The 72,089-nt window shown below is 39.7% G+C and overlaps 1 protein-coding gene across 1 annotated transcript; it reads left to right on the top strand.

Annotated features, from left to right (window-relative positions):
• The first annotated feature begins 37,416 nt into the window (after window positions 1–37,416).
• LOC132229649 (protein FAM170A-like) lies at window positions 37,417–56,077 on the top strand. Its single transcript, XM_059686193.1, has 5 exons — window positions 37,417–37,486; window positions 42,985–43,128; window positions 44,067–44,168; window positions 53,822–53,971; window positions 55,470–56,077. The coding sequence occupies exons 1-5, from the start codon at window positions 37,417–37,419 to the stop codon at window positions 56,075–56,077; spliced, it is 1,074 nt and encodes a 357-aa protein (XP_059542176.1).
• The last annotated feature ends 16,012 nt before the right edge of the window (window positions 56,078–72,089 follow it).

Here is a 72,089-nt window from a genome sequence, read left to right as displayed (position 1 = left end):
TACAACTTTTCCAATTAAAGTCTTCAATAGCTTTTCATTGTTTCCAGGAAAAATGATGACCTTCTTCTATGACATAAACAGGTATTTACCACCTAGGCTTTGGCTGTTTCTTAACCTTCTTTTTGTACCTTTCCCTATGTGGGCCAAACTTCAGCTATACTATATATACATCTGTATCCCATCTAATAAAAGAGAAACATGGTAATTAGCATACGTCTGCTACCCTTCCCATTGGCTAATCAGCGAGATATGCAAATTAACTGCCAGCCAAGATGGCGGCCAGGAGCCAGGCAGCTGGAAGCTAACATGAGGCTTGCTTGCTTCAGTGATGGAGGAAACCAACGTTCCCCGCCTGCCTTGCCAGCCTCTGAGCTTGCAGTTTGAAACATTGTTACAAATATAGAAGCTAAACAAAACCCCAGAAACCTGCTTTCAGCCCACCGGGATCTCAGAGCTGGAGGTGAAACAGTGTTTCTATTATAGAACCCAAACAAAACAGATACCTGCTTTCAGTAGCAGAGGCCTCAGAGCTGGAGCCAGAGCTAAAGCTGGCCCAGAATAAAAAAAGAAAAAAGAAAAAAAGGAGCAGTTGGGAGCTTCCGTCACCCGCCAGCCTGAAAACAGCCCTCAGCCCCTCACCCAGGCTGGCCAGCCACCCCAGTGGGAACCCCCAACCCTGATCCAGGACACCCTTCAGGGCAAACCAGTCGGCCCCCACCTGTGCACCAGGCCTCTATCCTATATAGTAAAAGGGTAATATGCCTCCCAGCACCGGGATTGGCGGAGCCGTGAGGCCTCCCAGCACCAGGATCAGTGTGACAGGGGGCAGTGCCCAAACCTCCCGATCGCCCTGCGGCTCTGTGTGAGACAGGTGGCGGGGCCACAACCTCCCTATCGGCCCTGCTCTGTTCGTGACAGGGGAAGGCGCCCCAACCCCCTGATCAGCCCTGCTCTATGCCTGATAGGTGGGAGCTCCCCAATTCCCTCATCGCCCTGCGGCTCTGTGTGACAGGGTGCGGCGCCCCAACCCCCCTCGCCCCCATGGGCCCTGCTCTGTGTGTGACGGGGTAGAGTCATAACCTCCCCATCGGCCATGCCCTGAGTGTGACAGTGGTGGTGCCCCAACCCCCTGATATGCCTTGCTCTGTGCGTGACAGGGGGGAGCTCCCCAAACCCCTGATGGGCCCTGCTCTGTGCATGACAGGGGGTGGCGCCGCAACCTCCCCATTGACCCTGCCTTGAGTGTGACAGGGGGCAGTGCCCCAACCCCCAATCGGCCCTACCCTGAGCGTGACTGAGGGTGGCATCGCAACCTCCCAATCCGCCCTGCTCTGTGCATGACAGGGGGTGGCGCCCCAACTTCCCAATCGGCCCTGCTCTGAGACCGACCAGGGGCTGCACCTAGGGATTGGGCCTGCCCTCTGCCACCCGAGAGCAGGCCTAAGCCAGCAAGTCGTTATCTCCCGAGGGGTCCCAGACTGTGAGAGGGCACAGGCCGGGCTGAGGGATCCCCTCCTCCCCCCCCGAGTGCACAAATTTTTGTGCACCAGGCCTCTAGTGTATATATATGTGTGTGTATTATATATATATATATATATATATACACACACACATATATACATATACACACATATATATACAGAAACATATAATATATGTTATATATTTATTATTTATTATATATAATATGTATTTTTAAATTTTTACATTTCTTAGTCACTGCACTGACATTTAAAAAATATATATACTTTTATTGATTTCAGAGAGGAAGGGAGAGGAGAGAGAGATAGAAACATCAATGGTGAGAGAGAATCATTGATTGGCTGCCTTCTGTATGCCCCCTACTGGGGATTAAGTAAGCAACACTGACTAGGAATCAAACTGCTACTTCCTGGTTCACAGGCAATGCTCAACCACTGAGCCACACCAGCTGGGCTGTACTGACATTTTCATATGTTTCAGAACTTATGTTAAGCATTTTTAAAGCTTTATCTACTTTGTTTCCCTTCCAGGATGAGTTAGGATTTCTCTTTTATTCTATTATATGTAACCAGAGGTCTGGTGCATGACATTTGTGCAGTCAGGGGTGGGGGGAGTTCCCTCAGCCTGGCCTGTGCCCTCTTACAGACTGGGAGCCTTTGGGGTATGTCCAACTGCCAGCTTAGGCCTGCTCCCTTGGGCAGTCGGACATCCTTAGCGCTGCTGTGGTGGTGGAGGTGGGAGAGGCTCCTGCCACTGCCGTTGCACTCTGCAGCCATGATTCCAGCTTCTGGTTGAGCAGCGCTCCCCCTGTGGGAGTGCACTGACCACCAGGGGGCAGCTCCTGTGTGGAGCATCTGCCCCCTGGTGGTCAGTGCATGTCATAGCAACCGGTTGTTCCACTGTTCGGCCAATTTGCATATTATCCTTTTATTATATAGGATGTCAATATTGTGCCTATCCTCCTAGTACTGTATGTGATGGTTTCTTATTGGTTTCTTCTGTCACAATTCATCAAATGTATTTTACTGAACATATACAATATCTCAGTCCAATTGCTTTGGGTCCAAAAATGAATCCCTGTTCTCTAATAACTCCAAGAGAAATACTATTATATTGTAACATAAATAATATAAGATATATATAAAAAAGAACCATAAGAACATATATAGCTAATTATTTTGGAAGAAAAGACAGTTTAGAAGGGTGATAGAGGAAAATGGCATTCAAGGTAGGCATTAAATAATGACTTAGTAGTACATTTCTAGTCTGAGTTCAGGGTGCAGGTGAAGGAAGTATTCCATGCAAAGGAAAACAGAATAATCAAAGGAAAGTAAGTATAAAATTTCATGAGTACCTCCACTACACATAACTTGGTATATTGTTATTTGAAGGTAAACTTAAATTTTTTTTAATATATATATTGTAGACTCTAGTAAAATCATTGGGAAAAATTATTGATTCTGAGATAAGAGCAGGTAATATATAAGATGTGCCTTCAGCCCTAACTAGTGTGGCTCAGTGGATAGAGCGTCTGCCTGTGGACTGAAGGGTCCCTGGTTCAATTCCGGTCAAGGGCATGTACCTTGGTTGCGGGCACACCCCCAGTAGGGAGTGTGCAGGAGGCAGCTGAATTGATGTTTCTCTCTCATTGATGTTTCTAACTCTCTATCCCTCTCTCTCTCTCTTCCTTCTTCTTTGTAAAAAATCAATAAAATATTTTTTTAAAAAAAGATGTGCCTCCAGCATCTTGCAATGCCACAAAAGCTACTGGAAAATAGAAACACAGACACATACCAATACTAGTATGTAAATGGGACTCAAAAGCCAACAGAAAGAGCTCCCAGTGGCCAAAGTTGAAACAATTTGAGCAACAATATAAATGAAAAAGTGTTAGATTAAAATAGAAAGTATAAAATGAATAAGTATAAAATAAATATCCATGAGTCCATTTGATAGCAAGAAATGTTTGAATATATAAAAAAGGGAAGAATAGACAAATTTCTTAAACCAAATTTTATGTAGATATCTATCTCCTGTTTAAGAAGGTAGAGAAAACTCAGATCCCCCCCCCCCCCGCCTCTTAATTCATGTTGCTAGAGGGTTGTTAAATTTATTAATTTTCTGATTTAGATTTGTGGAACAGCTTTCTTTAAAAATATTTTTGGGGTCATTAAATATGGCTTTTATCTGTATTATTTATTCCTCTCTAGTATTAATTTTGTTTCCTTAAAAATTATCTTTTTAGTGTTTTAGGCGTGGTTCACTACTTTTCAGTCTTGACTTTTAACATATTTTCCCCTCAGCCCCATTTTATCTTCATCTTGTATCTAGGCTGTGTTGATGTACTAGATTTTCATCTATTTTACAATATTTAGTAATATTTGTTATGATTTTTTTAACCCCTAAATATTTGAGTGCTTTTTATTTTCCAAACTTTTAGAGTTTTTTCTTTTCACTGCCTGTAAGCATTCTTCTCTAATCTAATGGCATTTTCACCATAGTATGTTTTGTGTATAAAAACAAGGCTTTGTTATTATATTACTGGGGACCCAGTGCATAAATTCATGCATCTTGAAAGGAACTGAGGGCGAAAAGGCTGTTGTGGGTACAGGGGCTTGTCTCGGCCCATCCTCGGCACCCCACCTGACCCGTTCCTCCATGGCCCCCGGTCCCCTGTCTGCCAGCAGCCCCACTCGCGCTGCCGCCACTCCCACCTGCTGACAGTGCAGAGTGATTGGGACTGGTGCCAGCAGTGGTGTGAGCAGGGCCAGCACTGTCAGCAGATGTGAGCGAAGGCAGCTGCCGGCCTGATCACCCCTCAGGAGCAGGGGGAGGTGGAGAAGCTCTGAGGGGTGATTGGGGCCAGCAGCTGCAGCTTGCACCTACTGACTGTGCCGAGAGATCAGGGCCTGCACTGGGCACCAGCCATGGGTGCGAGCAGCGGCTCCAGCAGGAGCAAAGAATTTTCAGTAACCACCAGAGGCTCACCCCAATGACAACGACCAGCAATGCCCGTCATGTTCCGCGATCTGCTGCCTGCTGCCTGCTGCTGACACCCTCCATGTTCTGTGTTCACCCCCTGGTGGACAGCGCACGTCATAGCAACCAGTTGTCCAGTTGTTCTGCTGTTTGGTGTATTTGCATATTAACCTTTTATTATATAGGAGGATATTATACTAGGGGGCCCAGTGCACAAATTCGTGCACCTTGAAAGATGTGGGCACAAGGGCAGGTCTCTGCCCATCCTCACACCCCCACCCATCCCCTCCTGCTGAGGCCCCCGGTCCCATGTCTGCCCCCCTGTTTGCCGGCAGCCCCGCTACTGCTGCCACCACTCCACGCACTGATTGCACCAGCCCTACTCACACCTGCTGACAGTGCAGAGTCATCAGGGCTGGGGTTAGGCACCAGCAGCAGGTGTGAGTGGTGGCTCTGGTGCTGGTCGCAGGTGCGAGCAGGGTCGGCGCCAGCAGTGGGTGCAAGCGGTGGCTCCAGCGCCAGCAGCGGGTGTGAGTGGGGCTGGTACTGACATCAGGTGCAAGAGGTGGCTGCAGGCCCCAATTGACCCTCAGGAGCAGGGGGCATGGAGAAGCTCTGAGGGGCGATCAGGGCCGGCAGCCGCTGCTTGCACCCACTGATAGCGCTGAGAGATCTTGGCTGGTGCTGAGTGCTGGCAGCGGGTGTGAATGGCAGATCTGGCACCGGCAGTGGGTGCAAGTGGGGCCGGCCCCAGCAGTAGTTGCAAGTGCCCTGCAGGACCACAGTGCATGGGAGCAAAGAATTTATAGTAACCACCAGAGACTTGCCCTGAAGACAACGACCCATGTCCCGCCTTGGTCTGGCACCCCCTGCTCACCTGCTCCACCATCCCACTGCGGCTGATGCCTGCCATGTTCCACGCATGCCCCCTGGTAGTCAACACACATCATAGTAACCAGTTGTTCAGTCGTTAAGTTTTTTGGTTGTTCTGCTGTTTGGTCTATTTGTGTATTAGGGTTTTATATATATACTAGAGGCTGGTGCACAAAAATTTGTGCACTTGGTGGGGGGGGGGAGGGGGTCCCTCAGCCCGGCCTGTGCCCTCTCACAGTCTGGGACCCCTCGGGAGATAATGACCTGCTGGCTTAGGCCTCCTCCCAGGTGGCAGAGGGCAGGCCCATTCCCTAGGTGCAGCCCCTGGTCGGGCTCAGAGCAGGGCCGAATGGGGAGTTGGGGCGCTGCCCCCTGTCATGCACAGAGCAGGGCAGATTGGGAGGTTGCGATGCCACCCTCAGTCACACTCAGGGTAGGGCCGATTGGGGGGTTGGGGCACCGCCCCGTCACACTCAAGGCAGGGTCGATGGGGAGGTTGTGGTGCCACCCCCTGTCATGCACAGAGCAGGGCCAATCAGGGGGTTGGGGCACTGCCCCCTGTCACGCACAGAGCAGGCCCCATCGGGGGGGGGGGTTGGGGAGCTCCCCCATGTCACGCACAGAGCAGGGACCATCAGGCATCAGGGGTTTGAGGAGCTCCCCCCTGTCACACAGAGAGCAGGGTGGATCAGGGGGTTGGAGCACCACCCTCCATCACCCACAGAACAGGGCCTATCAGGGGGTTGGGACGCCACCACTCTCACACTCAGGGCAGGGCTGATGGGGAGGTTATGGCTCTACCTGTCACACACAGAGCAGGGCCTGTGGGGGAGGGTTGGGGCACCGCACCTTGTCACACACAGAGCCGCAGGGCGATCAGGGGGTTGGGGAGCTCCCCTTTATCAGTCACAGAGCAGGGCTGATAAGGAGGTTGGGGCGCCTTCCCCTGTCATGAACAGAGCAGGGCGGATAGGGAGGTTGTGGCCCCGCCCCCTGTCACACACAGAGCCGCAGGGTGATGAGGGGGTTTGGGCGCTGCTCCCTGTCACGCTGATCCCAGTCCGGGAGGCATATTACCCTTTTACTATATAGGATAGAGGCCTAGTGCATTGGTGGGGCTGGCTGGTTTGCCCTGAAGGGTGTCCTAGATCAGGGTGGGAGTCCCCACTGGGGTTCCTGGCCAGCCTGGGTGAGGGGATGATGGCTTTTTGCAGCTGGTCACACACCCTTCAGGTTGGGGGTCCCCACTGTGATGCCTGGCCAGCCTGGATGAGGGGATGATGGCTGTTTGCAGCTGGTCACACCCCCTTCAGAGTGGGGGTCCCCACTGGGGTGCCTGGCCAGTCTGGGTGAGGGGCTGAGGGCTTTTTTCAGGCTGGCGGGTGACTGAAGCTCCCAACTGCTCCTTTTTTTCTTTTTTTTTATTCTGGGCCAGCTTTAGCTCTGGCTCCAGCTCTGAGGCCTCTGCTGCTGAAAGCAGGTATCTGGTTTGTTTGGGTTCTATAATCGAAACAATGTATAACTCCAGCTCTGAGATCCCGGCGGGCTGAAAGCAGGTTTCTGGGGTTTTGTTTAGCTTCTATATTTGTTACTATGTTTCAAACTGCAAGTTCAGAGGCCGGCAAGACAGGCAGTGAACGTTGGAGTCCTCCGTCACTGAAGCAAGCAAGCCTCATGTTAGCTTCCAGCTGCCTGGCTGCCGGCCGCTACCTTGGCTGGCAGTTAATTTGCATATCCTCCTGATTAGCCAATCAGAAGGGTAGCGGTCGTATGCTAATTACCATGTTTCTCTTTTATTAGATCGGATATATATATATATATATATATATATATATATATATATATATATAATATTATATGTGTTAATGTAATTCAGTGATTAAACAAATTAAAAATAGAATTCAAATATTAAATAAACGAAATAGAGAGCTCTGAATCACCACTTTTAAATGAGCTTCAAGAATAATTTCAAAAGAAGCTTGATCTTTTTAGAAGAATTCTATTATATATGAAAAATGAATCACAGAGTTCTCTTCCTCTCTTACATTCTCTGCCTTTCTAGGCTGCATTATTTTATTCATTTCATAAGGCTGCAGAAACAAAGTACCAGAAACGCCTGGGCAGCTTAAAAGCGAAGAAATGTATTTATTGTTCATAGTTCTAGAGTCTAGATTTCCAAAAAGTAAGGCCAGGCTCCCTCTGAAACCCTTGGCGAGAATCTTTCCTTGCTTCTTTCAACCTACTTGCTATGGCCATCCAACCTTGGCATTTCTTGGTTTATAGCTGACTCATTCCAATCTCTATCTCTGTCTTCACATTGCATTCTCTCTTTGTGTCCCTTTCTTCTCTTTTCCTATAAGGACATTGATTATATTGTGGTAAGGCCTCACCCTACACCAGTATGAACTCATCTTACCTCAACTAATTGTATCTACAGTGATCCCATTTTTTAAAAATGTCATAATCTGAGATACTGGAGTTTAGGATTCAGCATATCATTTTTGGAGACATAATTTAACTTATAACAATCATACAGTACAGATTAAATATACACAGAAACTCAAGAACAAATTCAGCCTAAAATGACATTTCAAGTGCAACAAGCATGGTTCATTCAATTGATTGATGCAAAGAGATAGTAATGGCATATTTCCATGACTATTTTATTTTATTTTATTAGTTTCCAAAACCATTTATCCCGTCAATGCCGTCCTCAAATTCTGAGTGCCTCCACTGTGTTTTCTGGCCCTCACAGTCCACAAGCAAAACCTCTCACATCCTCAACCTCTATGAATGTTTCCTCCACCCATTTATTTTGACAATAAATATTTATTTTTGTCAATATTTTCAGATAAATGTACTTCTTCAATATGTAGGTTCAAGGATTTTTCTAATTGTTTTATTTCAGTAAAGTTTCCCTTGATTAATTTTTATATATGTTTGGCTATCTTGTTTTTTATTTTCTTTATAAAAAATTGCTATGATATAAAATCAGCTATGGATCATTTTTTAAATATGCTTGCCTTAAAAAAATTTTTTTAAATAGCTTCATTTATAAATAATTATATTACCACACATTTCACCCATTGGTTTTTAATATATTTTCAGATATTTAAAACCATCACTTCAGAATCAATTTTAGATTTTAATCTTCTCATAAAAACACCCCATGTTCTTCGGCTATTACTCCCCTTGGTGGAGTTGAGGATAGCTTTTGTATTTTCATTGAGCTCTCTCTTCTCTTGGTTTCAAAAAGTGTCCAAAAATAAGGTAGCTTAGCCCTAACCGGTTTGGCTCAGTGGATAGAGCGTCGGCCTCCTGACTGAAGGGTCCCAGGTTCGATTCCGGTCAAGGGCATGTACCTTGGTTGGGGGCACATCCCCAGTAGGGGCTGTGCAGGAGGCAGCTGATCGATGTTTCTAACTCTCTATCCCTCTCTGCAAAAAGTCAATAATATATATACAAAAATAAGGTAGCTTACTCTTTGAGTTTTCTGCTCCATTTCCATTCCTCAGCTTTATCTGAACTTTCTCTTCTTTGTGTATACTGCTCCCTTCTTGATCAATTTGATTCCATTCCCCAAAATTTCCTCTTGGTTTGGGGCCCTGTCTGGGGAGGGTTCCTAGGTGGGTGAATTTCAAGTGTTTAGAAGGGCTGCTGTGTGGCCCCAGCTCCTTCAGACCTAACCATAGGCCAGTTTGTAATCATCTGATACTAGATTTTAGGTTGAGCAAAGGCTGCTGATTTTTGTTTTGTTTTATTTTGTTTTGTTTTGTTTTAGCTGCCTTTCTTGACTTGGTGTGAGGTGCTTTCCAGTGAATACATGTGGCTACTGGCGAGTTCTGTTTGAGTCTGTTAGAAGCTCCTTTGCTGTACCCTGCTTCCTCCTACACAGATAGTGAATGTGTACATGACTTCCGTGGTGTTTATTCCCACCTGCTTATATTTTGAGTTTCATGGGTGTAATTTATGGTCAACGTTCGTTGCAGATGTTGCCCATAGGTTTTGGTTGGCTTTCTAGTTTCTTTCTTTTGTTGTTGTTGTTTTCATTTGTTTAGTGTGGATTTTGAGACATTAAAAAACTGCTATCACTTCCATATTTCCAAAATCCAGTTATTTTTTGATGAGAGGGCAAAATAATACTTAAGGTAAAGTAATTGGATGCATTATAGATATAATTGTAGGTAGTTATAGCCATAAAGTTAATAAATTTTCAACACAAAAAATGTACAATAAAATTTTAAAAGATTTTAATTAATTTTTGGCTTGTAACACCTTTCTGGTTTTTTTATGCTTATAATTAAATTAATAACTCATCAGTTTCTACCATATTACCAATTTGTTTATTTTTGTTTATTACCAATATGGCTTATCTTAACAAAACTAAATTAAATCAACTCTGTAAAGAATTAATCTTGTTTTGTTTTTATTTTGCTTTCAATTTAGAGTTTAACATAAATAACTTTAGGCCATTTTTATTCCTTTTCATTATATAAACCAAGATTTTTTTATACCTTGTCAATGTTTATTTTTCAATACTTCAAAAAAGGAAAACATTTAAACTAGATTACTTACTCCCTTGATATAGTTTATCTGTTAAAGCTAATATTCTATAGTCCTCGACATTTCTTTCTCAATATCACATATGAAGAATAAACTACCCATGACATACACAGTCCTTCTCTAGTTAGTGTCTGAGATGTAAGTAAAAGTGATGTTATTTATGGGGATAACCTTGACCATACTGTAATTCATAAAAAGTAAATTATTCCCAAACTGTAGTACCTTAAATATTATTTGTAACAAATTACCTGCAACACATCTCTGTGACTGATTACAACACACCAATTTGTCATTGCGCTGTAGCTGCAAACCACTGCATTACAGCAAGTTGACCTTTTCAATGGCTTTTCTAAAAGGTTTGTGCAAATCTTACATTTTAAAGGAAGCTCCTTCTGTGTGTTATAAAATGTCATCATAATTTGTCTTCACTGCTGTAGGTATTTCTATTTACTCAGGAAGATGATTTTTGTCCCTGGCATTCTTTAACTTCACCAGAGAATAGTTTTTATAGAACGCTCTTCTAGTAACCATTCTGAACTTCATAAAAATAAACTTATTAACACCCAGTTCTCCGTTGGCCCCAGAGCAGTCTTATATAACTGGTGAAGTTTAGCTGCTCTTTTGTTCAGAAGTCATGATATTTTAAATACCTGGTTATCTCTGACCTCTCTTGAGCTCTTAAAAGTGCATTGAGATATGCTCAGGACTTCACTCTATTCACTATTTATTAATTAGAAAAATATTATTCTAAAGTCAAAATAATTTTTGTTTTAGAAGAAATTTATTTATCTTATCGTTAAAACTCTAAGGTATCTTATCTTCAATCTTATTATTATTATTATTTTTTTAGTGATTCAACATTTTGGATATTAAATGCATTACTGCATAGAAGAGCCCTCATGAAACTACTTGGTCAACTACTGATTTCATAGCAAGTTTTCAGGAAAATGTTTTGCAATAAAGAAAAGTTGTATAAGGAGAGTTTTGATACTTTAAATTCTCAGAATCTCAACCTCTTACCTTTTCCCCTCTTAAAATTATTTTGTATACCTTATAATAAAATGAACACATACATATATGGAATCTCTTTTAAACAAATGTGACCCTGAATCTCATATTGAACAAAAATAATGAAAATGAATTTTAAAAAAACCTGGCATTGTGCACAATAAACAAGGTAAAGGAAAACATCAATTTATCTCTTTGGTGATAAAAATCACCTGTGACTGGTAGAAGAGCGAATCCAACTAAAATGAAAAAAGTAATGACTGTAAAATCTCAAGGAAGTTTAGGTTGGGATGCAATCACCTCTTGTCAATCAATTCTTTCCATCACCTCTTGTCTCCTCTATGCTCTCTATGGATGGATGAAGCTTATTTCTTGGCTGGCACAACGTTTGGTTGGCCCTCGAGTTAGAATGGGAGAATACAGTAGACTGTGTTGCTTAAACTATTGCATGGGCTTACTCCCAAAATGGAATTTTGTTTTGTTGCAAAATGCTTTCATGTGGATGAATATCTGTTTATTATCCTTTAAAACACTTTTTAAAAAATGTGATTGTGTCATTTTTACATTTCTTTATAAACAGTGTATCTACACACATAGTTTTTAAATGCATATGTGGCTATATAGAAATGGTAAAATGCCTATTATGTTATTTAATACAATCATTGTTATCATTATTTGAGTTTTATATTAGAAATGTCCACCTGTTCCTGTTCTAGTTAATGAAGAAAACAAGGACATAAAGACCAAATCCCCAGGTAATAAAAAAGCTTCATTTTACTTAAAGCATGACTTCTTTTATTACCAAGCCTTCTAATAGAACTTTCAGTGATTAGTCATATTATGCATATGATCAATTTTAATTGAGTATTAGGTAAAGGGATAGGAACAAGTAGAAATAACATAATATGCTATTCTCTTGAACAAAAAGAAATTGCTTTGAATTATAAAATTAAGATTCCCCTCCAAATAATTTATATATTTTTAAAGAAAATAATCAGCACTTGATTGTTGACTGCCCTCAGCTCATGGCCATGGTTTCAAGTTATAAGACACAGAAATGAGTTGGCTGTAACTCAGAAATGAATTTATCAAAAGGATATTAGGCAGCACATAGAAGTGCTAAAATTCTAAGAGACCAAGCAGTCCAATTGTATCCAAAATTAAACTGCAGATTGAGTTTCGTGAGGGCACCGATCTCTACTAGTCACACCCACGCTCACTTAAAACAAGTCCATCATCCACACTGGACTCTGGATGCTGTGGCTGCGGAGCTGCCAAAGCTTCCTTTCGAAAGTGCTCTTTCCACCACCTGGCATCCAGGAAGCACTGGTCATTATTCCTAATTCACAGTGTGGGGCAGGCTTCTGGATCTTATTGGAAAATCTAGGCCATAGGCTGCAAAGGACACCGGGAATGTGAATATTTGGAATTTTCAGTTTTTATCATTGATACAAGCTTTGTCCCTCATGTAAACTTATAAAGTCCCACAAAACTAGAGAGGAGGTTTAGATACTGGAAAAACGAAAAGGAAAAATATCCCATTCAGTTTTTAAATAATTGTTCTGCCAGATAATTTTATAAACAGTTTTTTCCCCCCTTTTGTGTTTTATTGTTGTAGATTCTACAGATATTGACAAACCGAATGCCCTGGCAGGTATAGCTCAATTGGTTGGAGTGTCATCCCATGCACTGAAGGGTTGCAGGTTCAATTCTTGGTCAGGGCACATAACCAGGTTGCAGGTTTGATCCTCAGTGGGGGCAAATACAAGAGGCAACTGATCAATGTTTCTCTCTTACATCGATGTTTCTCTTTCTCTCTCTCCCTTCCTCCTCTAAAAATCAATAAAAAAATAAACAAACATATCCTTGGGTAAGGATTTTTAAAAAATTAGCAAAAGCTACTACTCCTTGCTTACCATTTAAAACCTAAAAATGCACAAGTAATTACCTTCAGTATTTCAAACTATTTCTGTGTGTGTGTGTGTGTGTGTGTGTGTGTGTGTGTGTGTGCAGTCAAAAGAGAATACTGTAATCATTTTCAGAACCTGAATTTCTGTGTCTCTTTTGTCTTCTTTTCAGGAGATATTGGAACCTCTTCCCCAATGAAGGTTGTCTATTCATGAAGTAATTACTTTGTAAAAGATTAATCATCAATCAATGTGCCTGTAACAACTGTGAAGAAAATGCACTAACCTTTTCAAGTTTCTATCCTGAGGTTGGCTTGAGGGCTCAAGTGATTTAGTAACTTATTTGATTTTCTTTTCCTAAAGTTGAAGAACACAAAATGTCTTTGATTTTGCCTTTTATATACTCTGTGTTGCTTCCTGAACTCCAATTTCTGACAAAATGTCAAATAGCTTAGGGAGAAGGGTTATTAATATTGCCTTTGTGCTCTGCCACCTGGAAGTGATTCTGGTTCTGGTTCAAATCCAGACTCCTACCCGAATTTGGAAAAGCTCCTATTTGGCCTTGGGTCATATTCACACTGTGTACACTCAAAAGCCTCAGAAAGTTTTGAAAATGGAATCGAGAATTCAGTCAGAGATAAAAGCCTTCAATGTGGTTCATTGTTGCCTGGGAGAATTCACTGTCACTATCATAGTCTATTACCAATATTTTCACCCTTAAGGATACATACCGAGAAAAAATGTTTGTATTTATTCACAAAATGAATGCATTAGAATATTCAGAGAAATGCTTCTCATAATAACCAGAACTGGAAAGACTCCAAAAGTTCATCAGCAGTACAACAAATAAATAAGTTATTCCATAGTTGGTAAAGAGAAAACTACACAGCAGTGATGACAAATGAACTATTACTAGAACTACAAAGTTATATATATAAACCCCTAATATAATATGCAAATAGACTGAACTGCGGAACAACCAAACAACCAAACAACCGAACAACCGGTCACTATGACCTGCACTTACCACCAGGGGACATGCGTGGAACGTGGCAGGTGTTGGCTGTGGTGGGATGGTGGAGCAGTGAGCAGGGGTGCTGTGTGCTGTCATCGGGGCGAGCCTTTGGTGGTTACTGAAAATTCTTTGCTCCTGTGCACTGCAGTCCCACCTAGTGCTCACACTTGCTGCCAGCTCCAGTCCTGCTTGCACCCACTGCCAGCGCTGGAGCCGCTGCTCACACCCACTTCCAGCGCCCGGCACTGGCCCTGATCGCTTGGTGCTGGCCCTGATCGCTTGGTGCTGGCCCCGATCGCTCGGCGCTGTCAGCAGATGCAAGTGGCGGCTATGAGCCCAGATTGCACCTCAGGGCTTCTCCACCTCCCCCTGCTCCTGAGGGGCAATCGGGGCTCATAGCCGTCTCTGGCACCTGCTGCTGGCGACAGGCCCACTTGCACCCATTGCTAGCACTGGAGCCACTGCGCGCATCCATTGCTGGTGCCCTATGCAGGTCCTGAGGGGTGACCGGGGCAGTAGCCACCACTTGCACCCACTGACAGCACCAGCCCCACTCTCACCTGCTGCTGGTGCTGGCCCCAATCACTCCATGGTGTCAGTGGGTGTGAGCAGGGCTGGCACTGTCAGTGTGTGGGAAATGTGGAGGCGAGAGCGGGGCTGCCAGCAGACAGGGGACCAGGGACCACAGTGGGAGGGGCCAAGTGGGGGTGCAGAGGATGGGCCAAGACCCACCCCTGTGCCCACCGCAATCTCGAGGCCCACGTTTCCTTTCAAGGTGTACGAATTCGTGCACTGGGTCCCTAGTAAATGAATAACAAAAATGTTTTGAACCAAAGAATCAAGGCACAAAGTGTAATTGCTGAAGGATTTCTATTTTAAAGTATAAAATAGGCAAAAGTAGATCTATGCTATTAGAAGTAGTAATATTGGTTACCATTAGATGAAGGATAGTGATTGAAAGGTAATATAAGAAGGTTTCAGTTACCAGTAATGTATTTTTATGTGAGTGCTATTTTCATGGGGGTGTTCACCTTGTGCACAGATCTTGAACAAATAACTTTATATTTACCTGGATGCATGTTATATTTCAGTAAAAGGCATATAATTCATTAGGCAGTAAATAATTCACACTGATTAATTTGATTTCTGTTTTTACTCTTAAAGCTATGGTATTGCTCTCTAGATCAGAGAACTTTCAGATTTTTAAAAAAGGAGACTTAATATTGATTTTGATTGCCCTGAGCATCATTACCATGCTCTGTTTATGGGTAATCCACTCAGCTCCTTTACTGAATAGTTGTCTAGTAATAAACTGTAAATAAATCATCTGTGAATGGCATCATTACAATCAATTGTACTTGGTTCTCATGGAAAAGTGAAAGACATGCTGTTTGAGAATTATTTAATATGATAATAACACAGAAGTGTTCCTCTACTGCACTTGCTGTAAGTTCAAATATTCTTAACCATATGAATACCTAATGTTATTATCAGCCTATGTAAATACTAATCATTTATATTTTACTTTAATATGAGGAGATACCAAACTCTTAATAGGAGCTCTTATAACATTCAGAACCTCCCCAGTTGTATTCCTGTCATACCTCATTGCACTTTGTTGATTAACTGTTAGTCTTTTTAGCTAGAATATAAGCTCCATCAGGGACTACACAATATTTAACTTATTCACTGTTTCATCTCCAATACTTTCCATAAAATGCCATGTTACATATTTAAATAGTATTTATCAGTGTCTGAATGTAGTATTCATGCAGGAACCTCTTCCTGGCTTTTCTTGGAAAAGTTATGTATTCTAAATCCCAAATCCTGCCCAGCTGGTGTGGCTCAGTGGTTGAGTGTTCACCTATGAACCAGGAGGTCATGGTTCTATTACCAGCCCGGGCACATGCCAGGGTTGCAGGCTTGATCCCCAGTGTGGGGTATGCAGGAGGCAGCCAGTCAATGATTCTCTCTCATCATTAATGTTTCTATCTCTCTCTCCCTCTCCCTTCCTCTCTGAAATCAATAAAAATATATTTCAAAAAACTGTGTGAGTCAATCCAATATTTATTTTAATTCAAAATAATTCCCATCCCTATTTTGAATACATTTATTGAAGCACCATCAATTATATTATTAATAATTAAAATATCAAACAAAATCTCCCAACGTAGGCAAAATATGTAATATAGCTTATATTTTTACTTAAAATATAAAGATACTCAAGTTGAAATAATTCAAAAACAATGTAAAATATATCTAACTAGAGTCCTGGTGCACGAAAATCTTGCACGGGTAGGGTCCCTAGGCCTGGCCAGTGATCAGGGCCAATCGGGGCCTTCCTTCATTCTGTGCTGCCCCCTGGTGGTCAGCGCACATCATAGAGATCGATCAAACTCCTGGTCTCTCCGCCAAACTCCTGAAGGAACACTTTGCATATAAGCCTTTATAGATAGATAGATAGATAGATAGATAGATAGATAGATAGATAGATAGATAGATATCAAATTCATTAACTTATTTATTCATCCATATATCCATCAAATATTTAATGGACTCCTACTATTTCCTAAATAGTAAACACTATTGAATCACTTTTGAATTATTTAGAGTCCCTAAATAGGATTCCTCAAGTAGAACAATATCTAGAAATATTCAGGGGTAATATGGAGGTAGGGTAGCTAGTATAAAATGATCATGGCTGGGGCTGAGAAGAAGATAGATCTAAGAGGTAAGGGGAGGACTCTGGGTGGGTGGGTTGCAGGTTCAGTAGTACCCTGAAAGCCTTTGGGAGGACTATAATTTTTACTCTGAGTGAGATGTGCCACCAATGGATACTTTTTTTGGAAAATAATTTCTTATTGTTAAAACTATTACATATGTCCCCTTTTTCCCCTCATTAACCTCCTCCTCCCCCCACCAAGGCTTTCAGCACCCTATTGTCTGTATCCATGGGCCATGCATATATGCATACAAGGTCTTTGGTTGATTACCTCCCACCCAACTACCTTCCCCCAACTTTCCCTCTGAGATTCCATACTCTGTTCCATGTTTCCATGTCTCTGGATCTACTCCATTCATCATAGTTTTAAAGTAAAATTGAGCAATCTAGCTTATGTTTTTTAAAGACCACTCAAGCTTGAAAATAGATTATGGTAAGAAAGAAGTGAAAACAAAGAGAGACCAGTTTTTTAAAAAAATATGCAATAACATATGATCTCACTTATATGTGGAATCTAAAAAAAATAAAATTTAAAAAATCCAATCTCAAAACACCAAGCTCATAGATAAGAGAACAGATTGGAGGTTGCCAGAGGTAAGGGGTGAGGGTGTGCAAAATAGGTGAAAGGAGTCCAAAGGTACAAACTTCCAGCTATAAAATAAATAAGTCATGGGAATGTAATGTAGATCTTGGTGACTAGATTTATTAATATCCTATTACATATTTGAAAGTTGTTAAGAGAGTAGATTTTAAAGTTTCCAGCACAAGAAAAAAAAGTGTAACTATATATAGTGACAGATGTTAACTAGACTTATTGTGGTTCTTATTCTGCAATATATGCAAATATTGAATCATTATATTGTACACCTGAAGCTAAACATGGTGTTACATGTGAATTATACCTCAATAAAAAATAAACAACCCCCCAAAAGCTTTTGCTATAATCCAGAAAAAAATAATTTTGGCTTGGTGATAGTTGCTGTGGAAATTGGCAAAAAATGGTCTGATTCTGGGTATATTCATAAAGTAGAACAAAACAGATTCCTTGATACACTTAATATGGGTTATGTGAAAAGGGAACACCCCAAAATGGCTCCAAATTTTGGGGAGGATGAAGTTGCCATAAATTGTGATTTGGAATATACTGAGAAAAATCAGAATTTGGGGAGAAGATGCAGTTTTATTTAGAAACTAGAGGCCTGGTGCACAAAATTTGTGCACAAAGGGGGATGTTTTCTCAGCCTAGCCTGCACCCACTCCAATCAGGGACCCCCCGGGGGATGTCCAACCTCCAGTTTAGGTCCGATCCCACACCGGTGGTCGGACACCCCTCTCACAATCTGGAATTTCTGGCTCCTAACCACTCACCTGCCTGCCTGCCTGTTTGCCCCTAACCTCTCTGCCCACTGCCTGATTGCCCCTAACTGCCTCTGCCTGCCTGATCTCACTCCCAACTGCCTCTGCCTGCATGATCACCCCTAACTGCCCTCCCCTGCTACCCTGATCTCGCCCCCAACTCCCCTCCCCTGCCAGCCTGGTTGCCTCCAACTGCCCTCCCCTGCCAGACTGATCTTGCCCCTAACTGCTCTCACCTGCTGGCCTCATCACCCCTAACTGACTCTGACTGCCTGATCACCCTTAAGTGTCCACCCTGCCTACCTGATCTCGCACTCAACTGCCCCCCTCTGTTGGCCAATTTGGTTCTGATTGGTCAGTTTCTATGCCAGTCAGCATCTCTGGGCCTACCAACAGGGCCTGATCAGAAAGGCGGGGCTGGTCAGCAGCCCCAGTGGAGGCCTTGAGAGAAATGGAGGCAGGGCTCTTGGCCAGGCCGGGAGAGAAAGAAAGGCAAGTTCTGATCAATAGCTGCCACAGAGGCTATGGATCAGACCCTGCCTCTCTTTCTTCAGGCCTCTCTCCGGGGCTGATCTGCAACCCCTCAGCAGTCAGTGCTGGGTCAAGACTTAGGCAGTGGCCCAGTAAGTGCTGGGTCACCACGGCAACCCAACACTGACTTCCAGTCTGGTCAGACATCAGTTCTAATCCATCCTTAGGAACCTGACTCTTTATTATATAGACTAGAGGCCTGATGCACAAAAATTTGTGCACTCGGGGGGGGGGGGTCCCTCAGCCTGGCCTGTGCCCTCTCACACAGTCTGGGACCCCTCGGGGGATGACCACCTGCTGGCTTAGGCCCAGTACCCAGGGGATTGGGCATAAGCTGGCAGTCATAAATCCCTCTGGCAGCCCAGGAGCCCTTGGGGGATGTCTATTTGCCAGGCTGTCCAGGCATCCCAGCTGCAGTCGGACATCCTTAGCGCTGCTGAGGAGGTGGGAAAAGCTCCCACCACCACTTCTGTACTGGCAGCCATCAGCCTGGCTTGTGGCTGAGCAGAGCTCCCTCTGTGGGAGCACACTGACCACTAGGGGGCAGCTCCTGCATCTAGCATCTGTCCCCTGGTGGTCAGTGTGTGTCATGGTGAGCAGTAATTCCCAGTCATTCTGCTGTTAGGGTCAATTTGCATATTACCCTTTTATTATATAGGATAGAGGCCTGGTGCATGGGTGGGGGCCAGCTGGTTTGCCCTGAAGGGCATCCCTGATCAGGATTGGGTTCTCAGTGGGGTGCCTGTCCAGCTTGGGTGAGGGGCTGATGGCTGTTTTCAGTCTGGCCACCACCCCTTCAGGGTGGGGGTCCCCACTGGGGTGCCTGGCCAGCTTGGGTGAGGGGCTGATGGCTGTTTGCAGGCTGGCCATGGCCCCCGGCCACCCAAGCTCCCAGTGGAGGCTGGCTGGAAGCAGGTATCTGGGATTTATTTATCTTATATAATTGAAACTTTGTTGCTTTGAGCAGATGCCACAGCCTGCCAGGGTAGGCAGGAAGCTTGGCTTCCTCCATCGCCAGGCAAACCAAGCCTCCTGTTTGTTACAACTCCGTGGCTGCTGGCCGCCATCTTGGTTGGGATATAGTTGCTCTGATTGGCTGGTGGGCATGGCTTGGGGCATAGTGGAGCTGCAGTCAATTTGTATGTTTCTCTTTTTTTAGATTAGATGTAAGTTTGAGCCCTAGCCAGTTTGGGTCAGTGGATAGAGTGGTCAGCCTTCAGACTGAAGGGTACCAGTTTCCATTCCAGTCAAGGCCATGCACCTTGGTTGCAAGCTCCTCCCCAACTATATAAAAATAGAAAGGTAAGTTTCAAATATCTATTAAACAAATGTATGTTTTTTAGCTAGCAAACCATGAGTTTTGAATCACTGATTTTCTTCAAAAATTACATACATTTTAGTTGTAATTACATACCTTTTAATTACATACCTTTGTTCTGTTGAAAAATCTGGCAGTGAAAGTTATTTATGGTTACATTTGGTATATTCAAGAATCTCTCAGCAAAAAGTTGCATTTGGAAAGTTTATGAAGTCACAATTCAATTCCTTTTTAAAGAATTTCTTTGTTACAAATTCAGCATCTACAAAATATTACAGTACCACAGAATTTCCTCTTTTTAAACTAGACCCATGCTACAATAACAGCATATTTGAAGTGTTCAGAAATGACCAATAGCCCTAACCGGTTTGGCTCAGAGGATAGAGAGTTGGCCCGCGGACTGAGGGGTCCCAGGTTCGATTCCGGTCAAGGGCATGTACCTTGGTTGCAGGCACATCCCCAGTAGGAGGTGTGCAGGAGGCAGCTGATCGATGTTTCTCTCTCATCGATGTTTCTAACTCACTATTCCTCTCCCTTCCTCTCTGTAAAAAATCAATAAAATATATTAAAAAAAGAAATGACCAATAATGTGGTGAAAATAAAGTAAATAATGAATATGTTTTCTATTTATAGAAGTTTTTCTTTATTTTTCTTTTAACATTCTCCTTTCCTTTTCCTCTGTACTTTCTTCCTTTTCAATCATATTATAGTTTTTCCATTTTTATTTTTAAAAATATGTTTTACTGATTTCATAGAGAAAGGGAGTGGGAGAAAGAGATAGAAACATCGATGAGAGAAACATTAATGTGAGAAACATCATTGATCACTGCCTCCTGCCTGCCCCCTAGTGGAGATTAAGCCCATAACCCAGGTATATACCCTAGCTTGAAATGTAACCAGTGACCTCTTGGTGCATGCAACAACACTCAATCTCTGAGCAACACCGGCCAGGCCAATTATATTTTATTTAATTGAATATTCACTATATTTTAGGCACTAAAATAGGCATTTTAAAAGGTACAAACATAAATAAGTTTCAGATGAATTTAAATAACTGAAAGCTTATTAGAGGATATAAAACATCGCCCTTGTTATATATAACACAATATTGATGATGTTAAGTGGAATGAGAAAGGTACAGATAGCTTTTCTAATATTTATTGTTTCATGTTGCCTTTATATTCCTTAAAAAATTACATGTATTCTATGTAATTAATAGAATATAGAAATAAACTTTATGAAATAAATTTTATGTGCAGAAATAATTGTCAGTAATATTATTTAGTGTGTCAGGTCTCCTAATGGTAGACCAGAATTTATCATCAAATAAAGTCATATTTATTAGGGATAAACACTAAAAAGTAAACTTAAAAAACTTTCTGTGACTATAGCATTCAAGAATAGAGAAGAAAAAAGTGCAAGGGCAGTTGAAATATTTTAATCTATATAAATGCATATCATGCTTACATGAATCTTAGAAAAGTTATGTGGAGAGATTCAATCTTATTTGCACAAACAACCTTTGGATGGTATTGCTCCATAAGGTTCTTAAAATTTCTACTAATAATATTGTCTGAATGTCACATGAAACTGCTGTGCTTAACTGTTTTATTTGGCATCTACTTACTGCATTACTAGTTTCAGAATATGAATTTAGCTGGCTGACCCTGAGAAGACAGGGTATGCAAACTACAGAGACTTGCCATTAGTTTGAATAAAACATATCTGCCTTGAGAACGCCCATTGATCTCCACTAAGCATAAAGATGTCTTGGGCTAAAGAAAGAGATATGGACTCATAGATATGGGTGTACTTTTACAAAGTAGCCCAGGTATTGGACTAAAATTTTATAGAGAATAAATTACAGAATTAAGTAATTCACTGAAAATTATGACTGAGAAACACAACACCTTTGATTTCTAGTCTTTCACCTGGGTACAAAGATGAGGTGAAATTGAAGTTATCTCCTTTGGAAAGGGTGTTTTATGTGTGGAAATAAAGAAGCAAAAACAAGATGTGGTCATTAAGTAAACCATCGATAAATTAAGCAACTGAAGTTTTGGTGTTGGTTGATAAATCAGAATATAAACAATACTAAAAGCAGAATCTTGAAATAGGGAGCTACTGTAAAAACCCTCAAAATATATGATATTGGCATAATTGTTTATATAGCCAATAATATTATAATAGGTAATATATTTATCAAAGTGATTACTTATTGGTGAGCACAAGAGACTTGGTTGAAAAGTTGTGAGGACATTTTGAGAAAAGGGAAGCGTGCGGAAGGCTGCCTGCTTTGTTTATTGGAATTCTGACGTAGGGGAGACTTAGGGGAGTGTTGAAGGTGGCGCCCCTAATTATTCCTTGACCTTTCTAAGCAAGTCTGTGCACGTGCAGACCCCCAGTGTTTACTGGAATCCTTATGTTTAATCCCTGGTTCCCTTTCCTAGAGGACAATGTAAACACATGTGTCCTCCCAAGATTACTCACCCTATTGATTGTATCTAAAGTTAAAAAATTCCAATAAAAGCCTAATGAGGAAAGCAATCTAGGCTGTCTGGTCCCTTTGGCCAGGCCATCCATTGGCCCTCCCTTTCACAGTGAAACTGTGTTGGAGTAATGTGTTCATAAGGGGCTGCTGGTCAACCCAGGCAAGGTGGTGCTCTGTGTGAGGAGCCCCGACAATTACTTTGTAAATGACATAAATATCTAATCACAGGGTTGTACACTTGAAACTAATATAATATTGTGTGTCAACTGTAATTTATAATAAAAGTGGGCAATAAACAGATATTGGAGAGTAGACATTTGGTGATATAAGTTAATGAAATACTAGAACCCTTAGTAAAAATTTACCTATGTTAACTTTGAAGACAATCTATATACCTGTTGAGCCAGTGTCTCTAAGGGAATTGTCTGGTGAGAAAGTGTTAGTGAATATTGACATTGACTGTATTTAACACGGTATTTCAACATGATGAGCATAGAAGAGAATTAGCAATTGAGTGGTTTGAAAGCAAAAGTAAAAGAAAATAGTTTACAAATTTAGGGCCTCCATAGATTTAAAAACCCACTGCTTCTAAATATCATCTAGTAGGATATAGGATCGAGAACTGTTTTTTACCATTAAGACACAGCCTTGGGTCAAAGATCAGATAAAAGGAGGCTTTCTCTTGTTCACACTTGATAATCTCAATGTTGCCTGTGGTGAGATGAGAGAGAGAGAGCATGGAGACAAGGAAGTAAATGTCAAGAATACTTTAGACTTGTGTATAAAAAGAATTCTCAATATATTTCTGGTATATGTAATAATTGGAGACAAATAACTTAAAATTCAATGGATATTTTAATGAAACTATATTGATAAAGATTCTCTAATATAAGATTTTAAATGTGTTTGAATTTACTAGTTATAAAAGAGTGAGACTCGCAGACTCACTCCCATAAGAAATTAGTTGCAAACATCTGTACAGATTCCAAACAAGGTATGCTCCTCATCTACTTTTCAGATATGTCCAAGGTTATCTTATTCCTGAGTAATTATTAAATTTTTAGTGTGGGGTTGTGGAATAAGCAGATAGCTTTTATACTGGACCAAGAGGAGCCAAATCCTATCCTGGTAGAGATGACTGAGCAATACAACATCTAAAATTTCTGGTCTTTTAGCTGGATGCAAAGACTAGATGGAATTTGGGGTCATCTTACTTGGGGAGAAGAAAAAGAGTGTTCTCCATGTGAAATAGGAGCAAAAGCATATGTGAAGATACAATGTGGCAGAGAAAGACAATGGTTTTCCTCCTTTTAAGATCATAAAGGGCTTTCCTTTAGGGAAAGACAAAAAATACAGAGAAGGTCCAGGTTGAGCTTTTGCTATTGATAGAATTATCTAGCACATTCAATGATAGGTTAGAGCCCAGCTAAATTCTCTATATCAAGGAATTCTTTCTGAATAAAAAATAAAAGGGAGGCAGAAACACAGTATGTCATGTAGGTCAGTCAATGGAATATGGATGGAAGTGAAGTACACTGCTTCTAGTCCTGACACATTAAAAGACTGTCTGATACTATCCACCATCTTTTCATTATGCAGCAAGATTGGAGGTCCAGTGCTAGAGTTGAAGGTGGTGGTACAACAAGATGGAATGAAACAGGAACTCTGAAGAACTGCTTGAGCAGAGCCCCTTCTCTTCGCTTGTTCTCCACTACCCAACCCAGACTGGAATGTGACATGAGAAAAAAATAAACCTTTGTGTGTTAAGTGGCTGATATATGGAGTTTATTTTTTAAATGGTTAGAATTTTCTGTTAAATACACACACACACACACACACACACACACACAGGCACACACACACAAGATTGAAATTGGGATTGCCTGAAATATTTGAGACGTAGTTATATATATAATAAATAAATTGATTATATTCCAAGAAATAAATTAGAAAACCCATATTATCTCTGTCAGGTGGAGAAGAAAAGCAAAACAACAACAACAACAACAAAGCACTATCACCAACAAGCCCATAGGTGAGAAATATACTCAGGATAGTTAATATATAATTATTTAGTAGTAAACACAAAATATTCTCACTCTTCTTATCATAAAAACTCAATATAATCATGGACAAAAAATACAGAGAAGGTCCAGTTTGAGCTTTTGAAATTGATAGAATTATCTAGCACATTCAATGATAGGTTAGAACCCAGCTAAATTCTCTATATCAAGGAATTCTTTCTGAATAAAAAATAAAAGGAAGGCAGAAACATGGTATGTCATGTAGGCCAAATCTATTATAAGGCTATTGTAAAAATTAGCAAGTCTCTGAAATCTAGTGCTAAGAGTTCTAGGTACTCAAGAGAAATGGGAAGACCCAGCCAGGAAGTAATATGAATGCTAGAGAAATGTGGAAGGCTACTTGTCAACGAGGTTGTGGAAATGCCTAGGTCATGGGGAATAGCCAATATATAATGATGTTCCACCATGATAGTTCATATGATAGACTGAAAAGTGGGAGGTTAGCGGGTAGAAGAGCTCAGAGAAATGCAAGTGCTCTTTGGGAACTTCTGTAGTAGAATCTAGTCTAGAATAGGATTTACATGTATAGACAGGTTTTTGGATTGGTCACTGATTTTTTTTTTTAATGTTGTTTCTCCTATGAATATCAGTTTGATAGAGATCACGTTTCTGTCACCCGGAATAGTGGTTGGCACAGGGAAGCTACTCAATAAGTATTTATTCAAGAAACAATAAATATATTGTGTCATGCCTCAGGCTGTATTTTAATATGTGTAGTTGTTTTTTGTTTTGTTTTTTGTTTTTTGGGGGATGGAGAGGTATCTCAATGTTAAAAAAAAACAAACAAAACAACAAGAACTAATTTTTTTTCAGTAATAGAATCTTATATAATCTATACAAAACTCTCTCTCTCTCTCTCTCTCTCTCTCTAAAAATTTGTTCACTCGGGCGGGGGGGAGCGGGGTCCCTCAACCTGGCCTGTGCTCTCTCCCAGTCTGGGACCCCTCAGGGAATGACCACCTGCTGGCTTAGGCCCGCTCCCCGGGGGATTGGGCCTAAGATGGTAATCAGACATCCCTCTGGCAGCCCGGGAGCCCTCCGGTGATGTCCACTTGCCAGCGGGGAGCAGGCCTAAGCTGCAGTTGGACATCCTTAGCGCTGCTGAGGAGGCAGAAGAGGCTCCCACCACCACCACTGTACTGGCAGCCGTCAGCCTGGCTTGTAGCTGAGCAGAGCTCCCTCTGTGGGAGCACACTGACCACAAGGGGCAGCTCCTGCATTGAGTGTCTGTCCCCTGGTGGTCAGTGTGTGTCATAGTGACCAGTCAGTCCCAGTCTCTCTGCTGTTAGGGTCACTTTTCATATTACCCTTTTACTATATAGGATAGAGGCCTGGTGCATGGGTGGGGGCCGGCTGGTTTGCCCTGAAGGGTGTTCAGATCAGGGTGGGGGTTCCCACTGGGGTGCCTGGCCAGCCTAGGTGAGGGGCTGATGGCTGTTTGCAGCTGGTCACACCCCTTTCAGGGTGCAGGTCCCCACTGGGGTGCCTGGCCAGCCTGGGTGAGGGGCTGATGGATGTTTGCAGGCTGGTCAAGCCCTCCCGCCTCCAGTGGGGACCCTCACCTGATGGAGGTTTGGCCAGCCTGGGTGAGGGGCTGATGGCTGTTTTCAGGCTGGCCACACCCATTTAGGGTGGTGGGTCCCCACTTGGGTGCCTGGCCATTCTGGGTGAGGGGATGAGGGCCGTTTTCAGGCTGGCCAAGCCCCCACCCTGGCAACAGAAGCTCCTAGCCTCTCCTTTTTTTTATTTTTTATTCTGGGATTTATTTACCTTCTATAATTGAAACTTTGTAGCCTTGAGAGGAGCTCAGAGCCAGCCAGGGAGGGCAGGAGGGAAGTTTGGCTTCCTCCATTGCCAGGGGCAACCAAGCCTCCTGCTCACTCCAGCTCCTGGCCATGGCCAGCTGAAAGCAGGTATCTGGGGTTAATTTATCTTCTATAATTGAAACTTTGTTGCTTTGAGTGGAGCTCAGAGCCGGCCGCAGCAGACAGGAAGCTTGGCTTCCTCCATCATTGGGCAACCAAGTCTCCTGCTTGCTCCAACTCTATGGCTGCCTGTCGCCATCTTGGTTGGGTTAATTTGCATATAGTTGCTCTGATTTGCTGGTGGGTGTGGCTTAAGGCATAGCAAAGGTATGGTAAATTTGCATGTTTGTCTTTTATTAGTGTAAATAAAAGCCTAAGCGACCGATATGACCAAATGACTGGAATGACTGGAACAACCAGTCAACCAGTCCCTATGATGTGCACTGACCACCAGGGGCAGACACTCAATCCAGGAGCTGCCTCCTGGTGGTCAGTGCATTCCTACAGCCAACCTCCCATGGCCAGCCAACCTCCCCCAGTCCCTCCCCCCAGCCGATCCCCCCTGTCCCCCCTGGCCAGCCATCTCTGACTTGCCCCAATCAGGGCTGGCCAACCTCCTGCAGTCTTCCCCCCAACCATCAGCCCCTGATCAGCCTGGCCCCAATTGGCCTGGCCCCGATTGGGACTGGGTGAGATGGCACCGATAGGCTCTGGTTGCGGGCCATTCCTAGGGATCCCACCCATGCACAAATTTGTATTTGACCAGTCATTCCCAGTGCATTTTAACACTGGGCCTCTAGTATTTATTATAATTAGGGGGAAAACTACACCAATTTTATCTTTGCTTTTTTACCAGGATATTTATGTAAGAATGGAAACCAGATGGCTTATTACAGAACCACATTGAACATTTATTATTGTTCTATAAATCTTTAAAGAATGTATTTCTTTACTTTAGCTTGAGTTTTTGAAATGATAATTTATTGAAGCTTTTTCTAATATTTGATTTTTATTAATTGTTTTTTTAAAGTCTTCACTAACAGTGTACTATGGAACTTCCTGTCCTTCACCACTTGCCCACCCCACCCCCACCATGCCACACGATCAGATTTCTTCTTTCTTAAATTAAAAAGAAAAACAAACAAACAAAAATGCAACTACAAACTACATTGGTAACTGCTTAAATGTTAGAACATTTGATCAATCAAGGTATTGTGGATGTGGTAACACATATATCATTGCCTTTCTTGCTATTAATGGGATTCTAATTAGAATAATTGGTTCTAATTAGTATCCTGTCATGTAGCAATCTAATAAAATACTGTGTCTAGAAAAATTGATCTGGCCTTGATGCTAATCACTCTCCTAGACTCTTAGCTTTATAAAAATAAGAATTGATTGCTTCCAGGCAACCTAGTTCTTTTTTCCTTTGTCTTCTCTTGATTTCTTACACACAGTCTTCTACTGAACTGGTCTCTTAAATAATATTGTGTTCTCATTCTCAATTTATTTTAACTACACTTTGGTCTTTGGTATAACTTGAAAAGAGAAGGGCTTTATCACTTGTCAGAGAAAACATCCCTCTGTCAAGCTTTTCCTTCAAGGAATGTATCAGATCATAACCCCATAATCCTAAAGGCTGGCTCAGAGTTAAGGCTAACAGTGAGACACAGGTCAGCCTCTGCAGAAACCAAAGTCAGGCAGAGCAGGGGCTGTGGCTAGACTCAGAGTTTCATGAAGATAACATGTTAACATTATAAAAGAAATAACAGTTTTCACATGTAATTTTTTTACTTCTGTTTTCTCGAAACTGCATGGTATTTTAAAGGTAAAATAAATGAATATTTCTAAGAATTAGGTGATTCATTGATATTTTTCTTACTGCTATTTAAACTTTTTAAAAATAAAAATAATTTGAGGTAACTAATATTTTCTTTTCCTCATACGGTACTTTGAACACATATTTTGAAGCCTGACAGACTTTTAGATTCATTTTTAGCTCATTAAACCTGCATCTAAGCTTTTTTATGAACATGTGTTTGAAAATAAAATTTAAACAAATCTTCCGCTTAAAAATAAATTATAATATAGCTTAGCTTCCTTCTTTTTAAAATCAATTTATTTTAAAAGTTGGTTTAAATCCAAAGGCAGGTAGGAATGAATTCAAACCAAGATATGTCTTGATCTTCATAAAAGTTTCTTTCCATTATATTAGTACTAGAGGCCCATTGCAGGAATATTCCTGCAAGAATAGGGCTTCCTGTGGCTGGAGCAAAGCAGAGAAGGGAGTGAAACTCGCTGAGGTGGGCTTCGCTCCCGCTTCAAGCCCCTGCAGCTTGTCTTGCCCTCCCGATCCCAGCCACTGGGGCTGGGCTTGCCCTTCTGATCCCAGTGGCTGGGGCTGGACTTGCCCTCCTGCACCCATCCCCTGGGGCTGGGCTTGCCCTCCTGCTCCCAGCCGCTGCCCCTTCCTCTCCCAGCCGCTGCCCTTCAGCTCCAAGCCTCTGCCCCTTCTGCCCCCAGCCACAGTGGTTGGGCTTGCCCTCCTGCTCCCAGCCGCTGTGGCTGGGATTTCCCTCCTGCTCCCAGCTGCTGCCCCTTCCCCTCAAGCCGCTGCTCCTCCCGCTCACAGTGGCTGCGGCTCCGTTTCTGTCCTCACGGCCTCTTGGCCTCCATGTTGTCGTCAGTCGCTCTTAGCTAGTATATGCAAATTAACCGCCATATTTTAGCTTCTATAATTGAAACATTGTATCTTTTGGAGCTGTTGCTTCAGGAGCTCAGAGGCCAGCAGCGGCAGGCGGGGAACATTAGCTTCCTCCGTCAGTGGAGCAAGCAAGCCTCCTGTTTGCGTTAGTTGCCTGGCTGCCGGCACCATCTTGGTTGGCAGTTAATTTGCATATCGCCCTGATTAGCCAATGGGAAAGGTAGTGGAGGTATGGCTAATTACCATGTTTCTCTTTTATTAGATAGGATAACAATTGCTTAGGACATTAATGATCTTAATGATCTAAAAATTTATTTTCCTCAGGAAGTAAGTAACTCTAAAAGTTCCTAAAATTCCTATATAATGTTCTATAAGGTTATTGGGAACATACTAATGGTTTTATGCATGATTGACTCTAGGAATCCATTAATTTTACCCTGTGGGTGAGGTTACAGAAAAATTAAATGAAAGTTATATTGAATCATTGACCTATGCCCTCCACCAGTGTTTCTCATGGTGTGATTTGGCACACTGTACCAAATAATCCATAAACTATTGTTACCTGTGCACAATGAGATAGAAGCTTATGCCAGAATGAAAATTGTTAGGGTTTGGCTGGAGACATAGGCTGTGAAAGAATTCACAATTAAGAGAAGAGATGCAGAGAGGAAGTTTACCAGTATATTTTATTTTCCATGAAGGAGAAGGGCCAAGTACTGCTAGTCAATATGGGGGAAGAAACAAATGGTAGGGGTTTGTGTTGAAGTTGAGCAGACATCAGTGGCGTTGTCTTGAAAAGTTAGTTTGTTTGCTTTTCAGAAGACAGCCTGGTAGATGTCTTATCAGAAGGGAGGTGTCTTATCAGAATTTTCCCAAGCCTGTAAAACACGCTTAGAGAAAAAGTTATGAGGAGGTCAAAAGAGGCTTGTTTTAAGGGGAGATGGAAGGGAACTTTCTACTAACTAGAAACTCCTTGGTATAAGTATCACCGAGTTCTGAAAACAGCAGGGAGGAGAGGGGGTGCAAGAAAGTAGCCTTGAGATTAGTTTATCTTGTTTTGAAATTGGAACAGAGGCCCTGTTTCAATCAGAGGAGCTAAGAATCCTGGAGTTTCATTACCAGATTCTTCTCATAAGAAGGTCACAGTAAATAAAAAAAAAAAAAAAGCCCTTTTTCTATTCTTACAAAAATCACCTAAATAATTGAGCACATTGTTTGAGTCAGCTGACATTTGTTTTGTTTTGTTTTTTATAATAAGACTTTATCAATGAAGGATGCATCAAATTGAATTACATTCTGGCACAAACTCCTTATTTCATCATGGATTATTACTTTGAGTAGCCCTGATGTAGATAGTCTGGTCATATTGCATATATAAGAGATGTTTTCTTGTATAAGTATTTTCACAGATCATAAAATAAGGATGTAGGAGAAAGTTCCAAATTTTCTGTCTTTATCTAGAAGTTTTACTCTGTTTAAAACATATCATTTGTTGTAGTATATTCTTTTTAACCATACTGAAATTTTCCTGTTGGAATGTTGAGGGAGCAATATTAGGAAAGAATATTGTTTATTCCAGTTTATTCAGCAAAGAATATTTGATTGATAACTTGGAAGTAAAGTGAAAAAGTACAAATTTTTCTTGAAAAATTCTGTAAACAGTCACCAAAAATATAAATAAAAATTTGAAATAGACTATTTTTTTAAGCAAAGAAAGAATATGTGGAATCTTACAGTCAAAGAATCTAGAGGGAACTTTATATAAGTGAGATTCAAGGTACCAAAGCATGGGATGTCTACTCCAAGCTCCTTGAGAATGAGGATTCTGCTTTTTCCACTGATGAATCCATCATTGCTTGGCCTGCTCTTGCTTGCTTTTATTACTCCTCACCAATGCATGGCAGTAGGAGCTTAAAAGGAGCAATTAGACATGTTTGTCACATACTCTTCCTTATCACACTAAGATAAGATTAGACAGATCTATGGATCTTTGAAGAAAGAAGACAGATATCATGAAACATGATATATTTATTTGGTAAGTTGGCAGTAAGATTCCAGTCCAAGATTCTAGCGTGTTTTCTTGGAAAGCTAAAATCCACCTTTCTCAGATTCCTTTCTAGATAAGTTTCTAAATGTACATGAGAATCTACCCCAAACGAATGTTGTTCATGTAAAATTTTGTAGGCAGAATTGAAGTAGATGCCATCTTCCTGCTACAGACATTGGATTTTTTTTGTTTATTCCTTAAAACTGTAAATGCTCAGAAACAAATGGGTCATCACTGGGCAGCTAGACACAAGGTTTCAGGGTCTAATTGAGAGACTTGTGGTAGCTAAAGAGACAGAGACAGTAGGACTAGCTTCCTTACTCCTGTGTAACAGCTGTGTTTAACTTAAGCGCTGCACACCAATATTTCAAGGATTCTTCTTCCAAACTTCTTTTTGACTACTTTGACCTTTTTCCACCTATAGGGACATGTTATTTGCTTTTATCAAGACAATGTGAAGAAAGCAGTATGTATTAATTCCAAGTAGAAGCCTAGAGCAATGACAATCAGCTGGTGAAGTTTGCTTAATGAGGCAGTTATGACACTCCAAAGATTCTCTGAAAGCAAAGTTACTTGGGATTCACAAAAGCACAACACAGTCTCTTTTTCATGCACTATGGTACGGGGCCACAGAATATTACATCAAGTTTACATAATTTATTCTGTTGCATAAAATTATATATATAATTACTATTTTAAGATTTGAGATGCAAACATTTTTCTAATGTACAAAAGAGAAAGAATGTGCTGTCTACTTTAAAATCAATTATCTTTGCACTCACTTTGACATTAGAAGTAGTGCTTTGAATAGTTTTCAAATTACACTCTAAACAATTATTCCACCATAGTGTTTATTTTATTTAGATCTCTCATACTGGCAATAATCATTATAGTGCATGCATACATCATAGTGATCATCTAGAGAGTTTTTCTTAATATTATCTGCTGGGTCTCTTACAAAACACACTCACCTGGATTCTTTTCAATGAGTCTAGGATGGGAGTTCATTCTGATCAACACTAATAAAAGAGAAAAATGGTAATTGGCGTAAGAGCTACCCTTTTCATTGGCTAATCAGGGCTATATGCAAATTAACTGCCAACTAAGATTGGCAGTTAACTGCCAACAAGATGGCGGTTAATTTGCATATGTAGGCACAATGCAGGGAGGCGAAAGGGAAAGCAGGAAGAAGCCCCCTGCCACTGACAGTGATCAGAAACCCAGGGGGGAGCTAAGAGCTGGGGGGCAGGGCAAAGGCGGCCCTGGGGCCGCCTTTGCCCTGCCCCCCAGCCATGATCAGAGAATCAGGCGCCTTTGCTGCCCTGGCCAGTGATAGCAGGAAGTAGGGGTGGAGCCAGCGATGGGAGCTGGGCATGGTCGAAGCTGGCAGTCCCAGGAGCTAGGGGTCTCTTGCCTGGGCCTTAAGCGAAGCCCACAATCGTGGGGCAGCTGCAGCTGTGGGTCTCCACTGCCTGGGCCGGATGCCTAGGCCAGAGGCGTCAGGCCTGGGCAAGGGGCCGATCCTGTGATTGGAGGGTGATGGGGGTCAACGCCTGAGGGCTCCCAGTATGTGAGAGGGGGCAGGCTAGGCTGAGGGACACTCCCCCCCACACACACACCCAGTGCACGAATTTCGTGCACCGGGCTCCTAGTTAGAGTATAAAATAAAATAATATGTCTATTTTTACCCAATAATAATACAAGTAAAATAATTTTGGAGAGATATATGTACCAAGATTATGTAAATTACATAAATACAAAATGGTTGATACATAGTAGTTGGTAAAAATGTAACCAAGTATATTTACAGGAGGTCAAAAAAATGACAGCAATAATGAGTAGTTTCACAAGGTCAATTTATATAAAAATAGAACAATTACATGCAGCATGTACAAAATAACAGGCCAGGAAATTGACTGAAAGGTCATAGTATTTCAGGACAAGAGCATACAGAGAAATTCTTTCTACTATCAACATTCTCTAAAATATTAGATGGGAAATAAAAAGGCTAGCTAAAATATCCCAATCAATCTTTTTATAGCAAGTCTAAATGTGATTTTCATTAAGACCTTCCTTTTCCTAATAAGTACTTTCATAAATTTAGACAGATGGATTTAGGGTGTCACAATCACCTTTGTTTTCTTCCTTTTCTTCTCTCAGCAGTTACTAAGGATACCATCTAATTTCTTGCCATCATTCATCTCATCTGTATCCAGTGAGTCAGTTACTATGTACTAGTATAGTAACTTGTGTCTGCATCCCATGCTATGTCAATTAGCTTGCCTTTTCTTCCACATGTTTACCAGCGATATTCCCTATCGACAATGCAAGGCTTTTCGTTTTACTTTCCTTTAATATATTGTACTTATTCTAATCTTTCTGAAACTTGAGGAAGATAAGTAATCTTTGGGCTTTGCTCCCATTTGGCACCCACATTGTAGAGAGCATGGTACATTGTACAGACTGAAAAATTCATTGAATGAAAAAGAATCAAATAAAATATGCCTTATCAAATATACAAAAATACATAAATAACTATCGTCAAATATTTACACATGACAGTGATCACTGGAATATAATTATTTTACACCAATTATCTCATAGATAGCTAAAGAGAAAGTAGATCTATTTTTCTGATAATCTATATATAGTTATTTAATTTAATGTATTACACTACAAATTGAAAACAACATGGTTTATGAACATACAGTAATATAGCAGAATAATTAAAATTCCTTTGATGGTTGGGGGTCACCACAACATGAGAAACTGTATTAAAGGGTAGCAGCATTAGGAAGATTGAGAACCACTGCTCTAAACAGTTTGTTTTGTTGTTTTTTTCTCTCTTTTTTTTTCTTTTTTAAAATTCTCACCCAAGGATTTTATTTTATTTATTTATTTTTTTACTTTTTTTAAAAATTTCTTTATTGATTAAGGTATTACATATGTGTCCTTATCCTCCCATTACTCCCCCCCCCATCCTCCCACTCATGCCCTCATCCCCTGTTGTCTGTGTCCATTGGATAGGCTTATATGCATGCATACGAGTCCTTTGGTTGATCTCTCCCCCTTACCCTCACCCTTCCCTACCTTCCCTTTAAGGTTTGATGGTCTGATCAATGTTTCTCTGTCTCTGGATCTGTTTTTATTCCTCACTTTAGGTTCATTATAATCCACAAATGAGTGGGGTCATGTGATATTTATCTTTCTCTGACTGGCTTATTTCACTTAGCATAATGCTCTCCAGCTCCACTCATGCTGTTGCAAATGGTAAGAACTCCTTTTTTTACTGCAGTGTAGTATTCCCTTGTATAGATGTATCACTGTTTTTTAATCCACTCATCTGCTGATGGGCACTTAGGCTGTTTCCAAATCTTAGCTATGGTAAATTGTGCTGCTATGAACATAGGGGTGCATATATCCTTTTTAATTGGTGTTTCTAGTTTCTTGGGATATATTCCCAGAAGTGAGATCACTGGGTCAAATGACAAAGGAGGAATGAACATAAAATGGAGTCAAGACAGTCTCTTCAAAAATGGTGTTGGGAAAATTGGATAGATATATACAAAAACTTGAAACTAGACCACCAACTTACACCATGCATAAAAATAAACTCAAAATGGATAAAGAACTTAAACTTAAGATGGGAAACCATAAAAATACTAGAGGAATCCACAGGCAGCAAAATCTCAGACATATGCCGAAGCAATTTCTTTACTGACACTGCTCCTAGGCCAATGGAAACTAAAGAGAAAATAAGCAAATGGGACTATATCAAAATGAAAAGCTTTTGCACAGCAAAAGAAACCATCAACAAAACAACAAGAAACCCCACTGCATGGGAGAACATATTTGACAATGTTATCACCAATAAGGGTTTAATTTCCAACATTTACAGGGAACTCATACAACTTAACAAAAGGAAGATAAACGACCCAATCAAAAAATGGGCAATGGACCTAAATAGGTACTTTTCTTAAGAAGACAGAAGGAAGGCCAAGAAACATATGAAACATGTTCAAAGTCACTAATCATATGAGAGATACAAATCAAAACAACAATGAAGTACCATCTCACACCTGTCAGAATGGCTATCATCAACAAATCAACAAAGGACAAGTGCTAGCAAGGATGCAGAGAAAAAGGAACCCTCATGCACTGCTGGTGGTAATGCAGACTGGTGAGGGAACAGTATGGAGTTTCCTCAAAAAACTAAAAATGGAGATCCCATTTGACCCAGTGAACCCACTTATTTTATTTTTAGACAGAGAGTGGAGTGGGAGAGAGAAAGAGAGAAAGATTGATTAGTTGCCTCCTGCACACATGCCTACCAGTGCCTAAATTCCAGCCCGTAACACAGGGACATGCCCTACACCTGGAATCAAACCATGACCTTTTGGTCCCAAGACCAATGTTCCAACCACTGAGACAAATCTGCCAGGGCTTGATAGTTTCTTTTAATGCTGGTAAAGAAGTCATATTATGCATTGGTTGTACCATTAAGCTAAATAGTCTTTTAAAATATAAACCTCAATATATACCCTGGGCAGTGTGGCTCAGTTGGTTGGGCATCATCCAATGTAACCAAAAGTTTTTTGTTCGATTTCTAGCCAAGGCAAGTGATCAGATTGCAGGCTTGGTCCCCAATGTGGGACATGCATGAGGCAGCTAATTGAGGTTTCTCTCTCTCCCTCTCTCTTCCTCTCTCCCTTAAGTCAATAAAACATATTTTTAAAAACAATACAATAATTTAACCTCTATAATATTAAATTGTTCTAAGAGCTTATGTGTATCTCTAATATGTGTAATATTCTCTACCAGTGTCATTTCGGAGGTTAGAATTTGACCCAGGTTTAGATGTCAAATTGGTAAACCCTCTTACATTGTGTTTTATAAGAAAACAAAGCTTTTAGCATTTTTATGTAAATCAAACAGCTCATGATTTCCCCACATTTCACAGTAAATCTTGAGACTCCACAACTTGCCAAAAGCATAGTTTTCATTTCTTCATTATTATATTTGACACCTAGTTTGAAAATTATTGTAATTTTATTGATTACTTACTATAGAGAAATATGCAGTCTTAATCTTAGTCTATTAAAAATTAATGGCGCTGAGGACAATAGCATTGATTATCCAATAATGTGTATATAACATACTGGCCACCGAAGGGGTTTTTTCTTGTGTAAATTTTTTACTTTAAATTCACTTTTAGCCAGAGACGTGAAACCAAGAATATAGATGGAATCCTATTTTAGGGTCAAAGGCTTTCTATTTTTCATTCTCCAAGATTCATGGTTGGAAGTAGTAAGGCAAAGTTCCCTATTTCTCAAGAATAGCAGTGGCATTAGGGATCCAGAAATATTGACACCATTATTATGAGCATTTGTAAGCACAAAATTGACTTTATGCATTTGTTTAATAGTGTGTTGGTGGGTTTTCAAGCACTGAAAAATACTGCCCTAGGTTAGGTGGGGTAAGACCCAGACGCAGGGCCTATTAGGGGTAAAGAAGATGGAAGAAGGCTAAGTCATGGCCTGGCTCTAATGTAACATATGGTTTCGGAATAAACACATATTGCTTGTAGGGGAGGAGGCATATTCTGTGGTGGGTGGGATATAGAATGGAGCAACTGTATAGAGTTCAAACCCTGTATAAAGCCCACCTGTTTCTAGAAGATCTAGCCTGGGGCCTAGAACAGAAGCCTGAAAAATAAGACCTTTGGACTTGACAGGAACAGGATTCTTGACAAGGGCCAGAGGCTTCCTCTTTTCCCAAGCCTCTGGGGAAATAATAAGGAAAAGAGTAGCAAAAGTGACAACGGCTTGTTGTAAAAATATATGAGACTATTAATAATAGTGGGGGATATTCAATAAATGTTAGGATTGTAAGGAATTATGAGATGTTTTCAAATCCACACATATATACTAATATACACCTCACATATAATTATGTTTGTACAATAGTTAAATAGTTAAATAGGATATAAAGAACACTATTTTCTGTGAGACAAGCATGATTCTAAGCCTAGTTTTCTCTGGTACTGGTTAGCCTCACCATTGGGCAGATTTAGTAATGTGATTACCCTAGACACAGAAAATAATTGCCTTTGTTTAGTTCAAGTCATCTATCCTCTAGTTTTGATATGGAGTAAAAGATTAAAAGACTTTCAAGTTCATGGCAGAGTTTCCATTGGGTAAAAAGGATCACTGTGGTCTGTGGATATGGCAGTCCTGCAGTCCTATGAATACTAGCTGGAGCCTGGAGTGCACTGATGTCATGCATAGGTCATAGAACACTGCTGAAACCATAGCGATGATTGGCATCATAACTGTCCTGGTGGTGTCCTAGGCACTGGTCAGAATAGTGATTGGAGAGGGAGAAGTCTCTCAAGTGACTTGTTATTAATTGTAATTTGTTTATATTAATTGTACTTGTTTTAATTTGATTTTTTGTCATCAACTTTCAATCTGAGAGTAGAGTTTGGGGAGAAAAGTACTTGATTTGAGTGACTCTTTACAGAGTTGAACCATGAAACATAAAGAAAAAAAGAAACATCTGGAAAGCAAGTATTTCATCAAAACTGCAAGTATGTCAAGAGGTATGTGTTAAGCACATTCTCAAGGCATAGGTAATCAGGTAATGTTTTCTAAAGAAAGGGGGAGAGAGAATTCCTAGTTGTGATGAGGAAGGGAAGGAGAGAGGAAGAGATGGATAGATGGGGAGAGAGCTATAGAGGGAGAAGAAGGAAGGGAAAAGAGGAGAGATGAAGGCAGGGAGGGAGAGTGGGAGAGAAAGTTTGAGAGAGAGAGCTAGGGAGACAGAAAGAGAGAGGAGATGAGAAAAGGGGAAACAGAGAGAGAGGGGGGAAAGGGAGAAACAGGAAATAAGTTTGAACACTTAAAACTGGTTGTGTAACAAGGGAATAATTTCAGAAATGTAGACTATTAAGATGTAAATGTGGGACTCCTATGTGAAATGTAAGAAAAAATGGGATGCAGAAACACACAAAAACACAAACAAAACGCTCTTTAACAATAATGGTTAAAGAAAGAAATAATTTGGCTCTTTCTGGGAAAAATGGAAAATTGAAATAATTTGGTTACTATGGAGATGAAAGTAAACAAGTAACCACTGGGCAGAAGAACCATTGTTCAGTGGTGGGAGGTGCCAGCTTGGAGCCAACCCCAAAGTTCCAATGGCCGCTCACATCTAGAGAGGACCGGCATTTCTAACTTGTTTGGGATTTCGGCATCCTCCAGTGGACCGTCAGAAAAGGCTGTCTTCATTCCACTTTCAAAAACTGTTAGTGCAGGTTCAGAGAGGTTATTACACATAACCTATGAGACATTCAAACTTACTCACACATACACACATATACTAGCAGAACATAAATAAGTCAGAGAAAAATAGAAATTAATCTAACATAATTGCTCATAAGTTATGTGCCCGTTCCAATTTTTTCTCTCTCAAAAACATATAATATCTCTACTTCATTAGAGTAGATCAGCCTTTAGTGCAGTGGTTCTCAACCTGTGGGTTGTGAACCCTTTGGGGGTCTAATGGCCCTTTCACAGGGGTCGCCTAAGACCATTGGAAAACATATATAATTACATATTGTTTTTGTGATTAATCACTATGCTTTAATTATGTTCAATTTGTAACAATGAAATTGGGAGTCACCACAACATAAGGAACTCTATTAAAGGGTCGCGACATCAGGAAGGTTGAGAACCACTGCTTTAGTGACTCATATACAAATGGATCTATTTCTTGCTTATATGACAAATCAGCACATATGTGCAGGCCTCCGGCAAGTCTCTTCCATGCGATAATTTACAGGCCTGAGCTGAGGTAAACTTTGTTATCATTAACATGCAGCTTTCAAATAGACCCCAGGATACCAACATCCCAGTCAGCTAGGAAAGGGAGGACCATGGAGGTGCACATAGGAGGTGTGTGAGACAGTGTCTGGAAGGGGCACATTCATTTCCTTTGTAGGAACATAGTCACATGGTCAAACCTACCTGCAAGAAAAGCTGATAAGTAGAATATAGTTGTATGTCCAGATAGAAAGGAGACAGAAGATTCTGTTCCATTTAAATAGCCTTCTTTGTGCAAACCCATGTATTTATTGTCACAGTAAATTTGACTGCACATACAATACTTTTCATAGAAGCCATGTTACCCTGTCCAGGAAGGTTGAGCCCATGTGTGTGTTCACTGAACTTTTCACATAGTAGACCCTTTTTATTAGTATTATTGTTACATAATTTTATTGCTTTTATCATTTTTACTTTATATTTATTGTTTACACTATTACAGATGTTCCCATTCTCCCTTCCCCCCCGCAACCCCCCCGTCACCTTTAGCACCTCCGCCTACACTGACGTCCTTTCTTCTGGCCATCACAACACTGCTGTCTGCGTCTATGGCTCATGCATATATGTTCTTTGGCTAATCTTTTGACCTTCTTTCATCCCATCTCCCCCCTCCTCTCCTCTGATATCTTTTAGTCTGTTCTGTGTATCCATGCCTCTGTTTCTATTTTGTTTGTCAGTTTATTTTGTTCAATAGATGCCACCTGTGAGATCATATGCTATTTGTCTTTCTCTGACTGCCTTATTTCACTTAGCACAATAATCTCCAGGTTCATCCATGCTGTTGCAAAGGTAGGATTTCCTTCTTTTTTATGATTGCATAGTATTTCATTGATTAAATGTACCACAGGTTTTTTAAAACTTATCTCCTGATGTACACTTTGGATGTTTCCATATCTTGGCTATTGTAAATAATGCTGCAATGAACATAAGGGTACATATATCCTTTCAAATTGGGGGTTCAATTTTCTTAGGATATATTCCCAAAAGTAAAATAGTTGGGTCAAAAGGCAGTTGCATTTTAAATTTTTTGATGAAACTCCATACTGTTTTCCACAGTGGCTGCACCAGTCTGCATTCCCACCAGCAGTGCACTAGGGTGCCCTTTTTTTTTTTCCACATCCTCACTGACACTTGTTGTTTATTGATTTATTGATGGTAGTTATTCTGGCAGGTATGAGGTCATATCTCATTGTTTTTTGTGATTTAAAAAATATTTTTTTTAGATAATGGAAGAGAGAGAGAGAGGGGGGGGAGGAGGGAGGGAGAGAGAGAGAGAGAGGGAGAGAGAGAGTTCTATAGGCTACCACCTGCACACTCCCCAAATTGGTATCAAACCCCCAACCTGGGTATGTGCCCTGACTGGGAATCAAATCCAACCAACTCAGCCACACTAACCAGGACTCATTGTGGTTTCTCTGTGCATTTATGTGATGATTAGTGATGTTGAGAATTTTTTCATATGTTATGGGCCATCTGTGTGTCCTGTTTGGAAATGTGTCTATTCAGGTTTTTGCCATTTTTAAATTGGGGTTTATTCTTCCTGTTTTGTTTTATAATTTATTTATATATTTTGGAAACTATCCCTTTATGTGATGTAACATTGGTAAATATATTCTCAAAATAATAGGTTCTCTCTTCATTTTGTTGATTTTTTTTTTTTTGCTGTGCAGAAGCTTTTTGTTTGTTTAAAGGACAGATAAATACACAAATAACAAACATGGACCACATCTCTATATGTCTAATTTCTCAGCACAGACACAAAGCAGTGGCCCTAAATCCAGGCTGGAAAGCATGGGCAGCTTCTTCTTCAGATGACTTATCCTGCATCTCTTTTAAAGACAAGCTAACTGCCCTAACCAGTTTGGCTCAGTGGATAGAGCTTTGGCCTGTGGACTGAAGGGTCCCAAGTTCAATTCTGGTCAATGGCATGTACCTTGGTTGCGGGCATATTCCCAGTAGGGGGTGTGCAGGAGGTAACTGATCAATGTTTCTCTCTCATCAATGTTTTTAACTCTCTATCCCTCTCCCTTCCTCTCTGAAAAAAAAACAACAATAAGATATATTTTAAAAATAAAATAAAATCTTTAAAAAAATAAAGACAAGGTAACTGGTGCTGGTAAGGATGGACAATTGAATAGGATGCAAAGTGAGGTTGGGATCTAGACAGAACCCAAAGCTGAGCTGCGTGTTTCTGCCCATTAGTTGACACAAAGAGTGGGATGGGGAGGACAATGGGAGAAAAGTGGGACATATGTAATACTTTTAATAATAAAGAATTGTTTAAAAAAAAACAACAACTTACCATTACATAAAAATCTCAAATGCATCTACATCATCTTTAATGTGATCAGCAGTGGAAACAATACATTCTAAGAGAAAAGCACTTACAAGGACTGGAGCAAACCTAAAGAGATCAGTGGAGAACAGTATTCTGTTTGAGGAAATAATAGGAGAGGGACTAAGTGAATTAGACTTTTACCAGAGAAACATGAAAGAATATGTTCCTATGATCTGGAAAATGGCAAGTTATATTATCAGGAACGTGTGAAAGCACTAATAATTTAAAACAGGACAAAAGTGGTAGGATACTCCAGAACTGAACTTAAGATAGATTACAGACATACACAAGTCGAAGACCCCATCACATTCACATATGTTCATAGCTAATATTTTACATTCACCGTGATCTCTTATCAGACCCATTTGCACTCACTCTCCTATCATTCATTTCCTTATAGTCTTCCACAAGGCATCTAAATTCTCCATGCTCCATTTTGTCTGTACCACAAAAAGATGAAATTTCTCTGACTCCTAACACACTAGATGAGTATCCTTGTTTTTAAATTTTATGGAAACTGAAGGGCACAATATATGCTTTGTGTCTGGTTTCTTTCTCTCATCATTGTATTTGTATAATTTATTCATGCTGCATGTGACTTCAGTTTGTTCATTCAATGTATACCATTGCGTGAATGTAATTTCTTTATTCATCATACTTTTCTGAGCAGTTGGTTGCTCTCCGTCTGAATTACTTGATAAGGTGATGTTTTGGGCATTATATTACACGTACTTTTCAATATAGACATTTCTGTTTGGTGAATACTTAACATTTAGACTGCTAGGCCTTAGCTTGCTTATTCTATATTAGCCCTTTCAGAACTCAGTTTTTCACCATTTGCTTTCTAATGCAATCTCGTGTTACTGCACACCTAATTTACACACTCTGCTCTGCACTCTCTGCCATTTTTTCAAAGCCCAGGATTCTTTCTCTTATGCAACTTGGTTTTCACATCCCCAAATTTTTTAATTATTTCCTCACATGTTTGCAAGTACACAAATTCCACTAGCTTCAAAGATAATATTCTCAGTAATAACACTCCATATCTAAACAACATGATATGTAAAGCACACACAAAAATCCATCAGTGGAGGAAAAGTAATGTACACACATATACGTGCTTAATTAACATACAGATACAAAGCACACATACCATCCACGTCACACAAAACTTATCCCATATTCACATTTGCAAACAACAAATCACAGTATTAAATCGTAACCCAGTTTTAACCAACACATTATGAACTAAACACCAACCACATTATGTTCACTGTACCATACTGCTAAAAATGTGAAAAATGCATTTACCGGAAACGTTCATGAGAGATGATGATAATCTTAAACGGTAAAATAATGAGCACTGAGCTTTATGAACAATGAAACAGAAATAGTGACATGAGAACAGTGAATGGTTAATTTATTCAAAAATTATCTTTTCATATCTCTCTAGATATGTAGCTCAATATAGATATCAATATAAATAGATATACATGCAGAATGCTTCATAAAACTCCCACCGCATATTCTTTAATTGTGCAATTTTTCATGAGAAAATTGAGTTTATATCCACATTTTAGTTCATGCAGACTGTTTTCCAGGCTCACTTCTGAGTATATGATAATCCATACACATCACCAGAAATATCACATACAAGATACCCAATCCCAGTGGCATCCACCAAACACAGTTTTAATTAGTGTTTATTTAGACTTTACAGTTAATGACATTTTATATGGGAAAGCCATCTTAATTTTTATGAAAACAACAATCATGTGTGGTAATAATGCCTGACATGTAATGTCCACCCAACATGTAGTTTTTGAAATGGCACAGACCCCACAAAACGCCACATCTCAATGTTCTTTTTTATTCCAGGCCCCTGCAATGCCCAACAGGATATGCCTCAGTCATTTGTGGAGGCCCCAGGCTGTAGTCAGGCAGCAGGAGAAAATACATCCTCCTCTGAATATTTCACCTGTGTGTCTTCACCGTACAAGCTTGCCCATCATGAGGAGGATGGTAAGGAATATACAAAGGTGGGATCTGAGCTTGGTCAAGAGATGCAGCTGAGCTGCTCAGCCCACTCTCTACTAATTTCACTTTCCCAGCAAAAACAGGAAAGGGATTGAGGGCAGACAGACTATTACTAAGGCTTCTGCAGAGGGACAAGTAGGCAGTGTGCCTTCAAGGGCAGGGCAAGGTCGCTCAGCACACATTTCCAGCGTAACAGCACTGGGACCGCTGTGGCTGAGGTAGTGGACAGTGCTGATATGTGTATGCAGTTTTACTCAGAACCTGCCCCTCAGGTGAGCACAAACTGATATTCTCCTCACACACTCACACATCTGTACTCCTCCATACCAGGTAAGTCCCTATTTCTTCTTTTAACTTTTTCTCTTAAATACACAGGACTTCATTCCACAATTGTCTTCCCATTCTCTAGTAGCATTACCTAGGTACACTCTTACCTTGATTCCTTCACCCATTCCACACTAAATCTAAAAATAACTTACATGCAATGACACAGATAATCTGTTTTAAATCCTTCATTCTAGGTCAAACACTGGAAAATTCATGTGTCTTAAAGGAAGTGAACTTTGATCCGCTCTCTTTCTAATCCACAAGCCACTACAGCCACCAAGACTTTTACCATTCCCTTTTACCAACATCAAAAACACTCATGGGATATATCCCAGAAGGTCCATACAACTCACACAAACATACATACAATACTATATCCTCATAATTATGCCACGTAAATACTTCAAATAAAGCATACCTCACACATAGTTATACCATGTAAACAGCTCAAGTGAGGCATACCACACACAGAATTCTGAAATATCACACACAGATGTACCCTCACTCTACATGCTCACATGCTCGTACCTCCCACAGCCCCCGCCCTCCCCCCACACACATTTGAGTTTTCATATGTTTGCAACTTTCTTTCCTAGGATTCCATCAATTACAACAAAATGATTCCTATCTTGGAGCCCTTAATATGCCCGTGTCCCAGTCAGGGCGGAAACGGAAGATCATGGAGGGGCACATAGGAGGTTTGTATGCGATGCCTGTTAGTGGCACATGTAATTTCCATTCATTTTTCATTGTTCGAATGTAATTTCATAATGAGAACTACCTGCAAGGAAAACTGATAACTCAACATAGTTGTATGTCCACGTAGAAAGGAGAGAGCAGTCTCTGTTCCATTTAAAAATAACCTTCTTTGTGCAAACCCAGTCACCCATGAAACATATTGACACAATGCCTATTTCTGTGCATTTAATATTTTCATGGGAACCATTTTACGCATTCCATGAAGAGGGGGCTATGTGTGTTCACTGAACATCTCACATAGCAGACTCTTATTGTTTGTTTAATAGACAGAAAAATGCACAGATAACAAGCATGGACCGCATCTCTATAATTTTTATTTAATTTCTCAGCAAATTTGAGTTTAAAAGAAGATACTTTGCGGCACAGACATAAGACAGTGGCCCAAACTCAAGGCCAGAAATCATGGAAGGCCTCTTCTTTGGACAATTTTTCCTCTATCTCTTGTAAAGACGGGCTAACTGGTGCTGGTAGGGAGGGACTATTGGATAGTACACAAAGAGGGTGGGGATGTAGACAGAGCCCAGAGTTGAGCTGAGTGGTTCTGCCCATTAGTCAACAAAAGGCCTCTCAGAACAAAAACTCAAACACTTCTGCATCATCTTCAATGTGATCAGCAGTGGATGTAATGCATTCCACGGGAAAACACTGAAAAGGACTAGAGCGTGTGCAAGGTTAGTGCCAAACAGCATTTGAGGAAATAATGGGAGAGGACCTAAAGGGATGAGAGTTTTATCAGAGAAAAATGGAAGAGTATGTTCCTATGAGACAGACAAGGGCATGTTATATTACAGTGAAAATGTGAAGTTCTAATAAGTTAAAACAGACACAAGTGGTAGGATACTCAAGACTGAACTTGACATAGAGCACAGAGACACCCAGTTGAAGATCCCTCCACATCCGTATATTTTCATAGGCAAAGTTTTACATTCACAGTCATCCCTTATCAGTCGTATCTGCAGTCACTCTCCCCATCATTCATTTCCTTATAGTCTTCCGCAGGCATCTGCATTCTCCATGATCTAATTTTGCCTGTACCATAAAAGGAGTTATAATTTCTCTGACTTCTAACACACCAGATGAGTATTTCTGTTTTCAAATTTCATGTAAATAGAAGGGCACAATATATACTTTGTATCTGGTTCCTTTTTCTCATCCTTATATTTGTGTGATTTATTCACGTTGCATGTGATGTTAGTCTGTTCATTCTGTATACCATGCATAAATATAATTTCTGTATTGATTACACTTTTCTGAGTATTTGAGTTGCTTTGAATCTGGGATTACTTAAAAAGTTGATGTTCTGAACATTACATTTCTGTTTGCTGAATGCTTAAGGGTTCGACTGCTAGGCTTTAGCTTGCATATGCAGTCTAATCCCTCCAGAACTCAATTTTTCACAACTTGTTTTCTAATGCAATCTCGTGTTACTGCACAGTGAACTTACACACTCTTCTCTGCACTCTCTGACATCTTTCTCAAAGCCCAGGATTCCTTCTCTTATACAACTTGGTTTTCACATCCTCACATTCTTTAATTGTTTCCTCATACTTTGCAAATGCATTAATTCCACCAATCTTACAGAGAATATTCTCAGTAATAACATACCATACCTAAACTGCATGATGTATTAAACATGCAGACAAATGGGTAACAATAGGAAAGCAATCTACAAACAGAAATATGTGTTGAAGTAACACACAGGCACAAAGCATACATACCATGCTCATTCAGACAGAACCTATCCCATATTCAGATTTGCAAACAAATAATCACTCATACATTATTAAATTTTAACCCTTTTTATTTATTTATTTTTACTTTTCTTCTTTTTTTATACTTTTTTAAAACCCAGCTTTAACCAACAAATTATGAACTTAAACACCAAGCATGTTACACTCACTATATCGTACTGCTAAAAATGGGAATACTACATTTACCAGACATGTTTATGAGACATGATGATAATTTTAAACAGTTAAATAATGAGCATTGATCTTTGTTAACAATGAAACAGGAACAGTGACATAATAACAATTAGCAGTTGATTTCTTCAAAAATAAATATTTATCTCTTTACATCTCTCTATTTATATCTCAATATAGATACATATGCATGCAGAATGCTTCTTAAAACTTGTACCATATATCCCCTATTGGTACAATTTTTGATGAGAAAATAGAGTTGATATCCATGTCTAGTTCCTACATACTGTCCTTCAAACATTGTTCTGAGTGTTTTGTTTTTTGTTTTGTTTTGTTTTTTTTTTTCTCCCCTGGTTCTTTTTTTTTTTTTTTTTTTTTTAGTTAAGGTATTACAAATGTGTCCTCATCCCCCCCATTAACCCCCAACCTCCCCCCCCCCACACACAAACTCATGCTCCCATCCCCCCGTTGTCCATGACCATTGGTTTGGCTTATATACATGTATACAAGTCCTTCTGTTGATCTCTTCCCCTTACCCCCGCCCTCCCCTACTTTCCTTCTGGGGATTGATAGCCTGATCGCTGTTTCTCAGACTTTGGGTCTGTCCCTTTTCATCAGTCTATGTTGTTCTCTATAATCCACAAATGAGTGAGATCATGTGGTATTTATCTTTCTCTGACTGGCTTATTTCACTTAGCATAATGCTCTCCAGTTCCATCCATGCTGTTGCAAAAGGCAAGAGTTCCATTTTTTTTTTTACCGCAGCATAGTATTCCATTGTGTATATGTACCACAGTTTTCTAATCCACTCATCTGCTGATGGGCACTTAGGCTGTTTCCAAATCTTAGCTATGGTGAATTGCGCTGCTATGAACATAGGGGTGCATATATCCTTTCTAATTGGCGTTTCTGGTTTCTTGGGATATATTCCTAGTAGTGGGATCACTGGGTCAAATGGGAGTTCCATTTTTAGTCTTCTGAGGTAGCTCCATACTGTTCTCCACAGTGGCTGCACCAGTCTGCATTCCCACCAGCAGTGCAGAAGGGTTCCTTTTTCTCCACATCCTCTCCAACACTTGTTGTTTGTTGATTTGTTGATGATAGCCATTCTGACAGGTGTGAGATGATAACGCATTGTCGTTTTGATTTGCATCTCTCGTATAATTAGTGACTTTGAGCAGGTTTTCATATGTCTTTTGGCCTTCTGTATGTCCTCTTTCGAAAAGTGTCTATCTAGGTCCGTTGCCCATTTTTTTATTGGATTGTTTATCTTCCTTTTGTTAAGTTTCATGAGATCCCTGTAAATGTTGGAAATTAAACCCTTATCGGTGGTATCCTTGGTAAATATGTTCTCCCATGTAGTGGGTCTTCTTGTTGTTTTTTTGATGGTTTCCTTTGCTGTGAAAAAGCTTTTTATTTTGATGTAGTCCCATTTGTTTATTTTCTCTTTAGTTTCCATTGCCCTAGGAGCATTATCAGAGAAGAAATTTCTTCGGCATATGTTTGCGATTTCGCTGCCTGTGGATTCCTCTAGTATTTTTATGGTTTCCCGTCTTACGTTTAAGTCTTTTATCCATTTTGAGTTTATTTTTGTGTATGGTGTGAGTTGGTGATCTAGTTTCATCCTTTTGCATGTATCTGTCCAATTTTCCCAACACCATTTATTGAAAAGACTGTCTTGACTCCATTGTATGCTCTTGCCTCCTTTGTCGAATATTAATTGGGCATAGTGGTTTGGGTCGATTTCTGGGGTCTCTATTCTATTCCATTGATCTATATGTCTGTTCTTGTGACAGTACCAAGCTGTTTTAAGAACAGTGGCTTTGTAATACTGTTTGATATCTGGTATTGAGATCCCACCTACTTTGTTCTTTCTCAGGATTGCTGCAGCTATTCGGAGTCTTTTTTTATTCCAGATGAATTTTTGGAACGTTCGTTCAAGATTTGTGAAATATGCCATTGGTAATTTAATGGGGATTGCATTGAATCTATAAATTGCTTTGGGTAGTATAGACATTTTGATGATGTTGATTCTACCAATCCATGAACACGGTATATTCTTCCATCTGTTTATGTCTTCCTCTATCTCTTTTTTCAGTGTCCTGTAGTTTTCAGCATATAAGTCTTTTACCTCCTTAGTTAAGTTTATTCCTAGGTATTTTAATTTTTTTGGTGCAATGGTAAATGGGATTGCTTCTGTAGTTTCACTTTCTGTAAGTTCACTATTGGTGTAAAGAAATGCCATGGATTTTTTAGCATTAATTTTGTATCCTGCTACATTGCCGAATTCATTTATTAAGCCTAATAATTTTTTGATGGAGTCTTTAGGGTTCTGTATGTACAGTATCATGTCATCTGCAAATAAGGACAGTTTTACTTCTTCTTTTCCAATCTGGATGCCTTTTATTTCTTCTTCGTGTCTGATCGCAATGGCTAGTACTTCCAGTACTATGTTGAACAGGAGTGGAGAGAGGGGGCATCCCTGTCTTGTTCCTGTTTTTAGGGGGAATGGTTTTAGTTTTTGCCCATTGATTATGATGTTGGCTGTGGGTTTGTCATATATGGCTTTTATTATGTTGAGGTATGATCCCTCGATTCCTATCTTGCTGAGAGTTTTTATCAAGAAAGGGTGTTGGATTTTGTCAAATGCTTTTTCCGCATCAATTGATATGACTATGTGGTTTTTTTCTCTCAATTTGTTTATGTGATGTATCACGTTTATTGATTTGCGGATATTGTACCATCCTTGCATCCCTGGGATAAATCCTACTTGGTCATGGTGTATGATCTTTTTGATGTAATGCTGGATCCGATTTGCTAGGATTTTGTTGAGGATTTTGGCATCTATGTTCATGAGGGATATTGGCCTATAATTCTCTTTCATTGTATTGTCTTTATCTGGTTTTGGGATTAGGGTGATGTTGGCTTCATAGAATGAGCTGGGAAGTGCTCCTTCCTCTTGGATCTTTTGACATAGTCTGAGGAGTATAGGTTTTAGGTCTTCCTTGAATATTTGGTAAAACTCCCCTGTGAAGCCATCTGGCCCCGGGCCTTTGTTTGCTGGAAGCTTTTTGATTACTGCTTCGATTTCCTCCATAGTTATTGGCCTATTGAGATTTTTAGATTCTTCCTGGTTAAGTTTTGGAAGGTTGTATTTATCTAGGAATACGTCCATTTCCTCCAGGTTGTCTAGTGTGTTGGAGTAAAGTTGTTCATAGTATTTTCTAACAATCCTTTGTATTTCTATGGGGTCTGTTGTTATTTCTCCTCTTTCATTTCTGATTTTGTTTATTTGGGTCCTCTCTCTTTGTTTCTTGGTGAGCCTGGCTAGAGGTGTATCAATCTTGTTTATCCTTTCAAAGAACCAGCTCTTGGTTTTGTTGATCTTTTGTATTGTTTTTTTTGGTCTCTATGTCGTTTATCTCTGCTCTGATCTTTGTTATTTCCTTCCTTCTGCTTACAGTGGGCTTTTTTTGTTGCTCTCTTTCTAATTCTGCGAGTTGTAGAGTTAGGTCATTTATTCTCATTGTTTCTTGTTTCTTGCAGTAGGCTTGTAGAGCTATGAACTTCCCTCTCAAGACTGCTTTTGCTGTGTCCCATAGGTTTTGGATTGTTGTGTTTTCATTGTCATTAGTTTCCAGGATGTTTTTTATTTCTTCTTTGATCTCACTGGTGACCCAGTTGTTGTTTAATAGCATGCTATTTAGTCTCCATGTGTTTGATTTTTTTGGATTGTTTTTGTTGTAGTTGATTTCCAGTTTTATGCCTTTGTGGTCTGAGAAGATACTTGATATGATTTCAATTTTCTTGAATTTGAAGAGACTTTGTCTGTGACCCAATATATGGTCTATCTTTGAAGATGACAAATGTGCACCTGAGGAGAATGTATATTCTGTGGCTTTGGGGTGAAATGTTCTGAAGATGTCAATTAATTCCATCTGATCTAGTGAGTCATCTAGGATTGATGTTTCTTTGCTGAGTTTCTGTTTAGAGGATTTGTCCAGTGGAGATAATGGGGTGTTAAGGTCCCCTACTATGATTGTATTGCTGTCAATCTCTCCCTTGATCTTCTCCAGAAGATTTATTACGTATTTGGGTGCTCCTATATTGGGTGCATATATATTTACCAGAGTTATTTCTTCTTGTTGGACTGCTCCCTTTAGTATTATGAAGTGGCCTTCTTGATCTCTTTTTATGTCCTTCACTTTGAGATCTAATTTGTCAGATATAAGTATTGCTACCCCGGCTTTTTTTTTTCACTTCCATTGACCTGAAAAACCTTTTTCCATCCCTTCACCATCAGTCTGTGTGCGTCTTTTTTTCTGAGGTGGGTTTCCTGTAGACAGCAGATATATGGGTCATGTTTTCTTATCCACTCATTTACCCTATGCCTTTTGACTGGGGAATTTAATCCATTTACATTTAAAGTTATTATTGATAGAAACTTGTTAGTCACCATTTTTGTTCCTTACCGCTGCGTTCCTTCTTTGTTTTCTGTATTTTTCTATTTACAGCAGACCCTTTAGCATTTCTTGCATTGCTGGTTTGGTTGTAATAAACTCCCGTAGACCGTTTTTGTCTGTGAAGCTCCTGATTTGAACCTCAATTTTGATTGATAGCCTCGCTGGGTATAGTATTCTTGGATTCAGACCCTTCCTTTGCATGACTTTGTATATTTCATTCCATTCCCTTCTTGCCTGATGTGTTTCTGTTGAGAAATCGGTCGCTAGTCTGATGGGGGATCCTTTGTAGGTAACTTTCTGTCTCTCTCTGGCTGCTTTTAAGATTCTTGCTTTGTCGTTGGTGTTTGCCAATTTAATTATTATGTGCCTTGGTGTCGGTCTTTTCGGGTTCATTTTGTTTGGGACTCTGTGAGCTTCTTGGATTTGTGTGAGTTTTTTCCTCCCTATATCAGGGAAATTTTCTGTTACTATTTTTTCAAACAGGTTTTCTATTCCTTGCTCAGTTTCCTCTCCTTCTGGCACCCCTATTATTCGGATGTTGTTTCGTTTAGCATTGTCCCAGAGTTCTCTTAGGCTCTCTTCCTGCTTTTTAATTTTTTTTTTCTAGAAGCTGTTCTGTTTGGGTATTTTTTTCTACCTTGTCTTCTAGCTCGCTGATGCGGTCCTCTGCTTCTTCTAGTCTACTGTTGATGCTTTCTATTGAGTTCTTTATGGCAGTGATGTCGTTTTTCATTTCTTCTTGGTTTCTCTTCATTTCCTCTTGGTTCTTCTTCATTTCCTCTTGGTTCCTACACATATTGTTGAATTGGTCTTCCATTCTTTTCATCCACCTTATGGCCATTACTCTGAATTCTTTCTCTGACAGGTTGCTTGCCTCCATTGCCTCCATTTCGTTTACTTCCTTTTCTGATGATGCCTGTTTTTCTTTCATATTTGGGTTGGTTCTTTGTTTCACCATGATTTCTCTTCTCAAGGTGTTTGGTTATGTAGTTCTCTCTCTGCTGTGCTGATTCAAAGGCACAAAATACAACACAACAAGGCACAACGTACAAGGCACCGAACTAAATGCATTCACGATATTAATAACCCCAAATAAAGGTGACCCCCCAAGCGAAGAGAATTAGGGGATAAAGAAGAAAAAAGAGAAAAAGATTAAAGAGAAAAATAAAAAACAAAAAGGAGTGCCGAAATGAGATTGGGAAAAGGGAGAGAAAAAAAAACAAAAAGACCAAAAAAAAAACAAACAAAACAAAAACAACAACAACAACAACAACAACAAAAATTAAGAGAATGAAATAGAGGTGGGGAAGAGGCTATTTGTATGGGGAGAGCGAGGGATTGGAAATTAGATATATAAGTAGGGTGAAATTTAGACAGTGGGTAGAAAGAAGGAATAGGTAAAATCCAAAGCAGGAATAGGGTAAGAGAAACAGGACAACAAAAGGGGAAAAGTGAGGAAGAGAGTTTTGGCTTAAGGGTAAATGTGAGATAGAGAGAAATGATGCTAAAGGAACGATGAAAATAGAGTGTAGAACACTATTCCCAAAATAAAATAAAGAAAAATAATAAAAAAATAATAAAAAATAAAATGATACTTGAAAAAATGGTAAAAGGATAGCAATATTACTGGTTAAAAAAAATGTAGTAATTAAAAAGGTAAAATCAGGTGATGAAAAAAATAAAAAATAAAAATAAAATAAAATAGGTTCTTGATGAAATGGTGAAAAAAGAATTTAAAAAAATATATATAAAAATATTCGGAAGTGAAGGTGCTTCAGATCTTCCACTCTTCTTTTTGGCACGCCTCAGTCCTGCCAGGCATTCAGGGGAGTGTTGAACTTCACTGCGATACACTGTCCCTCCGTGCAGTAAACCACAGACCTGATTTTAAGGCGGTTGTATTTGTTTACCAGACTGCCTTTATTTGTGATCGCAAAAGAGACAGTTCGTGGCTCTGCCTCTGGGTGGCAGTGTGTCTGGATTGACCTCCGAGGCTATAAGTCCTCTCTATCAGTAGGGTTTTGTTTTTGTTTTTCTCTATGGTATTTGGAACTGATTCGGGAAAGACCACTGCCCAGAGCTGGTTCCTTGCCACTGTCTGCTGTTTCCCAGGCTCCCCAAAAAGAACTTTCCCCTACAGGCTCTGCGAATGACCCCAACTGGGGAATCCCATGCACTGGGTTTAATAATCAAATGCATGGATCAAAGGGGAACTGTAACAAGAGCCTGATAGTTGTGCGAAATAGCAAGCCTCCACCTTCCAGGTCTGCGCACAGTCTCTGCACACAGTCTCCGCGCGCAGTTTCCGCACACCCACTCGCCCCTGGCACCAAGCAGCCAGCAGATTGGCAAAGTCCAAGGCTGCTCCTTTACATCCAGTCCAGCTATGGGCTCATTTTTCGCATTCCCTTCTGCCAGCAGCCCTGTGGGGCCCCTTTCCCACTCGCGGGTCACCCTGGTCCCAAAGGCTGCGGACTCTGTGGGGCGCAGGTTCCGCCCCGCACGCGCAAGCTCGGTCCTCCCTCCAACCCAAACTGCAAACCACACCTTTAGGGATGTCCAACCTTTCCGTGAGAAGAAGCAGTGCTCTTCTGAGTTCAGGCAGTCACGCTGCTTGAAATCTCTTGTTTCCAGGTTAGTAGCTGGTCTCTGGATGCAGGCAACAGCTACCCAAGATGGCGCAGTCTCCGCTGCTGAGCTGACGCACCACAAGAGGCTTCAGCCACAGTCTCCAACTGTCCTTTTTTTTTTTTTTTTTTTTTTTTTTTTCCTGGGGGTTCTTGGTCTTTCCTAGCTGCAGACAGTCTCTCAGCTGAAAATCCTCTGCCTATTAGGGCTGAATGTTACCCGTTTCAGCTGCTCACCCTTATCTGCTCCAGGACAAGGCACAGGACACCTCTGCTTATACCTCCGCCATTTTCCCTCTTCTGTTCTGAGTGTTTGAGGATCCATATAGATCACCAGAAAAATCACGTACAAGACACTCACTCCCACTGACATCCACCAAACACACCATTTAATGTGTTTACTTATAGTTTGCAGTAAATGGAATTTAAATGGGAAAGTCTCCTTAATTTTTGTGAGAGTAATTGCCATGTGAAGTGCTGATGCTCGACATGTAATGCCCGCACAACATGTAGTCTTTTAATTGGCACAGACCCCACAAAAATGCCTCATCTCAATGTTCTTTTGTATTCCATTGCCCAGGACCCGGCAACATTCAAGGGGATGTGCCTCAGACTCAGTCATTCATGGAGGCCCCAGGCTATAATCAGGCAGCAGGAGAAAATGCATCCTCCTCTGAATATTTCACCTGTGTTTCCTCACCATCAAAGCTTCCCCGTCTTAATGAAGAGGGTAAGGAATAAACAAAGGTGGGACTTGTGTTTGGTCAAGAGATGCATCTCAGCTGCTCTGCCTACTCTCTACTTATTTCACTTTCCCCTCAAAACCTGGAAAGGGCTCAGGGCAGATGACTAGTACTAAAACTTCTGCAGAGGGACCAGTAGGGAGTGTGCCTTCCAGAACAGGGCAAGGCCCCTCAGCACAAATTTCCAATATAGCAGCCGTGGGACAGCTGTCATTGGGGTAGTGGGCAGTGCTGACATATCTATGGGAGTTAACTCAGAACCTTCCCTTCAATGAGCACAAACTCGGATCATCACACACTCATACATCTGTACTCCTTCATATAAGCTACTAGTTGCCCAGTGCATGAAATTCCTGCAAATTAAAGGGGAGTTAATTAGAGGAAATATTTTAATATTGCTATTTGCTCTTTCTCTATAATAGAAGTGTCAGAGATTAAAGAAAATTAGTAAAATGTCTATGAAAATCTCCCTCCTGTCAGAGCCTGGGGCATGCTGAGAGACCCAGAGTCAAGTTCCCACCTACCCATGTGAGCCTTGAAATAACGCGAGACCCTGAGCTGGCTGGCCCCACCCCCATCAAGCCCCGCAGGGCAGGGGGAGCAGCCTCAAGTCCCCTGGCGCAGCCTCAGGTCCCCCGACCCGGTACTCAGGCAGGGGGTGCAGCCTCAGGTCCCCTGACCTGGCCTCAGGTACCCCAGCCTGGCCTCGAGGGCGCGAGGGCATGAGGGTGCGAGGGTGTAATGACCATTTGATATTAGCTCTTTATTATATAGAATTGCCCGATTTCTCCTTTTTTCATTTGTTCTCTCAAATATACAGGTCTTTATCCCCCATCTCTAATAGCATTATCTAGCTATACCCTTACCTGCATTTCTTCATACAATCATTTTCAGACTCACCCATGTACACACTAATTCCATAAATAATTCACATCCCCATCACACAGATAACCTGTTTAGATCAAACTCTAGCTGACTTTCATGTCCTGAAGGAAATGAATTTCCATCTGCTGTGTATCTAACCATATGGCACTTCAGCCACCAGCCTTTCAGACCTTCATGAGCTGAACAATCTGTGAACTCAAATACACATTCACTAACATTCTCAGTCTCACAATCTCATAGTGATACCCGGTACCATTCTTGCACTACTCACATGTGCTGTCATAACACATAACAAACATGCACACACTCGTTAGCCATCGTTAGCCATCGCCTTTTAACAACATCAAAAAACATTCCCAAATATGTCCCAGAATATAATACAACTTCACAAGTACATACATATAATCCTAAATTCTCATTCCCACATATTTATAACCATGGAAATACCTCAGATAAAGCACACTACACACAGAATTCTGAAATATCACATACAGATGTGTGTTACTTCACCTGTTCACGTAGACCATGGCCATCATAACTCCTACAGCTGTCACACAAACCATTCTAATTTTTTTTTATGTTTGAAATTTTCTTTCCCAGGAATCAAGGAGAAACCTGTACCCAAGGACTTGGTGGAAACAAAGAGTTCCTCTGACTATTCATATACCTACAGTTCTTCACCTTCAGCTAGTAATAAGGAGCCCTTTATGGTCTCAGTACATGGGACAGATCTAAGGGTCATGAAAATTTACTACATGCATGTACAAATGAAAAGGGGTGTGGCTGTCTTGTGCCAGACAGAGGAAGGATGGGAGCCTCCCTCAAAAAAGATCAAAACGGAAGAAATGACCTATATTGAAGAGGTCCATAAAAATGTCCCCCTCTCTCACATGCCTGGGAAGAATCTCCCAATTGACCCTGAGCCCAGCGTAGACAGTCGAGCCCAAGAGAAGAGGGAGAAGGCTGACTGTCCCACAAAACCTCCAACTCAGGTGGTGCATCGCAGGGTCTCATTGCGGAAGGCCCTGGAGAGCGGGTTCAGGTGCATGGCTTGCTGCCACGTATTCCCTACCTTGGAGCTCCTTCAGGAGCATGTGGAGAACGGCGTCAGGGAGGGCTTCAGCTGCCATGTGTTTCATCGCGCCATGGCTCATATGAAATACAAAAGGCTTAAGAGGAAGAACAAGAAACTTATGAAAGCAACATGAAGGTGCCAGGAGGAAAAGCATTTTGACATGAAGACCAACTTGAAGAACTAAACAGACTGTTTTTCAGCCCCTAAAAGAGAGGAAGGGAAGCAGTTTAGACTCCACCGGGGAGGTTTCATTCCCTTCAACAGACACAGTATCCAACCTTTTTTCCATTTCTAGCACCACCATCTCTGCGACCACTCCACCCACCTGAGCAGACAGCCCCTTTTAATGCTAAGACCGAGGGACCAGAAGCAGAACACACCATCCCAGATACTGCCTTACCCTCTCTCCTACTTCTTTTATTATACTCACACATATACCATCCATAAACATGCTTGATGCAAGAGTGTCGACACTACAGGATTTAATAGTACAGATTCTAGTACCCCTCCCTGCAGTGACTCCTGCATTTACATGATATTGGTCTTTTTAAACAACTTTAGATATTTTTCTAAATACTTCTTTAAATGAAGATATGCCTTTTACAAACATCTCCCTATAATATATTCACTTGCATGATTATTTGGCTGGAATACAGATATTATTGAGAGAAAATAAGGTATTGCAGGAATGGAATCAAAAGCAACTATAAACCACCCCTTACTTTCTGTGTACTATGGGCACACAGGTGCATATACACTTCTTATGCATACATATCCATGGGGAAGGATGGAGCACAAAATGAGCAGTTTCCAAAAATTCTGATATGAATATAAATATATGTGTCCAAAATGTCACAGTGAGGATTTAAGCTTAATAACTTTAGAGGGGTAAAAGCTACCAACTTGTGAAAATAAAATTTTGCATGTTTAATTATTTGCATGTTTTTATACTTGTTTAACTTTACACATTTTCAACGATCATTTTTAATTTTTGTGTCTCTTCAGAGGCTCAGACACAAACAAAAAATAAAATTAAATGAGTTATTTAACATTCACAGAACTATACAGGAGAAGGGAAATTCAAATAGTTCCCATTTTACATGATGATCTTTATAATTTGTAGCATTTATCCTTCCGAAATTATTAAAGCTTAAAACTGCACTGTGGCATTTTGCACAACTGTATATACATGTATTATCTTGAAACTGTTCAGTCTGTGCTCCATCTTTCTCTCTGCAAATGCATGTATAAGAACTGCATACGCACCTGTCTGTCTACAAGTTCAAAGAAGCTAAGATATAGATTATTGTTGCTGTTGGTTTCATCTTACTAGTATTTTTTTCTTCTTCCTTTGAAAAGAGGCTCTGTTTTTCTGACCAAATATGTTGGCATGTCTGCCAGACCAGCCAGGTCATTACTTGTCTACCTGCCTTGCATCAGTGGACCTAGGGGTAAACATCCATCCATGCTTGACCAATCTGTACCGATAACTTGGAAAATTAAATCAGAAGAGACGGAGTTTGAGGGGTGATGGTGATGGTGGTGGTGAGTTATCTTTTGTCTGCAACTCCAGTTAAGGTTTTTCCACCACTAGACTTGCTTCAATTCTTCCCTTTTGAAAGACCGGGCTTTTTAACAATTCCTCTATTTTGAAAGACCAGGCTGTTTTAACAATTCCTTTATTTTGAAAGACCAGTCTGTTTTAACCTGCCACTAAGCCTTCACACTAACTTTTCAATAAGTTCTTGACTTTTTTCCTCAATTAGCCTAAGCCCTTTACTATTGTTTGTGGCCTAATGTTCCTTAATTGATGCAAATTAGCTTCAATATGATCATTCTTCCATTGTAATAGTTGAAATTGTATGATTGAGAAAGGAGTAACATTATATTCTGCTGATTTATATTGAATAAATAAGGGATATGCACATAATCAGTATGTATACTTGACTAATTAGAAAGTATATTGAGTAGACATAGTACCCAATCTTTTCATGCATTTCTACCACCGTCATCTCTAAACCATACCAACAATACTAGCAGATAATTCCTTTTAATACCATTTACCACTTTTCTGCGGAAGAAGAAAGCAGACCATACCATCCCCAGATACTTCCTTACACACTATCCAACTTTATTTCACCTCCCATATAGACCATCCATGAATTCATACTTAATGCAAAGAGTTTTGCACATACACAATTTTGATAATACAGATTGTAATACCCCTACCCTGCATTCACTTCTCACATTTCTATAAAAGTGGCCTTTATTAAGATAGAATGTATTAGAGCATAGCATGCAATTGCAAAGTAATATGCATTTATCTGTTCCACTAAGAATATTGTTAAATGGGAAAAGGGAATAAAATTTCTTAGATGGTACCAATTCCTTTTTTTTTGAATTTGCTATTTATTCTTATTTTCTATTTGATAGCAAATATTTTTAATATTTATATAAAGTTATTTGTGTAAAAAATGCACATATATATTCTTTTGAGAATCAAAATCCTCCATATGCTTGTCTTCATTTTCTTCCTCATTCCAGTATACCTAACATTAATTATACTCCAAAATACTTTTTTATAAAGTCTAGTATTTTCTACAGCAGCTACCAGAGAGTGATTAAAGTATCTAAAATTATGTTTTATGTAGTAAGGGTAGCTTTAATTTTCTACAAGTATAAAATTGAGCCCCTTCAAACCATTCTCCCATATTACTGTGTTGTGCCTTTCTTTTAAATTCATAGTAATTTTTATATTGTATGATTTTTATTTATTCTTAGCATAGCAGTGTTTTGGAGGTGTTCTCTTACAGAGAGAATGACTTAGAGTTTGCTATTTTTCATTCCTAAAAGTCAAAGGATTCATCAATGATAAAAAGAAATGAGTTAATTTTTATTATTTTTATTGGATTTATTGAGGTGACATCTATATATATAAAAGCCTAAGTGACTGGCTGACTGACCAGCCAGTAGCTATGAAATTCAATGACCACTAGGGGGCAGACACTCAACACATGGGCATGGAAACATGGAACAGACTAATGAATCTCAGAAGGAAGTGGGGAGGATGGGAAGAAATTAACCAAAGATCTTATATGCATACTAGAGGCCCGGTGCACACCAGTGGGGTCCCTCAACCTGGCCTGTAGAGATCAGGATGAAACTGGCTCTCAGACATCCCCCAAGGGGTCCCGGATTGTGAGAGGGCGCAGGTCAGCCCGAGAGACCCCACCAGTGCACGAATCTGTGCACTGGGCCTGTAGTTGGTTATTAAAATCATACAAGTTTAAAGTGTAAAGCACAGTGAAACAACATCTACACAGTGCAGTATGCACTCATTGCCCAAAGTACCATACTATTGTCTGTGTCTATACACTAGGTTTGTGGTTGGCAAACCACGACTCGTGAGCCACATGTGGCTCTTTGGCCCCTTGAGTGTGACTCTTCCACAAAATACCATGTGTGGGTGCGCATGGACAGTGCGATTGAAACTTGGTGGCCCATGCGCAGAAGTCAGTATTTTGTGGAAGAGCCAGTATTTTGTGGAAGAGCCACACTCATGGGGCCAAAGAGCCACAAGTGGTTCATGAGCCGTGGTTTGCCAAGCCGCAGTTTGCCGACCACTGCACTAGGTGTACCGGTTAATAAGGGCAGATTTTGTAATCAAGGAAGAAATAATAATTTCAAGTGAAACATCAAAAGTGCTTTATTCAAAGTAATGTCCATCACTAGCTACACATCACCCCCATATTTCAGGTAATTTATAGATACAGTCCCAATAGAACTTTTCTTGTTTTGAGGCAAACCATTCAGAGACTCAATTTCCACTTCTTCATATGTTTTGAAGTGCTGCTCAAAAAGTGTGTGTGACATCGATCAGAACAAGTGGTAATCTGAAGGAGCAAGGTCTGGTGAATATGGCAGGTGGGTTAATACTTCCCAGGCAAGATCTTTTAACATGTCTTTAACTGGTTTTGAAGTGTGTGACGGTGCATTATCATGAAGCAAAATTACTTTGCTGTGTCTTCTGGCCCATTCTGGTCATTTCACAATCAAAGTGTGGTTCAAATTGATTATTGGTTGTCGGTCGCGATCAGTATCAACGGTTTCACCCGGTTTTAGAAGCTCATAATACACCACACCTTCCTGATCCCACCAAACACAGAGCATTGTTTTCTTTCCTTTCTGAAGCGATTTGGCCTTGCAGTTGATGTTGATGTTGATGGTTGACCTGGATCAACACATGATTTTGTCCATTTGGGATTCTCAAAATAAATCCACTTTTCATCGCCAGTCACAATTCGATGCAAAAAAGACTTTCTTTCGTGCCATTGAAGCAACATTTTATTGATGACTTTTCAGTTTTCCATTTGTCTTTCCTTCAGTTGATGTGGCACCCATTTTCCTTCCTTTAAAATCTTTCCCATTGCTTGTAAATGATAGGAAATTGTTTGCTGAGCAATGTTTAATCTTTCTGCAAGTTTTTTTTTTGAGTTTGACACGGATCTTTATCCAATAATACTTGTAATTGTTGGTCTTCAAACTTTTTCAGTTGACCTGGACTTTCTTTGTCTTTTAAATCGAAATCATCACTTTTAAAGCATTTAAACCAGCATTCACCATAAGCTTCCTGAAGTATATGGTAACTTTTTCTTCAAAATAAATGAATTAAAACTTCCTGCAAATGTTCTTTTTTGGCACAAAATTCAACATTTTTAAGCGTACAAATATCTATAATGTTAACACCTTCAGCAAATTTGGCATATGACGTTTTGAAGCTTGCTGTCAATACAACAAAATAGCATGCATATCAAATAGCATATATATCAACATATGTGTAACTACATCTTTTGAAAAGAAATCCGCATTATTTACTGGTACACCTAGTATATATTTGCTTAATCAGTTCACCTCCTTCTTTACACAGTCCCCTTACCACCCTCCCCACTGACAGCTGTCAGTGTGTTCTATGATATGTATTCTTCTGGATTTTTTTGTTTGTTAAATTATTTTATTAGATTCCACATATAAGGGAGATCATATAGCACTGTCATTTTCTGATGGACTTCTTTCACTTAGCATAATGTCCAGATCCACCCATATTGTCACAAAAGATTTTCTTCGTTTATATGACTGAGTGGTATTTCATTATGTAAATGAAATTTTTAAAATTTTTAAAAATATTTTAAAATTTATTTTTTATTTTTAAAAATCTATATTGTTGTAAGTTATTAAATAAGTCCCCTTTTCTCCCCATTGACCCCTTTTTGCCTGCCCGCGCCCCCTACCCAAGGCTTTCACCACACTACTGTCTGTGTCCATGGGTTATGCATATGTGCATACAAGTTCTTTGGTTGATTTCTTCCCACAGACACACCCACCCCTGCTTTCCCTCTAAAATTCCACAGTCTGTTCCATGCTTCTGTGTCTCTGGATCTATTTTATTCACCAGTTTATTTTGTTCATTAGATTCCACATATGAGATCATGCAATACTTTTCTTTCTCTGACTGGCTTATTTTGCTTAGCAAAATATTCTCCTGGTCCCTCCATGCTTTCTCAAAGGCTAACAGATGCTTCATTTTTACTGCTTTCTAGTATTCCATGGTATAAATGTACAACAGCTTTTTTATCCACTCACCTACTCATGGGCACTTGGGCTGTTTCCAGATCTTAGCTATTGTAAATTGTGCTTCTATGAACATAGGGGTGCAGATATTCTTCATGATTGGTGTTTCAGATTTCTTAGGATATATTTCTAGAAGTGGGATAACTGGGTCAAATGGCAGTTTCATTTTACATTTTTTGAGGAAATTTCATAAATGCCTAACATAGTGGCTGCACCAGTCTGCATTCCTACCAGCAATGTACTAGGGTCCCCTTTTCTCCACATCCTCACCAAGACTTGTCATTTGTTGATTTGTTGATGGTAGCCATTCTAACACCTGTAAGGTGATAACTTATTGTCATTTTAATTTGTATCTCTCTGATGATTAGTGATTTTGAGCATTTTTTTTTTTCATATGTCCCTTGGCCATTTGTATGTCCTCTTTGGAGAAGTGTCTATTTAAGTCCTTTGAACATTTTTTTTAATTGGATTGTTTTCCTTCCTTTTGTTAAGTTGTATGAGTTTCTTATATATTTTGTATATTAACCTTTTATCTGATGTATCACTGTCAAATATGTTCTTCCATAGAGTGGGCTTTCTTTTCCTTTTGTTGATGGTTTCTTTTGCCGTGCAGAGCTTTTATTTTGATGTAATGCATTTGTTTGTTTTTTCCTTGGCTTTCTTAACCCTAAGAGATGTATCTGTAAACATATTGCTGCAAGAGATGTCTAAGACTTTGCTACCGGGTTCAATTCCAGTCAAGAGCACATGCCCAGGTTTCAGGTTCTATCCTCATAGGGGGGCATGCAGGAGGCAGCCAATCAATGATTCTCTCTCATCATTGATGTTTCTCTCTCTCTCTCTCCCTCTCCCTTCCTCTCTGAAATCAATAAAAAAGATATTTAAAAAAAAATCTTCCAGATATGCCATAATTTTGTCTGAGCAAAAAATATACCAGGGGTTTGTTTATTTGTATTCATTTTTTAAATAAATTTTTTATTTTCAATAATTGTTGACATATCCTATATAATAATACCCTAATATGCAAATTGACTGAATGGAGGAACAACCAGTTGCTATGACACGCACTGATCACCAGGGGGCAGATGCTCAATGCAGGAATTGCCCCCTTGTGGTCAGTGCACTCCCATAGGGGGAGCACTGCTCAGCCAGAAGCCAGGCTCACAGCTGGCAAATGCAGCTGCGGTGGCGGGAGCCTCTCCAGCCTCCACTGCAGCACTAAGGACCCCTAGGGGATATCCAACTGCTGGCTTAGTTTTGTATTTTCCCCATTGTTGTTTTAAGTCACCAAAATTTTTCAATTATTTATTATCATAAAATAACCTAGATTAATATAAATACTACAGACAATGATTCTAGGTTTGGGATGTTGTGAAAACAAAACCTAATATATGAAATATTGTCTTGGCAGAAGTGATGAGGAAACTGAGTCTGAAGATGGAGAATCCATGCTGTTCATTGAAAAATAACTTATAAAATGGACTTCTGAAGGAACATGGAAGGATGATCATGTACTTAATAGCCTTGTATGTCTAGAGCAGTGATGGCGAACCTTTTGAGCTCGGCATGTCAGCATTTGAAAAACCCTAACTTAACTCTGGTGCCGTGTCACATATAGAAATTTTTTGATATTTGCAACCATAGTAAATCAAAGATTTATATTTTTGATATTTATTTTATATGTTTAAATGCCATTTAACAAAGAAAAATCAACCAAAAAAATGAGTTCACGTGTCACCTCTGACACGCGTGTCATAGATTCGCCATCACTGGTATAGAGGAAGAAGATAGCAAGCAAAGTGAACATGAATAGTACTGATTGTTGTTGGAAGGCATTACATGAAAGAAGTGAGTTCAGAAAACAATTATACCATTTAACAAGAATAAAAAGAAAGAGAAACAAATTAGAAACTTGGAGATTTCTGAAGTTGGAAGAGGCAGCTATTTCTCTGCTCCTCACTGTACATGTAAAACTTAAAGGCCTTAAATGGCAAGAATTAAATAAGAAGATAAGCATCATCTCTGTTACTATAATTTCTGAATGCATTAAAGTAACTCAGATCTAAGATCCAGCTAAGAGTGTGGCTGAGTCAACCTTTTTTAATTTTAATTTTTAATATATTTTTATTGATTTTAGAGAGGAAAAGAGAGGGTGAGAGAGAGATGGAAGCATCAATGATGAGAGAGAATCATTGATCAGCTGCCTCTTGAACACCCCCATTGGGGGGCCCACAACCCAAGCCTGTGCTCTGACCAGAAATCTAGCAATGACCTCCCAGTTCATAGGTCAATGCTTAACCACTAAGCTATGCCAGCCAGGCTGAGTCAACATTTTAATTAGTTAAAATGCCTCATGGAAAAGAGATTGAGGTACATATCAATCCCAAAGCTACCATAATCAAGTACACAGAATCACCACTAGGTCAAAAAAGAGAGAAAGTGGTGAAAGAAAAACTAAATACTGAACATTTAAAAAAATGTCCTGAGGGGAACACTGCATTGGGCTATTAGCATGTGTTATTGATTGGAATCAAATAAAGAGTTTACAAAATTAGATTAAACTAAAAGTAATCTCGACTGAAGACTTAATGTGAACATTTGGCTTGCAAGCTTATATAAGCAGGAATTGGTCTGAGAAAATTGCTCAGCCACAAAGAAAGTTATAGTTCCCCAACTCCCCATTCTCATGTAACAAGGAAGAAAATGGTAAAAAAAGATTTCTTCTCAGGGACCATGGTCAGTTAGGAAGTACTTTTCCTGAGCAGTAACAGGGTATAATGAAGGAATATTCCCCTCCCCACCAAATAGGAAGCCCTTGGGACTTCTGAATTTCTACAGACTGGTGTCTTCTATGTGACTCCCATTCATCTACTCAAAAAATGAAAGTGCCCATTGCAATAATCCTATTTACTCCTCAAAAATGGATGTTGGGGCAAATAATCTGTCTTTTTAGTTATAGGTATCTGAGTCAGGAACAACCACATTTGGACTTAGTATAGAGTCTACCATAAAAACCAAGAATTCTTTGACTTTGAGCTAATTGCCACAATTAGATGGAACTTGTAGACATTAAAAGGACTATGGTAGTTATTAGTATTGACCAACAATACTGTTGATTATTATCCTTACAGGAGGTATGGATAAACTTCCCTGATGACTTGCTTTGGCTTATGAAAATAAAGCAAAAATGGCACATGTAACTTTTTGGAGAAAATATTTAAGAATATTTGAAATATTTTCTATCTGTTTTCCCTTTTCCATGGAACTCACACAAGCTATATTTACATAGAAGTGCAAATATGACACAGCTCACGGAAGACCACCACAAGGAGAATCTTTATGGCATGCACAGGACATTTTATGAACAAGAAATAAGGTTTTATTTTTTTAACCCAATGAGATTTGGAGGTGTTCTTCTTTAATTTCTCTTTCTTTTTAAATCTTTATTGTTGAAAGTATTACGTATGTCCTCTTTCCCCCGCATTGATCCTTTTTAGCTCACCCCCACCATCTGCCCCAGGGCTTCATCACCCTGTTGTATGTGACCACGGGTTATACATATATTCGTACAAAGTCTTTGGTTGATCTCTTCCCACCCACTGAACCAATCACATCATCCTTTCCTCAGAGATTGGACAGTCTGTTCCATGCTTCTATGTCTCTGGATGTATTTTGTTCATCAGTTTATTTTATTCATTAGATTCCACATGAGTGAGATCATGTGATACTTGTCTGTCTCTGCTTTGCTTATTTCACTTAGCATAATACTCTCCAGGCCCCTCCAGGCTGTCTTAAAGGGTAAGAAATCCATCTTTGTTACTGCTGTATAGTATTCAATGATATAAATGTACTCCAGCTTCTTTATCCACTCATCTACTGATAGGTACTTTAACTGATTCCAGATTTTAGCTATTATAAATTGTGCTACTATGAACATAGGGGTGCATACATTTTTTATGATTGGTGTTTTGAGTTTCTTAGGATATATTCCTGGAAGTGGTATCATTGGGTTAAATGTCAGTTCCATATTTAATTTTTTTAAAAAATATATTTTATTGATTTTTTACAGAGAGGAAGGGAGAGAGATAGTTAGAAACATTAATGAGAGAGAAACATTGATCAGCTGCCTCCTGCACACCTCCTATTGGGGATGTGCCCGCAACCAAGGTATATGCCTTTGACCGGAAACAAACCTGGGACCTTTCAGTCTGCAGGCCAACGCTCTATCCACAGAGCCAAACCGGTTAGGGCCCATATTTAATTTTTTAAGAAAACTCCACACTGTTTCCCATAATGGCTGATCCAGTCTATATTCCTACCAGCAGTGTATTAGGGTTCCTTTTTCGCCACATCCTTGCCATCACTTGTCATTGGTTGGTTTGTTGATGGTAGCCAATCTGCCAGGTGTTAGGAAACACCTCACTTTAATTTTAATTTGCATCTCTCTGATGATTAGTGACTGCAAATATTTCCATATGTGTCTTGGCCATCTGTGTGTCCAATTTGGAGAAGTGTCTATTTAGATCCTTTGCCCATTTTTAATTGCAGTTTTTCTTCCTTTTGTTAAGTTGTATGAGTTCCTTATATATTTTGGAGATTTACCCTTTATCAGATGTATCAATGCTAAATATGTTCTCCCATACAGTGGGCTACCATTTTGTTTTGTTGATGATTTATTTTGCTGTGCAGAAGCTTTTTATTTTGATGTAGTCCCACTTGTTTATTTTCTCCTTAGGTGCCCTTGCTCTAGGAGATGTATCTGTAAACATATTGCTGTAAGAGATGTCTGAGATTTTACTGCCTACGGTTTCTTCTAGGATTCTTATGTTTTGCAACTTAAATTTAAGACTTTTATCCATTTTGAGGTTACTATTGCCTATGGTGTAAGTTGATGATCCAGTTTTGTTGTTTTATTTTGTTTTGCATGTATCTGTCCAATTTTCCCAACACCATTTATTGAAGAGACTCTCTAGACTCCATTGTATGGCTCTTGCCTCCTTTGTCAAATATTAATTGGATATAATGGCTTTTGTCAATTTCTGGGATCTCTTTTCTGTTCCATTAGTCTATATGCCTGTTCATGTGCCAGTACCAAGCTGTATTGATTGCAGTGGCTTTGTGGTATAACTTGATATCTGATATTGTGATCCCTCCAACTTTGTTCTTTCTCAAGATTGCTGGTATATAATTTGATTCAATATAAATTTTTGGAGTCTTTGTTCTAGATCTGTTAAATATTCCATTGGTATTTTAATAGTGATTGCATTGAATCTATAGACTGTTTTTGGTAATATGGACATTTTAATGATGTTAACTCTACCAATCTATGAACACAGTATATTCTTCCACTTGTTTATGTCTTCCCTATCTCTTTTTCCAAAATCCTGTAGTTTTCCAATTACAAGTCTTTACCTCCTTGGTATCTTAATTTTTTTTATTGAAATGTTAAATGAGATTGTTTGTTTAGTTTCTCTTTCTGATAATTCATTATTGGCATAGATTTTGGGGTGTTAATTTTGTATCCTGTTACATTGCCGAATTTATTTATTAAATCTAGTAGTTTTTTGATGGAGTCTTTAGGGTTTTCTATGTACAATATCATGTCATCTTAGGGTAATGATAGTTTTACTTCCTCCTTTCCAATTTGGGTGCCTTTTAAGTTTTCTTCTTGTCAGATCGCCTTGGCTAGTACTTCCAATACTATGTTGAATAAGAGTGGTGAAGACAGACATCCCTGTCTTATTCCTGTTCTTAGGGAAAATGAATTTAGTTTTTGCCCATTGAGTATGATGTTCACTGTAGGTTTGTCATATATGGCCTTTATTATGTTGAAATATGATCCCTCTATTCCCACTTTGTTGAGAATTTTTATCAAAAATGAGTGTTGGATTTTATCGAATATTTTTTTCTATGTCTATTGATAGGACCATGTGATTTTTATCTCTCAATTTGTTTATGTGATGTATGACATTAATTGATTTCCGAATATTATACCAGCCTTGTGTCCCTGGAATAAATCCAACTTTGTCATGGTATGATCTTTTTAATATATGGTTGGATCCAATTTGCTGATATTTTGTTGAGGATTTTAGCATCTATGAGCATCAGGGTTATTGACCTGCAATTCTCTTTCTGTGTAGTGCCATTACCTTGTTTTGGAATTAAGATAAAGTTGGCCTCATAAAAAGATCTTGGAATTTTCCTTCATCCCTTATGAAGCCATCTGGACCAGGGCTTTTGTTTGCTGGGAGGTGTTTTCTTTTGTTTGTTTTTTATTGCTTCAATATCATTAATGTTTATTTGCCTATTCAAGTTTTCTATTCTTCCTGATTGAGTTTTGGAAGATTATATTTTTTCTAGAAAATTTCCAATTTCATGCACTTTTTGCAGTTTGGTGGCATATAGTTGTTCATAGTATTTTTAAAAATTCCTTTGTATTTTTGTGGTAGAAGTTGTTACTTTACCACTTTCATTTCTTATTTTATTTATTTGGGTCCAATATCTTTATTTCTGGATGAGTTTGGCTATAGGTTGATCAATCTTGTTTATCTTTTCAAAGTACCAGCTCTTGGTTTCATTGATCTTTTCTATTTTTTTTAATCTTTTTGTCATTAATTTCTCTTTTAATCTTTATTATTGCCATCCTTCTACTTCCTCTGAGCTTTTCTGGTTGTACTCCTAATTCTTTAAGTTGTAGGGTTAAATAACTTATTATTAGTTTTTCTTGTTTTTTGAGGTAGGCTAGAGTGCTATGAACTTCACTCTCAATACTGTTTTCACTGTGTCCCATACAATTTGTTTTATTTTGTGATCATTTCATTTGTTTCCAGGAGGTTTTCATTTCCTTCTAGATCTCAATAGTAGCCCATTCTTTATTTAATAACATGCTATTTAGGCACCATGTGTTTGAATGATTTTTAGTGTTTTTACTGTAGTTGATATCTAATTTCATTTCATTTGAACTGAGAAGATACTTGTTATGATTTCAATTTTCTTGAACTTGTAGAGACTTTTTTTGTGTCCTAATACGTGGTCTATCTTTAAAAATGACCCATGTGCACTTGAGAAGAATGTATATTCTGTCACGTTGGGGTGAAATGTTCTAGAAATGTCAATTAAATCCATCTGATCCAGTGTGTCATTTAGAGTCACTATTTCCTTGTTATTTTTTTTCTGGAAGATCTATCCAATGAAGTCAACAGTGTGTTAAAATCTCCTACTATGACTGTATTTGTGTTGATCTCTCCCTTAACGTCCTCCAAAGATTTTTTGTATATATATATTTAGGTGCCCCTTTATTGGGTACATATATGTTTACCAGGGTTGTATCCTCTTGTTGGGTCAATCCCTTTAATATTGTGGAGTGACCTTTATTGTCTTTTGTGATGGCCTTAACTTTGAAGTCTATTTTGTCAGATATGAGTATGGCTACCCCAGCTTTTTGTTTGTGTGTTTGTTTCCATTTGCCTGGAAATTTTCTTTCCTTTCCTTCACTCTCATCCTTTGTGAGTTTTTTGTTCTGAGGTGGGTCTCTTGTAGACAGCATATACTTGGGTCATGTTTTTGTATCCATTCAGCTACCCTATGTCTTTTGATTGGAATATTTTAATTCATTTATATTTAAGTTTATTATTGATAGTTACTTCTTTATTGCAATTTTAATTATTTATTTATTGTTATTTTAATTCTTTATGCCTATGTTTCTCTCTACATATTTTTTTCTTCTCATTACAGCAGTCCCTTTAGAATTTCTTGAAGTGTTGGTGTAGAGATGATAAATTCCTTTAGCCTTTTTTTTTTTTTTGGTCTGGGAAGCTCTTTATTTCACCATCTATTTTGAAAGCTAGCCTCCTTGGATATAGTAATCTTGGTTTTAGATCCTTGCTTTTCATTACCTTGAATGCTTCATGCCATTCCTTCTGGCTTGTAGAGTTTCTGATGAAGCAGCAGCTGACAGGCTTATGGGAGCTCCTTTATAGGTAACAAATTGCTTTTCTCTTGCTGCCTTTAAGATTCTCTCCAAGTCTTTAACTTTTGGCACTTTAATTATGATGGATCTGTTTAGGTTCTTCTTGCTTGGGGTTCTCTGTACCTCCTGAACTTGTGTGCCTTTTTCCTTCATCAGGTTAGGGAAGTTTTCTGCCATTATTTCTTCAAACACTTTGTCTATCCCTTGCTCAGTTTCTGCATCTTCTGGCACACCAATTATGTGAATATTGTTATGTTTCACATTGTCCCATAGCTCCCTTAAGCTGTCCTCCAGTTTTATTCTTTTTGGTTCTCTGATTGAGTGATTTTTTTTCTGCCTTGTCTTCTAATTTACTGATCTGATTCTTGGCTTCCCCTAAGCTAATGTGTATTCCTTGCAATGTATTCTTAATAAGTTTTATGTTATTTTTCATTTTCGTCAGGTCTTTTTTCATAGTTACTATATCTCTTCTCATGCTGTTACGCATCCTTGCCATCATTATTCTGAACTCTATATCTGATAACTTTGTTATCTCCATTTTGCTTAGGTCTTCTTCTGAAGAATTCTCTAATTTTTTTTTTCCATTTGCTGTGGCTTTTTCTTTTTTCTTTTTTTCTTTTTTGGTTTTCCCTATTTTGGCTGCCTGTTTGGGTCTTTTTACTCTGTAATATGTAGATCTGCTACGACTCCCAATCTTGTGAGATGTTCTTTATGACTGGCACTGTGTGCCCCGTTTGGAGCTGTCAGCAGTCCCCAGCTTGTGGCACGTTTGCTGGGGCTAGTTGTGTTTGGAAAGGACCAAGATGTGCATGTGCAATAAGGTCTTCTTCTCCTAGCCATGGTCCAAGAATCAGATTAGGGAAAGACTCAAGGCCTCCAGAGAGCCACCTCTCCCTGCAGTCTGACTGTTATTCGGTCTTGTTTACCACAGGATGGGGTGAGACGTTTCCCAACAGGGTGGTCTATTTGCCTCCACCCCCAGGCCAAAGCTTCCTGAATGTTAATGATCTGAGTTAGAAAGATATCCTCTGCAGTATGAGGGAATGACTTGGCACAGGGAACTAGTTGGCTGATTTCTGAGCTCTAACCTCAGAGCCCCCAACCCCAGATTCTCCTCACACAACTTGAGTTCACATTGCCCTCCCCCTGCCAGAGCCCAAAGTGAGTGGCTATACTTTAAATTTTGTGCGTTGTCCCTTTAAAAGATTGCCTGCATCTCTAACTGTCTCTGGCAGGCACACAGCAACCCTGATGCTTTTCACAGCCAGATCTTGTGCGGGCACTTTTCTCAGTTTTGGAGTTCTGGACTTGAGGGCCCCGTTTGCAGTTTAGACTCCAGAGTTCTTAGTGGGAACTCTCCCACAGCTGAGATACTCCTCCGGAACTTCAGCTGCTGTCTGTGGGAGCCCAGCCAGCTCCCGTGCCTCTGACTTCCTAACCCCTTTTGTCCTTGCTTACCAGGGTTTTCTTCAGAGAGTCTTCAGTTGATTATTCAGGATGGTTTTCTGTATTTAGTTGTAATTTTACAGTTTGGTCCTTGGAGCATGTTAGTGTCACTTCTACATACTCTGCCACTATTTTGGAATCTTAAGTTTTTGTTTGTTTGTTTTTTATTGCAACATGACCTAGCCAAACTGAGTAATACAACACATGTGGGGTTTTGGTCCTGAGGCCAAGTTCCAGTATGATTACTTGATTTCCCATCTCCCTGATTATGACACAAATTGCAGCTGAAAAACTACGGCTAGCCTAAAATTCTATGCTACAGCTCTTCCAATAATTTTGAAAGTACCCAATACTCTATTAAATCCCTTTGTTTTAAAAATACGTACAGTGTATTTTTAATCTCAATCTGGACTAGTATGCCAATCAAGACAGAATACTATAGATCAAGGCCTAGGACAGAAAGTCTATACTTTGGAGATCATCTGACATAAATTGTCAGTAAGGGTAAAAAATAAAAATCTTGAAATCCAGTTATGAAGACTATAAAAATTGATAAGTGACTTCAATTATGGCACAGAAATCTAAGACTAATTTGCACTTATTTTAAAAACTAGTAGCCCGGTGCATGAAATTTGTGCACATTAAAAGGGAATTAGCTCCCTCTCCAAGTGCATGCACCGAGGAAAGGCTATGTGAGGACGCACTGTCGGGGAGTCAGCAAGCCAGGAAGAGAGCTCCCATGAGAAACTGAATCGGCCGGTAAGTTGATCTTGAACTTCCCAGCCTCCAGAACTGTGAGAAAATAAATGTCTGTTGTTTAAAAAATAATAATAAATAAATAGGAATTAATTGCCCTAACCGGTTTGGCTCAGTGGATAGAGCATCGGCCTGCGGACTCAAGGGTCCCAGGTTTGATTCTGGTCAAGGGCATGTACCTTGGTTTGCGGGCACATCCCCAGTGGGGAGTGTGCAGGAGGCAGCTGATCGATGTTTCTCTCTCATCGATGTTTCTAGCTCTCTATCCCTCCCCCTTCCTCTTTGTAAAAAAATCAATAAAATATATTTTTTAAAAAGGGAATTAATTAGCAGAGATATTTTAATA

This window comes from Myotis daubentonii, chromosome 3 (assembly GCF_963259705.1).
Source record: "Myotis daubentonii chromosome 3, mMyoDau2.1, whole genome shotgun sequence".
Classification (NCBI taxonomy): Eukaryota; Metazoa; Chordata; class Mammalia; order Chiroptera; family Vespertilionidae; genus Myotis; species Myotis daubentonii.
This window is presented reverse-complemented; position numbering and strand designations above follow the sequence as displayed.

Coding starts and splice junctions, on each gene's coding strand:
- LOC132229649 (XM_059686193.1), top strand. CDS start 37,417: ATGAAACATAAAGAAAAAAAGAAACATCTGGAAAGCAAGTATTTCATC. Junction 44,169..53,821: donor CATGGAGGGGCACATAGGAG/GTTTGTATGCGA, acceptor TCCATTGCCCAG/GACCCGGCAACATTCAAGGG. Junction 53,972..55,469: donor TCCCCGTCTTAATGAAGAGG/GTAAGGAATAAA, acceptor TTTCTTTCCCAG/GAATCAAGGAGAAACCTGTA.